At 39.1% G+C, this 72,089-nt stretch overlaps 1 protein-coding gene and 1 long non-coding RNA gene across 3 annotated transcripts; one reads left to right on the forward strand and one right to left on the reverse strand.

The window, feature by feature from the left end:
• Window positions 1-27,416: 27,416 nt before the first annotated feature.
• On the forward strand, window positions 27,417-35,206 carry LOC144367159 (uncharacterized). 2 transcript variants are annotated; one of them, XM_078022516.1, is made up of 3 exons: window positions 27,417-27,651; window positions 33,317-34,796; window positions 34,936-35,206. In XM_078022516.1, the coding sequence occupies exon 2, from the start codon at window positions 33,653-33,655 to the stop codon at window positions 34,757-34,759; it is 1,107 nt and encodes a 368-aa protein (XP_077878642.1). In that variant the 5' UTR covers window positions 27,417-27,651; window positions 33,317-33,652; the 3' UTR covers window positions 34,760-34,796; window positions 34,936-35,206. The 2 variants fall into 2 exon arrangements, with proteins under 2 accessions (XP_077878642.1, XP_077878641.1); XM_078022515.1 differs by having other exon boundaries at window positions 33,317-35,206.
• LOC120887690 (uncharacterized) lies at window positions 27,781-32,266 on the reverse strand. The gene is made up of 2 exons (XR_013426456.1): window positions 31,542-32,266; window positions 27,781-28,790 (listed from the first exon to the last, which is right to left on the reverse strand). It is a non-coding gene; the product is annotated as an uncharacterized LOC120887690 (long non-coding RNA).
• Window positions 35,207-72,089: the final 36,883 nt, after the last annotated feature.

Consider the following 72,089-nt stretch of genomic DNA (forward strand, 5'->3'; position numbering starts at 1 on the left):
TCGATATATATATATATAGATATAGATATAGATATAGATATATTCATAATCACATATGCAATCAAGGAATGTCAAAAGTGAAATAAATTGTCTTTCTGGATCATTATCTTTGGCTTTGAATACTTTTGCAGAGAAAAATTTAATTACTTAGGAAAAGTCTAAGTTTTTAAAAAACCTTGATGAAGAATATTAAATATTACTTAGAAAAGGCCAGAGAGACTAGGCCTATAATCCCAGCTTCTCAGAAGGCTGAGGCAGGAGGATAGCAAATCCAAGGTCAACCTCAGAAACTTAGTGAGGTCCTGCTTCAGAAAATAAAAAGGGCCTGCAGTGCAGCTCAGTGGTAGAACACCCCTGGGTTCCATCCTCAGTGGATTGGAGGGCGGGGATGACACCCAGACTGATGTAATCTCATAGAGTAAGTACATAAAGCAACTGGTTAAATTTCAGTGTATAAAACTCTTTTTTTACTTCCAAAGATAGATTAGACAAGCCTGGTGCCTAAGTAAGATGGCATTAGCAACACATAAATACACTAATAAAAAACAGATGGACCATCAATGACAAAATGATTTATGAATTTCTGAAGCAGTTTAATTAAAAGGAACATGAATTGTTATAGTCCACAGAAATATTCAGTGTTAAGGTCAGCAAAGAAATAATACCATGATCTAGTTTCTGGTCCATGTTAATACATATATTGTTTAATTTTTATTTTATTTCAAAAATGAAGAGCACTTAGCTAAGAGTATTTACCCTTCATTTGTGTATTTTTTATATTTCTCTTAAATATAAATCTATTTCTTTTAAATCTATTTCTGAAGAGGTTGATGTTAAGAAGTTTATATTAATAACAGAGAAGGAAAAAAAGCATTTTAAAATTTTGGTAGAATTAAGTTAGTGAAATAATTTCCTTGGTATCACTTGAAGTATGTTTTGCATTCATTCTCAACACCCAGTTGAAGCTGCAGGTGACTACTTATTGGAAAGTGTTATGTTACAATCCTTAAGTAGAAAATTATATTATCATACTCTAAACTCCCCAGTCCAAGTCTTATTACATGTAGATGTATTTTCAGAGTTAAAAGTGCAAGATTCACATATATTAATAATACATATCAAATACAGAAAGTGGGTATGTGAGAGTAGGTAAATAGACCCAAACTTTTAAAATAAATTCTAAGTAACTTGAAAACCCACATTTTAATTTTATTTATGAGTTGATCAAAGGGAAAGGATCCTGTTTTTATATAAAATATGAATGTCAAATTTTGGTAACTACTGAAAAAGAGTAATCATCATTATATTTTTCTCTGCATTTTTTGAATTACATTGTATATATTTAAAGGTTTTTTGGCACCAATGTCTACCTCAGTTGCTAACTTTTACTGCTTTATTCACAAAAATTGATCTTAGTATAACTGACAGTGTTAAATAAACACAATTATCTAGATTATTTTTAGACAAATAAATGTTAAGTCATTTTTACAGATATTGCATATGTGTGGGAAATTCCATTATACAACTAAATAGTAAAAACAAAAAAAAAATTATTCATTTTCATGGCACTCAAAAATAGCGTATTTATTGACCTGAACTTGCAAACATAGAATAAATACTCCATGATAAATGGCTACTCTGAAAAACAATATATAATTTATTTTGGGAGATAAAATTTGTCCCATATGCCAATGGAAAACCCCTTCCCTTAATTTTATTGCACACAGTGATATATTTTGCAATCTATAATAAGTAAAATAGCACAGACTCTAAAAGCTATTCAAATATTTTCCCTATTTTAAAACTACCTCTTAAGTTGTTAATTGACTGGTTCAAATCCTTTTATGGTTTTAATCCTAGGGGACTTACTTGCATTACTTTTAAATGATGCCTATAAAACATGAGAGATATACTTAAAATTACTGACGTTGAAACCATTGACCTGACTTTCAAAAATGAGAATAGTATTAATTAAATAAATGGCCTACTCTTTTAAAACTACAGGTGAGAATCATCCATTAACAGTAATTGGAATTGTGAAAGTTTATTCACATGAAGTGCAATGTGTTCTAAACTTTAAAATTATTAAGCAATGGTGAAAGAGGAGAAGGGTTTGTATTAACTGTCTGAAGGTGTTTAAAAACCTGACATTTATCTTTAACTGCACAAGAATACTACAAATCTCTGTTATTTTACAAATCATACAAATATCAAAACAAAAAACAATATATTTTAATACTACAATGAGTCTACATATCACAGAATGTCTTCCATATGAAATCAGCTAGATTATCTCTACTCAAATGTCAATCATAGAATATCAATGAAAACTAAATATCATATTCAAAATCAATTGAATACCTTGAGCCATTGCTAATGTCGTGACTTTGGCTATCTTATTTTCAAGCAAATGCTGAATATGCTATCTACAAATAATGAAGGATGTTCTTGAAATAGTACAAGGACATCATCATAACATCAACAATTCTGCCATTATTCTGGGGAAAATTCACCTCTAATTACATCCGATGGCCACCTCCTTAGCTAGAAGCACTGTTTCATATTTCTGCATTTTTCCCAAACCTAACATAATGAGGCACTGAGATGCAGCAAGCATTCAAGTATTACTGAATGGATAAATGGCCATTAAATACATTTAAAGCATTGTAATAGATTTTTGTTTTTAACTCAGGAGGCCAAAGAAATCAATGTGCATCATATGTACATTTGATGTAGCAGACATCCCCAAGGCATAAGTAATTGATCCTTTAGCAGCCCTCAAACTTACTTCATGGCATCCCAGAACTAATGCTATCCATGTGCTAAATTCTCTGCACTGCTGTGTCTAACTCAGTTTCCTTATCTTCTACTCAGATATCAGAATGCAACTAAGGTAGAGGTTAGCACTGAGATAATGCATATGTATCCATTATATATATTAAATATCCATTACATATCTGTTACACATAATATATATGTGTGTATATGTGTGTTTTATACATTAATTACATGTATGTGTTGGAGGATATGTTCACCTACCAAAAGGTAACACAATATAAATTTAGGAGACCTAACTATCCAAAGGTGTTTCAAAGCAAGTCTATGGTGTGAAATATGCACTTTCTGTATCCTAAAAGGCTCATCAATATTTTCTCTTTCACAACACCTTTCCATTCATCTATCATATGCCTCACTTATTTTCACATGAAAATCAATCATACCCTACTACAGTTTAGCTTAAGAATTCCAAAAACAAATATCAAGTATAAAGTGTCTGTCTTTGCACAGTTGGAACTCAATTCCGCCATCCTTTCTAGTACAAAACTCTAAATGAAGAAGGCAGCCCCCTTGATTCAGTTTCCCCCAGAAGTGGAACTTTAGCTAGGACTGGAGGATAAGAAGTTTATTTAGGCATTGGCTCCAGAAAGTAACAGTAGGGCAAAGGAGTGTTCTAAATCAGCAAACTCGCAGTATCAAACCAGTTATCACTGTGAAAACCTGGAGCTTAGTCCTCTTGGACACCAGGTAGAACAGGCTTCAGAATGATCTCAACTGAGGAGCAAGGCAACTGAGGTATATATTACACAATTCCCTATTTACTCAGGAGCACTGTGGCTTGCTCTCCACTAAGCAGGTGTAGTATGCTTCTGAAGTTAGCAGGGGAGACAGAACCTCAGAAACAAAGCATTCATAGAAAGTAGCAGAAGGAACAATAGCAGAGCACTTATAGAATCAGTTGGTGGGAGCTGTCTACCTACCCCTATCTAAAAGTCTCCCCTCCTCAACTCTGTAGGAAATGCATCCCCAAGGCATAAGTAATTGATCTGATGGAGTAGAACAAGCTTGCTACTCAGACTTAATTGCAAAGAGGAATCTTTAACCTTAATAAAGATAAAAGAGATGGCTTTACTTACTGCAAATTATTTTAGGATCCTGGATGAAAAATATTCAAACTACAGATCAGAACAAATCAGAAGTGCAGAAAAGAACCAATATTTAATGAGAACTTAAATCATGCTAGGTGCTATAAGATTATTGTTACAAATTCAATGAGTTAAAGGGAAAAACTAAAAAGTTTCCCCTTTTCTTGAGTTTCTTGAGAAATCTGAGTCACAAAAAATTGAGCTCAAGTCATGTTTATTCAAGACAAATAGTTGATTTCCCAGAATCTCAGTTTCCTTTTCTGTAAAATACCTACAGTATGACTGAGATAACACACAGCACAGTAAAGCACTTGGCAGTCTTAGTAACAACTGTTAGTCCTGTGCCCTCCTTCTTCCTTCTTGTCACAAGTTTATGAGATAGAGTTTTTTTAAATATTTATTTTTAAGGTGTGATGGACACACACAATGCCTTTATTTTTATGTGGTGGTGCTGAGGATGAAACCCGGGTCCTGCCCATGTGAGGCGAGTGCTCCACCGCTGAGCCACAATCCCAGACAGTGATAGATATTTATGAGGTATATATATTCCCATTACAAAAATAAAATCATTGCTTCTCATAATGGCTAAATTAGTTGCTCAAGACTGACTACTCAGTAAGATTGAAATCTGAGTCTCTCTGATTCTAAGGATCTTGCCTTCAGAGATTAACAATTTGGAACCAAACTGGCAGTATTAATTTTTATAAAACCACAAAATCAGTTACATCTTTTCAAATGGTCGAACATTTTTAAATGTTTAATATTTAATTGTCTAGTAAATGTGGCTTCATTTTTAAATTAAAAGATGGGCTAGCATAAGTTCTATTATAATAGAAATTTTAAATAACTATGCAAAACTTTTCAATATAGCAGTGATTTCTTTAGGCACTATTTAAACAAAAGATTTAACTAGTGACATTATCTGCAACATCCTTAGAAAAATGAGGGCAAACACATGAATAGTTAACATCTTGGATATAACACTTAAAAAGCAAACCTTGGTCAAAGTATGCCCTTCTTGTAGTCAACTCACCTCACACTTTCTATCTCCATTTTACTTGATGAGCCTGAGGTCTTGAAATAAATATAAATTCAATCACAATAAACATTATGCTGCCTTTGAACAATCATTTAACTATGCTACATGTCAATTAGCATTTGAATTTGTTTAAATATTGTTGTAATTCTCTCCAGTTAATCAGAATACCCTAATTCACAAGCATAGTAATACCTCAGGTATTTCTTCTTTAAATTTTTAATCAATATATACATTTTTGCCTAAAAAGAAGAGATTTAATTGAAATATTATCCTCTAACTGATGTCCAAGATAAAGTCTCCAGTTACTACTGGAATAGGAGCTGGTATTGGAAGCCAGCAGGTAAGGAAAAGAAGCCTGCTGCACAGTGTGCCTGCAGGGGCATTCCTAATTGGACCAATAATGGATCTTTTATTTAATTCAAACAGAACATTAACGCCAAACTGAACTTCAGGAAAGCATTTCTGACTAACTTAGCCCATATATTATTTTTAAAACATGAATATGTGGCATGTGATACATGAAATAACTATTCCAGAAAACACTGAATTCAATGAAACATTGCAAGAACAAGAAAAATACTTTCTTCAGCCATATTCACAGAACAACACTGCACCACACCACTCACCTGTCGTCGTTTTGCCATCCTTGGTCCCCTAGCAGCAAATCCCTAAACCTGTACCTGGGAGGCAGAGGGGGCACTTCGCTCTCCAAATCAACCATTCTTCCTCAAAGAGTGGGAAGCATCAAACAACAAACGGGGGAGAGGAAGGAGAAAGATAGAAGATGTTGGGGGGGTAGAGCGAGGAGATGGGTAGAATGATAAGGCCAAAAGAAAGAGGGATGCGAGGAGGGGAAGGGGACTGGAGGGGGAGGGGTCGGCTTAGCGCCTGAAGCCGAGGCTGGAAAGGGGGCTGGCTCCTCTCTCCCGAGGGTGTGATGGGATGATGCAAACCCAGCCCTGGAGCAAAAGTCTGGCTCCGACGAGAATCACGCTGCCAAGGAACCGCCCCCAGGCTCGGCACCGCCTCTGGTCCCCAGGACTGGGGGGAAGCGGGATGCAAAAGTTACTTCTCCGGAAAAAAAAAAAAGAAAAAACACACGGTGCCTAGAAAGAGGGCAGAGGGGTGGCAGTTAGCGCCAGGAGAAGGTGAGGCACTTTCCTAAAGGCAGGTAAAAGAGCCTCCAGCTAGGGCGTCCTCGGGGCTTCAGGTCCCCGGGTAGAGCGTGCGCCATACTCTGCCCAGGGAAGGCAGGAGGAAACCCGGTGGGGTTTCGGCCCCAGGCGCCGCCAACCCAGCGGCTCTCCCGGCACTCGTCCTGCGGAGCTGTTGCTGGAGGCCCAGCCAATGAGCCTTCCCTTCATTAGCATAACACAGTGACAGAATGGGGGTGCCTGGGGACAACCAATGGGGGCGAGCTAATTAACGAATTCCGGGCTCCAGACCCTTCTCTGGGAAGCCGGGTGCAAGGTGCCCAGAGCGTTCCTGGATGCTCCTTGGCTTGGGTAGCCTTCAGCGCGGGTGGGCGGGGTGGAGGATGCACGTTCTTTGAGAGGGAATCCCCGCTCTCAAAAGCAGAAAAGCCCCATTTTTTTTCTCACAATCTTAAAGAAGGAGGTGTTTCCCTGATCTCAGGGGGAAAAAAAATGCGTGGCCACGTTAGGTCGCTACTGAAGAAAACCATTTAGATAATGACTGGCAAAGCATATTGAAAGGCAGAGAGAATTATATAGTGGTGAACTACTATTATGGATTTGTAGCACTATGTGCACTTCCATGTTGCATGACCTTAATTTTAGGTGTGCTCCTGTTAGTGGTTTACAATGTCAGAGGAAGAGGCAACCCAAGAATTCAGAGCTTGCTTTTCATTACCAACCTTGCTTATATGAACCCTGCTATAGAAGCTTTACATTCACACGTACTGTTCTTTTCTTCGAGAATTCATTCCATTAGGGTACATACAGACACAGAAATACTTAAATCACTTGACAATTGTGCCTGAGGAAACGACATTAACCATTGCCTCGTCTTAGAAATTTCACACTTTGCTTGGAGGGACAAGCTCATACAGAAAATGACACAATATGGGACTCAATAATTAAAGAATATGCAAAGAGATTTCAGAAATACCTGTGCAGTAACACTTGTTGTGGTCAAGGAACACAGTGAAACTAAATTAAGCCTTCTGTATTCATTTGCAACCTGCTTAAGGGAAGGGAAAAAATATGAAAGCTGCAGGGAGTATGCAATGAGTAGAGACAAAGTGATTTTTTTTAAAAGATAAATTTTTCCTTTCAAGGAAATAGTGATTAATTTAGTATGATTAACTTTCAGTAGAGGTCATGTAACAGAGAGTTTATGAAGTTGAAATGCAGAAGAAACACAGTTGGCAACAGAGTATCATCAAGTGAAATGGAATGAGCATCTAAACCTGGAGAATAACAGTTGAAAGAGATTGATAATCTCCTTTGCTTTAATCTTCAAACTAGATTCCTCTAGACCCATCTCAAGTGACATTTCCATTAGATTTCTTGATTTTTCCAGGTGGTTATTTTTCCTTCAACCATTGAATGTTTCATACTTACTGTGAACATTTTGCTTGTTATTTTTTAAACTGTTGCATGAATATCTATACATTTCTCTTAAATCGCTTCGCCTCTTCCTGTGGCTTATCTTTCTAGCACAGTGCCTTCAAAACATCAAAATTTTATCAAATACCTTGAGATGCACTGAAAACTATTAAGCATCCAGATCCAGTGGCACATGCCTCTAATCCCAGCAACTCTGGAGACTTAGGCAGGAGGATTGCAAGTTAGAGACCAGCTTCAAAAATTTAGCAAGGCCCTCAGTGACTTAGTGAGACCCTGTCTCAAAATAGAAAATAAACAGGGCTGTGGAGGTGGCTCAGTGGTAAAGTGCCCCTGGGGTTAAAAAAAAAAAACAAAAACACAATTAAGTCCCTTACTTTAGCTCCAGAATTATGTACTTGTTCATTGTTCATGAAATCATTATTTAGCATGGACATTTGTAATCATTTTGCCAAATGAGAAAATTATATATTATATTATTAGTTTGAGAGAGAGAGAATATATCTGGTTTAGAATTTGGATCTTATCGTCTGCTATTGACATGGCTCTAGAAAGTTTATTCTTTTTATGTTCCAGGTTAATATTTGTATTATGACAATTTTTACTCACATATTTGGACAACTCAAAAATCTAAAATATTTACAATCATTAACAGACTCAGAAAGAAAGAGCTAAAAAAAAGAGGAAAGAGTAGTTTAGCTATTGAAAGTTAGAAACATGAGATGCTGAAAGCTAAGAATAAAGCAACAATTAATTTGAAAGAAAACTGCACACCTTATTTTACACCTTTCTGTCAATCTCAATTATTTGGCTTCTGTGTGCCCAGATAAAAGTGTAGGAGAGAGCTCATAATTAATTAATTAATTAATTAATTAATTAATTAATTAATTAATTAAATCCTTCTCAGCTAACAGTGTCATAACCCAGCTGTTATAGATGATAACAGTTACCAAGTGCCCCAGTGTGCTGAACCAAACTAGTTGAACACAGCTGTATCAATGATACATTGATTTGCTCTATGCCTTAAAATTATGAAAATGAAAAATCTCCAAATTTTAAATTCAAGAAAAATTTTAAAACAACACAACCTAAAAAAATAATATCCTGACCTTCTTAAAATTTACCAAATTGGGGTCATCAAAAGTTAAATTAATATCCTTTCACTTTCTCTATATTTCCTGTCTTCTATAGGCAGACTTTTTATGTTTGTCATTGATTTTGACTTCTAGTTCTACTACCTGTCTTTCAACAATTTTATTCTTTTTTTCCTTGTCATGTCATTCCCTGCTGTTAAAATGTATTTTTCTGTTGTACTCTTTTAACCTTTTTTCCTGTATGCTTTTAATCTTTTATTTCATCAAGTCTTTTTCTGTGTGTGAGAGAGAAAGAGAGGGAAAGTTTTTCTTCTACTATGACATGAGATTCAATTTTTGGAAACAATTTTAAAAATGGTTCTGTAACATTGCAAATTGGTACCTTACTGATGTTCTCAAGTTTTCTAACCAATATCTAGAGTGGCTTAAGAGCAATACAAGAGATTGGTTCACTTCTGAAAAAAGAGAAGTTAAAAAAAAAAATCTGAATGATTACACTGATGGACTGGATTAGAGTAAGTGTCAAGAATGAGGATTAAGCCTGGCATAATCCCAGCAGCTCCAGAGACTGAAATGGGAAGATAGCAAATTCAAAGCCAGCTTCAGCAAAAGTGAGGCGCTAAACAACTCAGTGAGACCCTGTCTCTAAATAAAAGACAAAATAGGGCTGGAGATGTAGCTCAGTGGTTGAGTGCCCCTGAGATCAATCCCTAATACAAAAAAAAAAAAAAATGAGGATTAAGAAAAATGATTTCATAATTATAGAAAATTTAATTTTAGTGGGGCTGGGGTTGTATCATAGTGGTAGAGCACTTGCCTAGTATGTATGAGGCACTGGGTTCCATTCTCAGCATCACGTATAAATAAATAAAATAAAAGTCCATTGACAAAACTAAAAAAAAATAATGATTTAATTTTACTTTCCAGAAAATAAATTTGAAGATCCTCTAATTTTTGCCATCTTTAACAAAAAAAAATCAATTTTTAAAATATTTGATTTCCAGTACATTGATTAATTATTCAAATGTCTTAACATAAAAAAGAAAATAATCATTTCTGTGGGTAAAGAATGATTTTATTAACAATTAATAATTTATTGGTAATTATCTTATGCATAACATAATTACAACCATAGAACATTGACAGAATTTAATCCAAAATTCAGAAGCATATGTATCTTGCATAGATATATATCACTTTTATGATAAAATTTTTTACAAACTATTAATTATTATGTCTACACAGCCCTGTAAAAAACTGTCCAATTTTTTTTTTTGCAGTACTTGAGATAGAAACCTAGTCACACATATGACTCTACAAGTAAACTAAAATCCAAGCTCCTGAAAAACAAAATTTAAAAGGAAAAAAAATTCTATATAGTAGGTTACATACTTCCTACATGCTTCATCTGTAAAGGCAAAAAGAGAAAAAATAATACACTCAAATAATCTCATTAATCAAATTAAATTCCATAACATCTCAGACTGAATGCATTCTATTATTTTTTTAACAAGACTTAGTAAATGGTTACAATGAATTAAATTTTCAGCCACCCAGGTGAAGGAAAGCAAGGTTAAGAGAATAGATCATCCAGGTGTCAGAATAGAAAGCAATGGGTCACAGTAGTGATCTGGACTGGCTGCTGTGTTACTAAGGAGCAGGTAGAAAACACCTAGTTCCAGATTTGGAAAGGGAGTGGGGGGATGGGAGAGAGGTTCTGGAGGAGCTGACATCTGTATTGAAGTTTGACAATGAGTGTATAAGGTGGGGTCAGAAGGTAATAGCAACAGTGCAGCTAAAAATCATTGCTTTAAGAAGCCATGGGCGATTCTCTTTGTAAATAAAACTAAGAGCCATACTGCAAAGAGGTTTACCAAATAAGTCTAAAGTCCTCAGAGAACTGAGAAGAGTTCTCTTATTTTGACTTTCAAAAAGTGTGTATAATATATACCTTTTTTTTGTTTCAAAAACATGGAAATGCATATCTCCTTAACAGATATTCAATTCAGCATAACGGCCTATGGGCAGGGAAATGAAGGAGGTTTTCATTCTCTACTTTTTGTTTGAGTATTGACATTGAGAACCTTACATGTGTATACTTAAAATCTGATTAAAATGAGAGATATGTGGTGATATTTTATAAACTCACCAGTGCACAGTATGATAGTTAACACCCAGTAAGTTGAATAGTAAGGACTAGTTTTCCCCTCCCAATTCATGAAAGAATAGAGTTTGAAACCAGCTTGAATATCCAACTAGTTACATGGGGATTTCCATTAGGAAAAATTCAAACATTCTCCCTCTATCAAAATGTCAAGAAGAAAGCACTTTTTCCTGACTCTACCCACAAGGACATTGGTCTAATGCATCTTCCATGGTGCCTCACACAATCGTCCAACCCAACCCCAGCCAGGCCCTCCACCATCCCCAAGTCCTCTCCTGTGGTGTCCTCATGCAGGCCAAGGTCAAGAGACAGCTTATCAGTTATAGACCACCAGGTGCAGAGGCAGCACAGATACTAAAAACACAGAAACAGAAGTGATTACTCAACATTTATAGTAACAGTGGGGTCATGTTCTGACAAATGAGTTTATAAGTGTCTCTCTCTGCTGCTTAGACTTCTTCTAAGAATCGGGATCCCTCTGCACAAAGCCCAGGTTTTTAATGGCTGAGGCAGAACAGCCCTCTCACAGCATACATTAGTAGCAATATTTAAAGGAAATGTGTGATTTTTCCCTCATAAAAGAATAAAGAAATGTTCTGTGTCACAAAAAGACAAGTAACTGGAGATTTGTTTCTACATGTCTCACTTCATGTGATATTCATGATCCCCAGCTTAAGCAAAGTGTGATGTGACAGTGAGAACCGAACCGGCTCCCAAGCAGAAATTGAGAAACTATTCAATTTTATCTTCTAGTTCTGTTTTCCCCATATTTTTTTAACACTCTGAAATCCATCCAGAATTGCTTGATTTTGGTGTGCAAGATGTCATTTTACTGAAATGAAATTTGATTGTGCATGTGTTTCCCTAGGAGGAATTGGTTTCTCTCCATACTATCATCTCCTCCAAACCCTAAGTTTTCTTAACTGTATGGTCATGAAGTTTAGGGTCATTTTTCAGACCAAATACCAGCAGCTTGTTAAGTGTTATAAGGAAGAGGGCACAAAATGAATGTGGTATGAGCTTGCAGTACACCACCAACTGCACAAAGCACACTTAGAGCCAATAAAAACAGGACCATGTGAAGAGGACACAGAGATTGTTCTGGTGATTAGGAAAGGCCAGGCCCCTCTCTGAAAGCTCTGGACAATGAACACACAGGCTATAAAATTCCCATAATGGGACAGGGCCCATCCAGCTAATGGTGGCCAGTGAGTATGTGAAGCAGGAGATGAACTGATTGGGGGGAAGTCAGCACCATAGGGACATGTCATCTATGTGACCTGGAGACTTGGACTTGGCCTGCTCACTAGGAAGCACTAGCTCTCATGGTTATAGAAGAGGCTTCAAGGGTCTCCAAACCTGTATTGAGTAAGCACAGGACTGTGTGTCTGACCTGGAGACAGGCAACCCACAGGCATTCCTGAAGTTCCCAGACTTCAGATATGAACTGTGTTAAATGCCTGTTTTTATTAGAGAAAAACCAACAACTTTACATTACTCAGACTTTCCAGACAAAAACAAGGTGATGCCTGATGAATCTTCTGTGAATTTCCTCAGTAATATTACAGTCCTCAGCACTGCAGTTATTAACAGACATACTGTCTTCTAAGTTTCACAGTAACATTGAGGTAGATATGGATGCTATAATTATTCTACTAACTTCATTGAGTTCCATGGAAGCATGGACTTGGCCTATTCACTCTGTACTCCACAGGTAGTATAGTGCCTAGCACACAGAAGTTAATCAAGCAAAGTGATTAAAGGACCCGAAGAAATTTTCAGACACAATTACAAGTTTAGAAAATCCAGCAAAGTATCCCAGGCTGTGTGGTGGCCAAGTGTACCTAAACCCAGACCTCAGCACCAACATGAAGAGTAGACTCAACTCTGAGACTCCCTTAACACTAAAATGCAAAGAGTAACCTCAGCTTCACCACCAAGTGTGCAGGAGACAGTGGCTGGGTCAACAGACACCAGTGATCAGACAGCTGTCAGGTCCATGGTGAGCTGGGATTCTTTTTCATAGTTTTAACGAATTTGTGCTTGGTCATAAATTTTAATGCAATTCATATGAAAATCCCAAAGACAATTCATCACAGAACTAGAAAAAAACAATCATGATATTCATGTAGAAAAATAAGAGACACAGTCCCTGAAGTTCAGTCACAGCCCAGATAATCCTTTCTGACAGGCAGGGGAGCCAGGCCCAAGTAGGACTGGGACCAACTGCCACAAGCACCACCTCCACCCACAGGCAGAACTGGGCTTAAGCTCATATGAGGCCCAGAAACATTGTGTTGACCAGCTCAGGAGCTCTGGAAATGTAGGCATTGTTCCATCCAGCCACCGACCGCCCCCCGCCCCCCACCCAGTAGATCTCAGGCTCTGACTAGATAAGCCTTGCAGATGTGCATAGGAGCCCCAGCACAGGGTAGCCCTGGAAACATATGGCCACCACCAGACTTCCACCCGAGCTCAGGCTTGATCCACGACTGACTTCACCAACAGGCAAAAAACACCCTTCAGAGCTCAGAGCTCAGTCCAGCCCAGGTCCACCTTGAACACCTGCACCAGAGCCCAGGCAAGGATAGGCATGTTCCATTCCCCCACTGGCCAACCCATGCTGGAGCTCAGGCTCAGCCAGGACTGCCTCCACCCACAGGCAGACCCCTGCAGGAGCACATAAATGGCCCAGATCGCCCCACTGACCTGCACAAGAACCCTGTCAAGGGAGGCCAAGCTCCATCACGCCACTTGCAGATCCCCACCAGAGATCCAACTCGGCGACTTGGCAGGAGACAGAGCCAGCCAGAGCCCAGGGTAGCCAAATCCATCCAGGCACCAGGAGACTGGCACCCAAGCTCAGGCTCTGCCCACGACTGACTCCGCCCACTGTCAGACAGTCACCAAAGTTCAGCCCCAACCAAGATCAGTCTCAGTGACAGGCTCAACAGCCTGGCTCAAGGTAGGCCTGGGACCAACTGCCACAAGCAGGCCCCAAGCAGAGTTCATGCCAGACACAGGACCACCTCTGCCCACAGGTAGACCCCTGCTGGAGCTCATCCGTGGCCTCCCAGACCTGCAGGGGAGCCCGGGCAAGGGGAGGCCTTGCTCCATCCCGCCACCTCATAACCCCACCAGAACTGCAGGTCTGCTCAGATCCAACTCATATACCTGGCAGGAGACACAGCCTGAGCCCAGGATAGCCCAAGTCCCTCCAGTCACCAGGAGCTCCGGCTCCGCCCACAACTGTCACCCGAGCTCAGGCTCCGCCCACAACGGACTCCGCCCAATGAAAAACAGTTGCTGAAGTTCAGCCCCAGCTCGAATCAGCTTCCCTGATAGGCACAGGAGCCTGGCCCAAGGTAGGCCTGGGAAAAAGGGCCACAAGCAGGCCCTGAGCAGAGCTCAGACCAGACACAGGACAGTCTCTGCCCACAGGCAGACCCCGGCCCCAGCTCATCTGCGACCCAGATATGCCTTGGTGATATGCTCAGAAGCCCTGGAGTGAGCTCCGGAGTGTGTCTTCCTGTGGGCAGAGGCGATCTTGGGTGGATGCTAAGCTCCAGCCAGTGTATCCTGGTGGTGGGATGAACTCTGGCCTAACCTGTGCTGAGGCTCCCCTGCAAATCTGCATGGTTGACTGAGCTCCTGCTGGGGTCTGCAGTGGCGGGAAAGACAAAGGCTTACCCTGTGCTCCCGCTCCCGCTCAGGTCATAGAAGCTGATCTGGGCCAATACTGAGCTCCAGCAGTTGGCTGTCTGTGGCCAGAGGAGATCCTGGGCCATGCCTGAGTTCTGGCGGGAGTTCCAGTGGGCAGAGGCATTCCTGAGCTCCAGTGTGGTTGGCTGGTGGATGCAGGTTGTCCAGACCGAACCTGAGCTCTGGTGGGGGTCTCACAGAGGCTTTATGGACCTGGGGATACACTGTCCCCTGGCTCTCTGGCATGTTGGCAATGTAGATCTAGGCGGAACCTGAGATCCAGAAGGGGTCAGTTGGTGGAGCAACGGTTTTTCATTGGGCAGAGTCCGTTGTGGGCGGAGCCTGAGCTCGGGTGACAGTTGAGGGCAGAGCCAGAGCTCCTGATGACTGGATGGACTTGGGCTATCCTGGGCTCAGGCTGTGTCTCCTGCCAGGTATATGAGTTGGATCTGGGCAGAGCTGCATCTCTGGTGGGGTTCTGCAGGTGGCAGGATGGAGCAAGGCCTCCCCTTGCCCGGGCTCCCCTGCAGGTCTGGGAGGCCATGGATGAGCTCCAGCAGGGGTCTACCTGTGGGCAGAGGTGGTCCTGTGTCTGGCATGAACTCTGCTTGGGGCCTGCTTGTGGCAGTTGGTCCCAGGCCTACCTTGGGCCAGGCTGTTGAGCCTGTCACTGAGACTGATCTTGGTTGGGGCTGAACTTTGGTGACTGTCTGACAGTGGGCGGAGTCAGTCGTGGGCAGAGCCTGAGCTTGGGTGCCAGTCTCCTGGTGCCTGGATGGATTTGGCTACCCTGGGCTCCGACTGGCTCTGTCTCCTGCCAAGTCATCGAGTTGGATCTCTGGTCGGGGTCTGCAAGTGGCTGATGCAGCTTGGCCTCCCCTTGACAGGGCTCTTGTGCAGGTCAGCAGGGCGATCTGGGCCATTTATGAGCTCCTGCAGGGGTCTGCCTGTGTGTGGAGGCAGTCCTGGATGACCCTGAGCTCCAGCAGGAGTTAGCCAATGGAGGAATGGAACATGCCTATCCTTGCCTGGGCTCTGGTGCAGGTGTTCGAGGTGGACCTGGCTGGACTGAGTTCTGAGCTCCGAAGGGTGTTTTGCCTGTTGGTGAAGTCAGTCGTGGGTCAAGCCTGAGCTCGGGTGGAAGTCTGGTGGTGGCCATATGTTTCTAGGGCTACCCTGTGCTGGGGCTCCTATGCACATCTGCAAAGCTTATCTGGTCAGAGCCTGAGATCTACTGGGTGTGTGTGGGGCATGTCGGTCCTGACAGGATGGAACAGCACCTACCTTTTCCAGAGCTCCTGAGCTGGTCAACACCGATGGTTCTGGGCTTCATATGAGCTTGAGCCGGGTTCTGCCTGTGGGTGGAGGTGGTCCTTGTGGCAGTTGGTCCCAGTCCTACCTTGGGCCTGGCTCCCGTGCCTGTCAGCAAGGATTATCTGGGCTGGGATTGAACTTCAGGGACTGTCTACCAGTGGGCAAATTCAGTCGTGGATGGAGCCTTAGCTCTGGTGGCAGTCTCCTGGTGACTGAATGGACTTGGGCTAACTTGGACTTGAGCTTTGTCTCCTGCCAGGTCTTTAAGTTGGATGTGCGAAGAGCTGGAGCTCTGGTGGGGTTCTGCAGGTGGCAGGATGGATCTGGACCTCCCCTTGCCCGGGTTCCAGTGCAGGTCAGTGAGGCCAATTTGGACCATGTATGAGCTCTGGCAGGGGTCTGATTGTGGGCTGAGTTGGTCCTTGGCTCAGCCTGAACTCAGGTGTGGGTCTGGTGGTGGCCATATGTTCCCAGGGCTACCCTGTGCCCAGGCTCCTGTGTGCACATCTGCAAGGCTTCTCTGGTTGAATGCTGAGATAGAGCAGGGGTCAGCTGGTGGCGGGAAGCAGCAGGGCCTACTCTGGGATTCAGCTGCCACTCAGATCATTGAGGCTGAAATGGACCGGGATTGGCCACCAGGGAGTGTCTGTTGGTAGGCAGCCTGTCGTGGTCCAAACTTGAGCTCTGGAGGGAGCTGCTGGAGGGTAGAGTCAGTCCTGGGCAGAACCTGAGCTCTGGGGACAGTCTCAGGGTGAGTGATGGACTCAGGCTACCCTGGGCCCCTTCTCCGGCTCAGGTCCTTAGGATGGCTCTGGACTGGATCAGAGCTCCTGAAGTGGTCTGCTGGTGGGCAGAGGCAGGCCTGGTCTGAGTGTCAGCTCTGGTGAGGGTTGGCCAGCGTTGGCATGAACCTGGACCTACCGTTTCCCAGGCTCCATGCAGGTTCTCGAGGCTGATCTGGGCAGAGCCTGAGCTCCAGTGGGTGTCTGCTGGTGTGCACAGGTGGTCCTGGGCCGGACCAGAGCTCAGTGTAGGTCTCCCAGTTGAGGGGTGGACATGGGCCTACCCTGTGTCTGGCCTCCTGAGCAGGTCGGTGGGGGAAGATCTGGACTTTATATGAGCTCTGGCAGGTGTCTGCAAGTGAGTGGAAGCATTCCTGGGCTGGGCCTGAGACTCTTGCTGTTGGTGGGATGAAACTGGGCTACAGTGAGCCCTGGCTCCAGTGCCTCTGCGAAGGGCCTAAGCTTGGGCAGGTGTCTCTGGACCTTTATTTTATTCATTTGTTTGTATTTGGTACTGAGAATCAAAGCCAATGTCTCACACGTGCAAGACAAGAGCTCTATCACTGAGTCACAACCCCAACCCTATTTGCTGCTTCTTGACCTTTAATCATACCATCTTTTGGTTCTATAGCAATTGTTCATGCATGCATTTGAATTTTAACAAGTAGCTATTATGTGATATCACTAGTAATGCTTCCTAAGCTGGCCCCAAATGAGGCCTTAATCCTCAGCCGTATTACATTCCACACATCCGCAACACCTCTGGCATAGGTGCAGAAGAGAGATGACTAAGACATTGTCCATGACTCTCATCTTTAGGGAAAAATTGTTTTGAAGAGGTAAGGAATAAGGGGTCACTTGACAGATCCTGCAGAATGCAGGGCAGGTATGTTTTTGAATAAGGATTTATGTGTTTGTAAAGTTTGTTTATTTCCTTTTTGCCAGCAAAAATTTACCAGTAATTTTGTTTTCTTTTTCTTTTCAGAACGGGGCTTTGCCACTTTCCCATTAAGCTGCTTCCCAGCCCATTCATTCATTGCCAGTGTGGGAATTCAGGGCTGCTTTTATGAATGAATCTACTATGAATATTTCACAAAAGACTGACCAATGGCGTTCTATGTGTCCTACCCAATTAGCATAACTTTGAGCCAATAGCATTGGTACTTCTTTCAAGTCCTAATTAGCATAAGTTTGGACCAATAGTATTGGACCAAGTGCTATATAAACCCTTGGAGGCGGATTTGGAGAAGAGAAGCTGCCCAGACCTTGAAAATTGTTTCGCTGGATATTTGCTTGAGTTCCACCTGAGTTCCACGGAAGTTGCAGCCTGGTTTGTTTCCTGGAGATGAGTCTTCCACTTCCAAAAGACTGCGAAAGAAGAAGAGATGGTTGAGAATCTGCTGGGGTCTGCTGCAGCACTGGATGGAATGGCCCGCCATGAAGAGCTAGGACTCCTCTCTGCTGCAGAGGCTTCCCCACCCCCTGCGCACAGTTCCTACCTACCAACAGAAGCCATGGATTTTCATCTTTGAACTCCAGTTTCAAAGGTATTGTTATATGCAAGATATATAAATATATATTTAAATATATTATATGTAATATATATATATAAAATATATCATGTCTATTATATATATAATATATTATATATTTATATATTATATGTAAATATATAAATATTGCAATTTTTAAATTTTAATTTCTATCAGTAAAATTATGAGATTCATAGAGAATAGAAAATTATTTCCCACAGTTCTGGAGGTTAGAAGTCAGAAAAGTCTGTCCCAATATTTGTGTCATCATTTGGCAGAAAAGTGGGAGAGACTAAATACACTCTTAAAGCCCATTTTCTTTCCATGCATTCGAAGTTGAGTTCAATGCTATCAAAATGTTTAAAGAAACCTAGGAAATGTTTCATTTTATTAATTTTATTTATTGGTCATTTTTAGTTATAAAATCCGTTTTTTAAAAATTTTTTAGGTTGTAAATGAACCTTTATATTATTTTATTTGTATTTGGTACTGGGAATTAAACCCAGCACCTCACACATGCTAGGCAAGTGCTCTTCCTCTGAGCCACAACCCTGGCCCATAAAATTCATTTTGATATAGTGCATATTTGTATAATTAGACCTTATCTATTTAGAGTTGCATTCTTAGGATGTACATGGTGGTGGGATTCACTGTTTTGTTTAAACATATATACATGGGAAAGCTTCATCAGAGTCTTTCCACTGTCTTTCCTTTCTTTATGCCCCCTCCTTTCCCTTCATTCCCTATTGTCTAATCTACTGCACTTCTGTTTCCATCATCCTCCTGTTGTGGGTTAACTTCCACATATCAGATAAAATATTTGTCCTTTGTTTTTTTGTAAAGTGGCTTAGCTTCAGTTATCATGATTGTCTCCAGGTGGATCCATTTATGGGCAGATATTGTAGTCATATTTTTTTTCTGCAAATTGATATGTTTTTTAATCTATTTTTAAAAAATTTGTTCTAATAATACATGACAATAGAATGCATTTTGACATATCATACGTAAATGTAGGTTGATCCCTCATGCTTCTGGTTGTGCAAGAAATAGCATTACACCAGTCATGTATTTGTATATGTACTTTGCATGATAATGTCTCATTCTACTATCCATTCTACCTACTGTACCCCTTCCTCTCTCTTCACTCCTCAATGCAATCTAAGCAACTATATTCTTCCCTACCTGCCCCTGCTCCCTTCCTGTGACTAGCATAAGCATATCAGGGAAAACTTGTAACCTTTGGTTTTTTGGGATTGTATTATCACTTAGCATGATAAATTCCTTCCATTTACCAGCAAATGTCATGATTTCATTCTTCTTAAAGGCTGAGTTGTATTCCTTCATATATATATATATATATATATATAATTGTTTTTCACGTGTATGTATATATGTATATGTATATACATATATATACACAAGTACACACATATGTATATATATATATATATATATATATATATGCTCATACACACCACATTTTCTTTGTTTCTCTGTTGAAAGACACCTAGGTTAGCTCTATAATTCAGCTGTTATGAGTAGAGCTGCTGTAAACATAATGTGGCTGTGTCATTGTAATATGCTGATTTTAAATTCTTTGGTTATAAAATGAGGAAAGGAATAGCTGTGTCAAATGTAAGTTCCATATGACGTTTTCTGAGGAACTTCCATACTGCTTTCCATAATGGGTGCACCAATTTGCCATCCCAGAAGCAATGTGTGCATGCACCCTTTCCCACATCCTCACCAACATATTCTTACTTGATGATTGTATTCTGGATAATCATGTTTTTGACTGGGGTGAGATGAAATCTTGGAGTAGTTTTGATTTGCTTTCCTCTAATGGCTAAACTTTGAACATTTTTTCATGTATTTTTTGCTTCTTCTGTGAAGTATCTGTCCACTTCCTTAGCCCATTTATTAATTTGGTTATTTTTTTTTTGGTGTTATGTTCTTTGAGTTCTGCATATTACCTGGAGATTAATGCTCTGAGGTGCATGTGGTGAAGATTTTCTTCCATTCCGTAGGCTCTCTTTTCACATTATGGATTGTTTCCTTTGCTGAGAAGATGCTTTTTAATTTGAATCCATCTTGTTATTGATTCTTGAATTTACTTCTTGGAATGTAGGAGTCCCCTTAAGGAAGTCAGATCTTAGGCTGACATAGAAGATTTGGCCCTACTTTTTCTTCTATTAAGCACAGGGTCTCTGTTCTAGTTTCTAGCTTTGATCCATTTTCAGTTCAGATTTCAGCAGAGTGAGAGAGAAGGCTTTACTTTCATTTTATTACATGTGGATTTCCAATTTTCGCCCTGCACCATTTGTTGAATAGGCTTTTTTTTTGTCTTTCATGAATGTTTTTGGTGCCTTTGTCTGGTATGAGATAACTGTATTTTTGTGAATTTGTCTCCGTGTCTTCGATTCTGTGCCATTCATTGGTCTATGTATCATTTTGATGACGATACAATGCTGTTTTTGTTACTGTGGCTCTGTAGTACAGTTTAAGCCATACTATTATGATGTGTCTTACTTCACTCTTCTTGCTAAAGATGGCTTTGGATATTCTGTGTCTCTTATTTTTCTACATGAATATCATGTTTGTTTTTTCTGGTTCTGTGAAGAATTGTCTTTGGGATTTTCATATGAATTACATGAAAATTTATGACCAAGCACAAATTCGTTAAAACTATGAAAAAGAATCCCAGCTCACCATGGATCTGACAGCTGTCTGATCACTGGTGTCTGTTGACCCAGCCACTGTCTCCTGAACACTTGGTGATGAAGCTGAGGTTACTCTTTGCATTTTAGTGTTAAGGGAGTCTCAGAGTTGAGTCTACTCTTCATGTTGGTGCTGAGGTCTGGGTTCAGGCACACTTGGCCACCACACAGCCTGGGATACTTTGCTGGATTTTCTAAACTTGTAATTGTGTCTGAAAATTTGTTTGGGTCCTTTAATCATTTTGCTTGATTAACTTCTGTGTGTTAGGCACTATACTACCTGTGGAGTACAGAGTGAAAAGGCCAAGTCCATGCTTCCATGGAACTTAATGAAGTTAATAGAATAATTATAGCATCCATATCTACCTCAATGTTACTGTGAAACTTAGAAGACAGTATGTCTGTTAATAACTGCAGTGCTGAGGACTGTAATATTACTGAGGAAATTCACAGAAGATTCATCAGGCATCACCTTGTTTTTGTCTGGAAAGTCTGAGTAATGTAAAGTTGTTGGTTTTTCTCTAATAAAAACAGGCATTTAACACAGTTCATATCTGAAGTCTGGGAACTTCAGGAATGCCTGTGGGTTGCCTGTCTCTAGGTCAGACACAGAGTCCTGTGCTTACTCAATACAGGTTTGGAGACCCTTGAAGCCTCTTCTATAACCATGAGAGCTAGTGCTTCCTAGTGAGCAGGCCAAGTCCAAGTCTCCAGGTCACATAGATGACACATCCCTATGGTGCTGACTTCCCCCCAATCAGTTCATCTCCTGCTTCACATACTCACTGGCCACCATTAGCTGGATGGGCCCTGTCCCATTATGCGAATTTTATAGCCTGTGCATTCATTGTCCAGAGCTTTCAGAGAGGGGCCTGGCCTTTCCTAATCACCAGAACAATTTCTGTGTCCTCTTCACATGGTCCTGTTTTTATTGGCTCTAAGTGTGCTTTGTGCAGTTGGTGGTGTACTGCAAGCTCATACCACATTCATTTTGTGTCCTCTTCCTTATAGCGCTTAACAAGGTGCTGGGATTTGGTCTGAAAAATGACCCTAAACTTCATGACCATACCGTTAAGAAAACCTAAGGTTTGGAGGAGATGATAGTATGGAGAGAAACCAATTCCTCCTAGAGAAACACATGCACAATCAAATTTCATTTCAGTAAAATGACATCTTGCACACCAAAATCAAGCAATTCTGGATGGATTTCAGAATGTTAAAAAAAATGTGGGGAAAACAGAACTAGAAGATAAAATTGAATAGTTTCTCAATTTCTGCTTGGGAGCCGGTTCTCACTGTCAGATCACACTTTGCTTAAGCTGGGGATCATGAATATCACATGAAGTGAGACATGTAGAAACAAATCTCCAGTTACTTGTCTTGTTGTGACACAGAACATTTCCTTAGTCTTTTATGAGGGAAAAATCACACATTTCCTTTAAATATTGCTCCTAATGTATGCTGTGCTAGGGATGTTCTGCCTCAGCCATTAAAAACCTGGGCTTTGTGCAGAGGGATCCCAATTCTTAGAAGAAGTCTAAGCAGCAGAGAGAGACACTTATAAACGCATTTGTCAGAACAGGACTCCACTGTGACTATAAATGTTGAGAAATCACTTCGGTTTCTGTGTTTTTAGTATCATGCTGCCTCTCCACTTGGTGGTCTTTAACTGATAAGCTGTCTCTTGACCTTGGCCTGCATGAGGACACCACATGAGAGGACTTGGGGGTGGTGGAGGGCCTGGCTGGGGTTGGGGTGCATAATTGTGTGAGACACCATGGAAGATGCTTTAGACCAATGTCTGAGTGTAGATCAGTGACTCCACAGGGCAGATGATTATTTTTCTTGTTTATTGATGAATCATAAGCTAATGTGAAGCAGTGGTTGGCAAATAGTGCGTACAGTATAAATGATTGTGTGAGTGAATGCAAAACTACCTACAATTCTGAAATGTGGATCTGGTGAATAAAATAAGAAATTCTGCCAGGTGACCTGCAAGTCAGAGTGACTGTGTCAGGAAAGCATCATGAGGCACAGGCTACATATTGACTCTAAGGATGCTTCAGAAATATTATTGGATTACTCCTTCATTTACTCATGCAAAATTAACTTTTTTGAATGTATACAGGGATTTTGTAATTGCAAAGACATGAGATAAAGTAGAAAAAAGAATGGAAGAAATTTGTTCCTTGGAGCTGGGAAAACCAGGACAGCTGCCCCTGAAGGACAGGAGATTTTCTACCTCAGGGGCAAGTCTTCTGGGAAAAAGGTCAAGGCAAGGTGTGGATCCCCATCTGAGCTACTCTTTTCCTTGGCTCTGAGTGTACATTTAATACATGGAAAATGAAATCCCTTTTCCTGTACAAACAAGATAACTGGTTCTCAGTGTTAATTACTTGCTCATGACAATAGAATGATCTTGACATATCATACCTTTGAATCAAATGGGGTGTAATTTCTCATTTTTCCAAGTGTACAGGTTGCAGAATCACATTGGTTATACAGCCACGTATATACATACAGCAATACTAGTGTCTATTTTATTCTGCTGCCCTTCCTGTCCCGCCTTCCCCACCCCTCCCCTCTCATCACCTGTCTCTACCCAATCTAATGTGACAAATTTCTTTTTGTTTCTCACATAATCATACATGTATTTTGTATAATGATGAGGGTCTCCTTCCATCTTCCATGCAAATCCCCTTCTCCCTTCCACTCCCTCTCACCTCTTTTCTGTATTTAGTAGTAATCTTCTTTTCATGCTCTTCCTCCCTACCCCATTTTGAGTCACCCCCCCTTTTATATCAGAGAAGACATTTGGCATTTGTTTGTTAGGGATTGGCTAACTTCACTTAGCATAATCTGCTCTAATGCCATCCATTTCCCTGCAAATGCCATGGTCTTGTTATTTTTCGTGCTGCGTAATATTCCATCTTGTATAAATGCCACATTTTTTAAATCTGTTCATCTATTGAAGGGCACCTAGGTTGGTTCCACAGTCTAGCTATTGTGAACTGTGCTGCTATAAACAGTGATGTGGCTGTGTCCCTGTACTATGCTCTCTTTAGGTCTTTTCAGTATAGTCCGAGAAGGGGAATAGCTGGGTCAAATGGTGGTTCCATTCCCACCTTTCCAAGGAATATCCATACTGCTTTCCAAATTGGCTGCACCAATTTTCAGTCCCATCAGCAATGTACAAGTGTACCTTTTTCCCCGCATCCTCACCAGCATTGGTTGTTGCTTGACTTCATAATGGCTGCCATTCTTACTGGAGTGAGATAGTATCTTAGAGTAGTTTTAATTTGCATTTCTCTGATTTCTCAAGAAGGTGTGCATTTTTTTGTGTATTTGTTGATTGATTGTATATTCTCCTCTGAAAAGTCTCTGTATACGTCGTTGGCCCATTTGTAGCAGAAAATATTACACTTTCTCTTTTCCCAAAGCAGCAGGTTTCTGGGCTCACCAGTCAACTCACAATGTGAGTTTGGGAGAGGCAGCTGCATTCATCACTGGGATCAGTTCCTTCACTCCAAGGGCAGGTGGCTACAGACTCCCCAGGCCCCACCCTGTAGCAACTGAAGCTGCAGGCAGCCTTCCTGCCAAGAGCACCTTCACAGTAACTGATCTGGTGACACTGGGGACTGGAAGACTTTCCTGGGGTCTATACTGCAGCGACCCTGGATCAGATAAATGCTTCCTGTGCCTGCATTACCTGCTGGGCCATGGCCAGGCACCCTCAGCTAGTGGGAGAACAGAAACAAAGTTTCAGGCACCTGCCAGGACAAGAAGGCAAGCCAGAGGAACTGGAATTCTAATGGCTGCAAAGCAGATCTCCCTGACATCTCCCTGCATATTGCTGTTTTGCCCCAGAGGTGACCAATATCAACCTAAGGGGAAAGAGTTTGTTATTGTCTGGTTGTGCAACAAAGGAAGTAGAAGCACAGGCCTGACCTTGCATCTCCTATTTCTTTCTTTTAAAACAATTCTCTTGTGCTACAGGGGATGGAATCTAGGGCCTCACAAATGCCAGGCAAGTGCTCTGCCCCTGAGCTCCACCCTGGTGCCATCTTCTCTTTCTTTACGCTTCATTCAGTTGTCAACAGCTGTACTGGTTCTTACTTCCAGTGCATCCAGAACCTGGCCTCCACTCCATGCCTCCATTGCTCTGGCCTCCCTGGTCAGGCTGTGGTCTCTCCTGGTTGCTGGGATGACCCCAGATGGGCTCCTGGCTTCTCCCACCTGTAGACTTCTATCTGTAGGAAAAGACCATGGAGGGTATACTTCCAATCCTTTCCTTTTTAAATGAAGCACTGCCACTACTAAAGTTTGAATCTGGAATGACCCCTAAAGGCGCGGGTGGGAAAGCTTTGGTCACAGCCACAGGTGCTATTGGGAGAAGGTGGGACCTTTGGGGGGGAAGGTAGTGAAGGGTTTTCTGTTAGGTGCCTGATTTCAGGAGGCTGAGGAGCCTTGGCCTCTTATTCCCACTCTGTGCTTCCCAGCCACCATGAAGTGAGTCACTTGCCACCATGCACTGTCAGGGTGCTATGTGGTTCACCCCAGGTCCAAGAACAGCATACAAACAACAATAAGTGTTGGTGAGGATGTTACCTGTAAAAGTGTTTCTATGGTTCCATGGTGTGTAAGTGTAAGCTAATTTTGAATAGTTATCTATCAAAAGGAAGGACAATTCTTTGTTGCAGCTTTTAGGAATCCCATATTTTGGAAGACAAACATTCCTATGACTAACTGTGATTTTATACAAAATGATCCTCAATATAAACCAACAATACAGCTAATTCATCAATAGAAAAATAAATTTTCAATTTTCAATACTCTTCAATATGCAATAGAAGTAGAAGAAAATAACTTCAGTAGATAGTGTTGAACATAGATTTAAAGGGTGGTCATTATATAGTTGAAAAATAAACATGCCAGTTTATTGTTCATCTAAAATCTATTTTTCTGAAATGTACTGACCTGAATTTAGGAAGCATTCATAAGCTTCATACAAATTAATTAAACATAAATATTAAATTATGTGCTCAGTAAATATTAGGATCCTCATAGCTTTGATATTTTAGTAATAAAAGTACACTGATGATTTCCTTTAAGAACAAATAGGTGCAAGAGAGATCAGGAACTGGTAAAAATTATTTCCATGATTGGTTATTCATCATTTCTTTTTTCTCCTTTACTTACATATTGAGCTATTTCAATTTTATATGGCATAGAACAATGTCTCATGTGAGGTATGTATATAAGTATATATGTATTTACTTATTTATTCTGGTACTGGGGATTGAACCCTGGGGCACTCTACAACTGAGAACAGGTCGCACTAAGTGGCCTAGGCTGGCCCTGAACTTTTGATCCTCCAGACTCAGCCTCTCTTGGGATTGCAGGATTATATATGCATGCCAGCACACCCAGCTGAAATGAGCCTTTTATTATTATTATTATTATTATTATTATTATTATTATTATTATTACGGAAGATTGAACCCAGGGGCACTTTACCACTGAGCTTCATCCCTGGCCCTTTTGCTTTTTAATTTTGAGACAGAGTTTCATTAATTTGCTTAGGGCCTCGTTAAATTGCTGAGGCTGGCCTCAAACTTGTGGTCCTCCTATCTCAGCCTCTAAGTCACTGAAATTACAGGCTTGGCCCCACTGTACCCAGTGAAATGAGACTTTTTAATGATCATTACACTAAAATATCTTGCATTCTGAAGTATATTACATATGAATATTGAGCTTTGAAAATATTCAACCTAATTTTCTTTCCCTCCAGGGCTGGAGATTGAGCCCAGGTCTTCCTGGTAGTTAACCAGGGGGACTGTGTGAACCAAGACTCATACCACCGTTTTTGGGTCTCTTTCTCTCTCTCTCTTTGATGCTCTTCCAGGCGTCTTTTTAGTTTACTCATAGATTTTTTTACAACTCCAGTATGGTCGGCATAAAAACATCAATTTTCCCTCAATGTAGCACAAAGGTCCTCCTCTCTCATGAAGAGGAGGTCTAATCCTCGCCTGTTCTGTAAAACAACTTCAGAGAGAGAGAGAGGTTAAAGATTCCTGCAAAGCTGTGCCCCTATTTGATCTTTAAATGAACCTGCATCATGATATAGCACTCTGGGAAACATCTGTACCATTATACAATTAATTACATCTGTTGACCATTTTATGAAAATATGAATAATGTTTAAGTATATAGAATTATACTGTTGTAGGGACTGATAAGGCAAGGCACCTAAGATAGCACTGAAGATAGGGAAACAGTCCTATTTGGTTGCAACCAGATTTAGAGGGCATTGCTTTTGTTGTAATCAATTAATCCCGTGAACCCCAAGTTTAGGTAGTTTCAGAATTTTATACTCAACATATAAGGGAAGGGGCTCAGAAGTTTACAGTCTGCAGAAGTTCACAAAAAGCAGTTTTTGTTCTGTTTTTTTTTTTTCCTTTGTTCTGGGCAAGTTAACTTTTCAAGGACACCTGGGAGGGGGAGAACTTTTTTTTTTTCTTGCTAGCTGTTACCATGGAGCCCAGTTGATAACTTTTTTATCTTAGAAATGTAGCCATCTCTGTGAAGCCCCAGCTCAGGGCCAGAGGCCTTGTTCCCATTTTTTGTGAAAAACTAGTAAGGGGGTGTCTAGCTTAGGAGTGCTGATTTTTTCCAGCTGGTGGCCAAGTAGAACAGGGCAACATGAAAAGAGGAAGTTTATCTATACTGAACTCCTTTATAGGGACTCTTTTGCTGAAAGTCCTAAAGTCAGCCATGGTGAAGACTTCTGGAGAAGGTCAGTTAAGACTTTTCTGTGGGCCTGGTATAGAGGGGGAGGACGGGGAAGGTGGGGCTGAGAGCAGCTCCGTGGATCTGAGAATGAGGAAGGAGAGATGTAAGAGAATAATGGGAAAGGGGTTTGGGATTTTCCTAGCAACAAAAACTTGAGTAGAGGAACAGGTAGAGCAGAGGGGAAGACTGGAGTGAGTATCCCAAAAAGCCTGTGAGGGACTTTAAATTTTTAGTAACCTGTTTTCAGTGATGACAAAGCAACTTTAAAGGCCATTTTCATTACATCTTGGATAGGGGTCTGAGGGCTCTCCTCAGCTGGTTTGAACTTTGGGTTAGCTAGTAAGAGGACCTGGTGGGACCCAGTTTGGGCACTGACAGGAGAAGAGAGGAGTGAATGGGTGGAGAGATACCTCAATACCTGTTACTTCAGCAAGGGGGCAATGGTCTGAGAACTGGTGGAGGTTTGGGTTCCATCAGGTAGCCCCTGTATGTTTACATCCTTATGACTTACAGAAGAAGTCGGTTTTTCCCCCACACAGCCGTGACTGTTTGTGGCTTTGATAGTCCGCCGAGCAAACATAGTAATCTAGGTTAGCCAACCTGCATCTGGCTCGCGCCGTCCCTACATCCATAATGTTTGCTTCTATTATCTATGGTATGGAAGGGATTTAATGGAATTTTAGTGGGATTTTTTTTTTTAATCAGGGATACCCAATAGGAAAGACCTATAGCCAGCTGACATGGTTTGTGATTAGCCATTACTGTTGTACGGGCTGATGAGGGTTAGGACTACTGGTGGTCAAGGGGAGAGTCCATAGCCTTATCCACACGGCGAATACGCAATTTGAGAGGGTTACCAGTCTTTTTCAATTTCCAGCCAGAGTCTGGACAGGGCGCAGGCTTGAGATGAGAGGCATGGATCCAGGAAGTGATTTCGTTTACCTTTACTGCTGTAGGTGTTATAAGTAGCACCTGGTATGGTTCTTTCCAGCGGGGTTCTAGGGATGACACTTGATGTTGTCTTACGTACACAAAGTCTTTTACATCACTTGATATCGGTGTGGAGTCCTTTCATCCTCAGGTTGGTAGGCAGTGGCCAGCTGTTTCTACAGGTATCGCTGGGTTCTTTCAAGAGCTTTAAGTCTGTCAAGCAAGGGGGTGTGAAAGGAATTGTTAGGTCTTAGAGTTGGGGTCAGGTCCCTTATTGGAGGAGGGGCACCATAGAGAATTTTATAGGGGGTGAGGTTACACAAAGAAACAGAGGGAGTATTTTTTTGTACAAAACAGTGCATAAGGCAGGAGCATAGTCCAATCTTTTATGTCGGTCTCCAAGCTTAATTTTGTCAAGGTCTCTTTAATGGTTCTATTTATTTTTTTTACCTGTCCTGAGCTCTGGGGTCTATAAGCGCAATGTAAACTCCAATTAATCCCCAGGGTCCTGGTTAACCCCTGACTTACCTGGGCCATGAACGCCGGTCCATTATTAGACCCTATTACCTTAGGCAGGCCATATCTTGGAAAAATATTTTCCAGGATCTTCTTGACCACCATTTGAGCCGTTTCTTTCTTTGTGGGGAAGGTTTTAATCCATCCTGAAAATGTATCTATAAAGATTAGGAGATATTTAAGTCCATACCTTGCTGGCTTAATTTCAGTAAAGTCCACTTCCCAGAATTGTCCTGGTCTGGTTCCTCGGAGGCGCCTTCCTATAGGAAGCTTGGAGGGGTAAGCATCAACCAATTGACAGACCCAACAGGCTTTTGTTACCCGTTCAGTTATTTCCTTTCGCTGTGAGCCGGTTAGTGGAAAACTCTGTTCTTGATCCTTTAGGAATGCCTGCAGTTTCTTTGAACCAAGGTGAGTGAGTTGATGTACATTTTTAACGTAGTGTAGGGCTTCCTGAAATTGCAGGCTGGGCTCAGTAAAGTAGAGGAGTTCAGTGTCAGTGTCCTTATGTTCCCCCAGTGTGGAAAGTGTTAACATGGTTACTCCATTTAGGGCTGTCAATTTAGCCTCTTCATTTGCCCTCTTGTTAGATGGGGGTGGTATTTGCACAACGGTTTGTTTTCTGGGCTCAGTGAGCCATCGTTTATCGCCCCTAAGGGAATAGTCCAGGAAGATTACTTCTTGCTGGCAAATTTGGGCCTTTTTGGCAGAAGCTCGGATAATAGTGCTTGGGTCCCAGACTCACAGTTTTCCTTGGTGTCTGCTGACAGTAGCAGGTCATCCACATATTGGAGTAGGGTGACTTCAGGGTGCATGGTTCTGAAGTTATTTGAGATTTCTGTGGAGGGCTTCATCAAAGAGAGTGGGGGAGTTTTTGAACCCCTGTGGAAGTCTGGTCTAAGTTAGTTGTCCAGATGTTCCGGTTTCTGGGTCTACCCACTCAAAAGCAAACAGCAACTGACTATCTTTATGCAGAGGCAAGCAAAAGAAAGCATCTTTTAAGTCCAGGACAGTATACCATTTTCGCTCAGGGTTCAGGGTGCTAAGCAGATTGTACGGATTAGGTACTGTGGGGTGAATGTCCTGCACTCTGTTGTTGATCTCTCTTAGGTCTTGAACGGGGTGGATAGTCTCCAGTTCCTGGCTTTTTTACTGGTAGCAGAGGAGTGTTCCAGGCCAATTGACAGGGCCTTAGGACCCCTAAGGCCAGATATTTCTGAATATGGGGCTTATCCCATCTTTAGCTTCTTTGCTCAGAGGATATTGTTTAATGTTAATTGGGGAGGCTGAGGTTTTTAACTCCACCATTATTGAAGGTTGTTTTACGGCTAGGCCTAACCCAGCAGTTTCTGCCCAGTCTTCTGGGTAATCTGTTATTCATTTCTGGGATAGCTTGCCTGTTTGATCAGTCTTGGGGGGTGTGAAGAGTTGATGTTTATCTTCTATTGACATAGTTAAAGCCATGACTATAGGAGTTTTTACTGAAGGATTTAGAAATTCCATTTGGGGGCCTTCAGGGTTAAAAGTTATTTTGGCCCGGAGTTTGGTGAGCAGATTTCTGCCCATCAATGGGGCTGGGCATTCGGGGATCACTAAGAAGGAGTGATGGATTTTTTCTTTTCCCAGGTCCATGGTCCTCTTAGTTGTCCAAGCCCGATATTTTCTGCCATTAGCCCCTTGAACTAGAGATCTTTTAGTTGATAGAGGGCCCAATGGGGCCTTAAGGGCTAAGTATATTGCCCCTGTTTCCAATTCAAAGTTTACTGGGGTCCCCTCCACTTCAAAAGTTACCCTGAGCTTGGGGAGGGGATCAGAGCCCCGACTTTCCTAGTCATCCTCCAGAATTAGAATGGCTGGCTGGCGTGGCTGTTTTTTTTCTAGGGCACTCTTTGGCCCAGTGTTCTTTTTCTCTACAGTAGACATATTGATCTGAGGCCAGAGGTGGCTTTTGGCGTGCACCCAGGTATCCCTTTCTGTCTCCCTGTCTCTTAACTTCTGGCTATTTGTTGTTGTGACCAGGATCTTAGTCAATGTCTTAGTCTGTCTTTTGTTTCTTTCATCCTCCCTTTGCTCCCTTTATTTCTCCCTCCTTTGTTCCTTTTCTTCCTCAGTTTCTTTCTTATAGTTACCTCAGTTATCTTCTCAGCTTCTCTGACCAAATCTCTCAAAGTCATATCTTGTAATCCATCTAAGCATTGTGATTTTCTTTTAATATCCAGGGCAGCTTGCCCAATAAAGGCCATCATGACAGATGCCTTTTGATCCTCTGCCTGAGGATCAAAAGGAGTATATCTCCTATATGCCTCCATAATTTTTTTTCAGAAACAGAGGGAAATTTATCAGGCCCTTGAATAATCTCTCTTACCTTGGCCAAATTAGTTGGCTGTCTAGCGGCTGCTCAGAGACCCGCTATTAGAGCCTGGTGATAAGTGGACAGATGCTCCCTACCTTCAAAGGTGTTGGGGTCCCAGTTGGGTCGGTTCAAGGGGAACCTTGTGTCAGTTGCCCATCTGGTCCGAGAATATTTTTTTCTAGCTTCCAGGAGGATTATCTTTTGTTCCTCTGTCATGAAGAGAGTCCCTAGGAGTTGTTGGCAGTCATCCCAAGTAGGCTGATGTGAAAACGTCGGTGGGTTCTTTGAGTTTTTTTAGTTGGGCCAGTTTTTTTTTCCAGGGGAGGAGGGGCTGTGTGCTGTGTGTGTGCCGCGGGGAAGTCATCTGGAGGGTGCTGGGCCGGTTTAGCTTCTTCCAATGGTGGAGAAGCTGAGTCAGCAGCAGGGGAATCACTTAGAGGGTGTTGGGGGCTGGGGGACGAGGGCAGGGGATAAGGAGGGGGAGGAAAGTCCAGTAGAGTCAAATCTTGAGATTCAGGGAGAACAAAGGGTGGAGGAGGAGCAGAAGCAGAGGGTTTGAGAGACAGAATTGTGGAAGAAGTAGGAGTGGGGGCAGGGTGAAGCAGCTTCACCCATGGAGAAGGAGATTCACAGAGGTCCTGCCAAGTTAAGATATACGGCTGTTGATCTGGATGGCTATGTGGCCCTGGCTGAAAAACAAAGACAATATTTCTGACTTTTTAAATTAGTGGGAAGTAGAAAGATCCTTCTGGAGGTCATCCAATTCCAAAGGCAGGCCATGCTGAAGCACAGAGAGTCTGCCAGGTCCGGCGTTTTATTGAAAAAGAAAGATTCTGAGCCCTTAAGCGGACTTCAATCCAGTGAATGACTCTGTCCCATAATGAAAGTTACTTGAACAAAGACAGGGACAATATAAACGTGACACAAACATGGAGACACAGTAAACAGTAAATGTGTAACACAAGTTCAGAGGAAAAGATTAAAAACAGTGAATTCAACCTGAGAGGAAGAATAGTTGCCGGCAAGACCAGACGGGTTGGCAGCAGAATACAGATGAGGGCACCTTGTCCCTCCCACATGGGGGCACCTCCGTCCCCCCGCAGAGTCTCTCAAAGCGTCCCTTGAGAGACGTGGCCTGTGGCTTCAGGGACACGTCTGTCCACCACTGCCAGGGGGACAACCACACTTTGCCGCTGACAACCACACTTTGCCAACCCAAACCAAAAAACCAGAAGGCTCTGAGAGCTCACACTCTCCGCTGAGCCAAAAAACCAGAAGGCTCTGAGAGCTCACACTCTCTAGCCAAAAACCAGAAGGCTCTGAGAGCTCATGTTCTCCAGCCAAAAACCAGACTCTGAGTGATCGCAAAGGAAAAACAAGAAGGAGAAGAAGGAGGAGGAGAAGAAGAAGAAGATAAGGCACCTTACTTACCCCCCCTAAAGGAGTCTTGTTGAGGTCTCCTTGTCCGGCGATGCGCAGTTCCCGGCCAATGCACCAAATGTAACGGTCCGGTGAAACATCGGAGGAAGAGACCCCAAGAGACTGTCTTATGCAACAGCAGAAGGGTGGGTTTATTTGGAGACAAGCATGCTTGGGCCCAGAGCTTGCTATAGCAAAGAGAGATAGAGCCCTGAGCACAGCTTAAGCAGAGCTTATATACTTTCCTTGGAGAGGGCAGGGAGAGAAGTTACATTCTGTAGTTTGGCAGTTGGGGACAGCACATTCTGGGAACAAGATTAGCAGACAGTCCACAGTTGGGGACAGCACATTCTGGGGACAAGATTAGCAAACAGTTCTTAAGATTTCAACAGTGTTTTGTTAAGCATATAGAGAAACGGAGTAACAAGTACCTATTTTATTAACCTTTCAGGGCGGAGGTGGCGGTGAAAACCGTGCGCAAGGGCGAGCTGGACCCGGCCTTCCTTTGGGCCGAAGTGACCATCATGAAGGCTGTGGAGCACCCCAGCATGGTGCAGCTGTTCCAGGTGATGGAGACGGCTGACTGCGTGTACCTGGTGATGGAGTACGCCGGTTGGGGCCAGCTGCTGCAGTACATCCCAGAGGGGGTGGGCCTGCTGGAGCGGGAGGCGCAGCGACTCTTCGACCAGGTGGCCAGTGTCCTGCGCACGTGCCATGGCAAGGGCATCGTGCACAGGGATGTGAAGGCGGAGAACATACTGCTGGACGCGCGAGGCCACGTCAAGCTATGCGACTTTGGCCTGGGCTGCCAGTTCAGGCGGGGAGAGCTGCTGGACATGGAGTGCAGCACGGTCACCCACTGGGCCCCGGAGAGGTTCCTCGAGCAGGCGTACCACGGCCCGCGGTGGACGTGTGGAGCCTGGGTGTCGTCCTCTACTTGATGCTGACGGGGCACCTGCCATTTGAAAGGGACACCTTCGAGGAGCTGAGGGACCAGGTGCTGCACCGCTCCTGGGTCTTACCGGCCCACGTGTCCTTCGACGCTCAGGACCTGCTGGCGGAGATGCTGACCGTGGACCCCAGGGACAGGCCCAGCATGGCCGAAGTCGCGATGCACCAGTGGCTGAAATGGGGTCAGTGGCCTTTTGAGATTGCTGCCAGGAAGTCCCGCCGCCGCTTCTGCCCAGATCCCTCCACAGTGAAGGTCATGCTTGACCTGAGTTTCCGCCTCACTGACACCTGGACGTCCCTGAAGCGCCGAAAGTTTGAGGAAGCCATGGCTACCTATCTCCTGCTCAGGCACCAGCACACGCAGGGGTGGGCTTCACGGTCCAGAGGAGGTCTGTGCACTCAGGGCTCCAGCCCAGGTCCTCTGCGGGTTCTCTACCAGCCACCCTGCCCCGCCAGAGGAGCGCCAGCAAGCCCACCTCTCCCTCCAGGCGGGTCGTGCCAGCTGTACAGCAGCCACGTGGGGAGCACCTGCGGCCCGGGCAGAGGGGCAGCAAGGGAGGCAGCCTGCCTGCCCTGGCCCTCCCCACCCTGCAGGCCCAGAGCCCAGCTGCCCCCTCAGGGCCCCGCAGCAGGACCTTGCCGCCCTGCCTCCTGGCCCTGGGTCTGGAGGCCACAGGTCACAGGTGGAGGGCAGCAGGAGCCCCCAGGGAGTGTCAAGAGGAGAGCAAGCCCTCCCCAGGCAGCAAGCCCAAGGAGGGACAGCGGGCTCCTCCCAGGAAGGCACCAAGGCCTGGCGGAGGGTGGCCAGGAGGATCCTCGCCTGCCTCACACGAATGTGCTGTTGCTGCGTGGCGGCCCCCAGGACAGGACCCAGGCAGGAAAACAGGGTGGCTCGGACCCCAGAAGGGCAGGCACGCAGAAGGCAAAACAAAGTGGTTCCTGAGATGGTGGCCAGTTGAGATGGAGGCGCATCCAAGCAGGTGGGTGGGTGCAGCCTGATGCGGCCCTTGCGCCATCCCTGATGGCCTTCCCCAGGACATAACCCGCTGTCCCTGGGTGGGTACCGAGAAGGGGGCGTGATGCGCTCCGGCTCAGGCCAGTCCCTGTCTTTCCCCTCAGCCATTTGGCAAGGATCTGATCAGCATGGCGCAGGTGCTCCATAGAGGCGTGCCTCCTGCAGGCACCTCCTTCCTATGAGGTCCAGTCCAGAGGGCCTGCTGGGGACAGGATGCCTGGAGACAAGTGCTCTACCACCAACCCCCTTCCTAGTCTGCAAGAAAGACTGGGGAATCCTTTACCTGGGATGCCACTCCCCCACTGTGCTCTCTTCTGTCCCCTGTTTCTGCCATGGCAGACATGGCTGGTTCTTAATAAATTTCTCTTCCTCACAGATCTCCTTGCTTGGATGCTTTCAGGGGGACCAGGGAGATTTGTCTGGGTTGCATCCTGCTCTGAGTTGGGGCTGGGCCACCATCCATTAGAGCGAAGGGGTGGTTCTGTAGTATTGGGAATAGAGCAAGGCAAGAGGGACTCCTGGGTCCTCTGGAGGTCCCCTGGGCAAACAAGAACTCTCAAGTGCTTGGGAAGGTGGGAGGCTCTTGAGCTGCCTGGGGGCCAGCAGTGCAGACCCTGTGGGGCACCTTCTGACCCTGCTGGTCCCTGATGAAGAGAGTGGAGAAGGGGAGGTGCCCTGGACCAAACTTGCACCCAGAGATCATGTCCTCAGTGACCTATCTCCTCCTGCTGGGCCCACGTCCTACTAATATCTCTACCATTTACCCCTAGCCCACCAAGATACACAGTCACCAATGTCTCCATCCATTCGTGAACTCAAAGCGCCTTTTACAGCGCCTTTGATCATTCACCTACCCCAGAACCCCAGCAGAGAGTATGGCTCCCCTGAGGTTCAACCCTTTAAGTTAGGAGCTCTCTGGGGACTGGGAAGATTCAGAGCAGAACAAGAGAGGTGTAGACTGTGCTTTGAATGTGGATTCGAGGCTGACCATGGGGTCAGAAGACAATTCAGATTCATTCTCTTCCACTGACCCTTTGAGTTACTATGGACATGTCACAGAACTCTGCAAGCCTTAGAGTTCTTGTTTATTCCAGAGGCCTTATTGAGCGCCTACTGTGTGTGTGTGTGTGTGTGTGTGTGTGTGTGTGTGTGTGTGTTTACACATGCTTGTCATTGGGATTCGCCCCAGGATCCCACCACTCATGAAAGCATATTTGTGCCCTGTGACAAAACAGGACCCACACTTTAGCCTCATGAACAGTGAAGCACATACAGGAGGCGGATCATAGGAGAGAGCGTGACACATCCAAGGGTCTGTGTACATCTCCTCCTGCTTTCCTTCTCCCTGAAATGAGTCTCCAGATACAGGGTCTGAGGTCCAAGGCCGAATCTTGAATAGGATCCACTAGTCCTGGTATGTGGAGGGAGCCTAGTTGATGCCAGAATCTCTAGATTTTGTCAAGCTGCGTTTTGAAATGCCTTTATGTGAGACAGAACTTCTAATATTAAGCAACTGAACTGATTCATTTTTTTATCTTCTGTAAAGCAACTAAGTTTTTTACAGTGTACACAGCCCAAAAGCTAGGAGTTTATAGGGTTGGGGAAGGTCACTTGGCCTTTAGTCTTCTATTCATTCTGTATCCTCTGAGATTCCTTTTGTTCTAAATGTCTTATTGCTCATTTAAGTTATTTTGTTGTTTTGCATTGTGTGGTGTTTTATTTTGTCTCAGAACATAGTTCCAATTCAGAATCTCTACAGCTGACATATTCACCCAAAGACTTCTTGGGAATCAAACCCATAAGTCATCTTTCTTGCTGGCTTATTGTGAAGTAAGAAGAACATGAATTCTTTGATACTCATAACATCAAGAAGTGTTTGAAAAAGTAACTCTCTTTATCTGGACAGTCTCTTTAACTGTTTTGACCCATAGCATATGGTAGAAGCTGTATCATGTAGATTTCTGGGCCCGGGTATTAAGTTTGTAGCTACCTCCACTTGCTGTCTCTTGGAATACTTACTATGTAAGAAAGTCCAAACATTTCTGTTTAAAAGCCGTCCTGGAGTAGAACTAAAATCCCAGGTCTACAGTCTCAGTCTCCCAGTAACAGGCAGCACCAATGTGCTAACCATCATGTGCTACCCATGAGTCAGCCATCTTGGAAGCAGATATTCCATTTCTAGTCAAGTCCTCTCTAATGAAATTCAGGTGACTAGAGAAGCACCATCCTGTCAATTCCTGACCAGACTGCAATTTTGTCAGCACAATTTTTTTTTAAGCCAAAAACTTTGGAGCGATTTCTTATATAGAGATAGCATACCGTGAAATATTTTATTGAAAATGTGTATTGAATACTGCCCTGTAATGTTATGCTTATTTGGCAAAAAAGCATCTGTAGCTATTATCTTATTAAGACATGTTTACCCTTAGGACTATGAAATTCATACCAATAAAATTTAGCAGGGCCAATTACCACCTAATACAATTACCAACTCTGTTATTATTATTTTTTTAATACTGAGGATTTTGGTGCTCAGAGGTGCTCTATCATTGAGTTACATCGCCCACCTTTTTTATACTTTTTGAGAAAGGTTCTCACTAAATTGCTGAGGCTGGCCTCAAACTGTGACCCCTCTTGCCTCAGCACTCTGAGTCTCTGTGATTACAGGTAAGCACCATCACACTGGATTTTGTAGGCTCATGTGGAAGCTCAACATTCCTGCAATTCCAGCCCACCTCTCTAAAGTTAAGCCCCAGGGACTGGGAAGGCTGAGGCAGGAAGAGCGCAAGTTTCAGGCCAGCCTGGGAAATTTAGAATTTTAACAACCCTGTAAGACACTGTTTAAAAATAAAAGCTGAGCGAGCTGACCCACTCCTGTAATCCCAGCATCTCAGGAGATTGAGGCAGGAGGATCAAGAGTTCCAAGCCATCCTCAGCAAAAGCGAGGCACTAAGCAACTCTGTCAGACCCTTTCCATATATACAAAACAGGGCTGGGATGTGGCTCAGTGGCTGAGTGCCCCTGAATTCAATCCCTATTAACAACAACAACAAAAAAAAAAAAACAGAAAAAGAAAAAAGAAAAAATGCTGAGGATTTAGCTTAGTGTAAAACACCCATGGGTTCAATCCCCATTACTAAACAAAGAAACAAAAACAAAGCAAAAACAAAAAAAAAAAATTAAAAACCAGCAGATGGGCTTCAAAGGAAAGCTTAAAGGCAGGAAATCAAAAATAGCCTGGAGTCATGCTCATATTTAAGGCTGGAAGGAGAAGAGACTCAAATGGTGGCACTGTCCAATATCATAGCCATTGTCCAAATGTAGCCACTTATAGTTACGTTTTTTCCATTTCTTAGCTTTTTTTCAAATTTTATTTTTTTATTCTAATTTGTTTTATATGACCACAGAATGCATTATAAGTCATATTACATATATAGAGACCAACTTTTCATATCTCTGGTTGGAAACAAAGTATATACACACCATTCCTATCTTCATACATGTGCTTTGGATAATCATGTCCATCATATTCCACCATTATTTCTAACCCCATGTCCCCTCCCTTCCCCTCCCACTCCATCTAGAGTTTGTCTATTTCTCCCCCTTCCTACCTGACTATGAAACAGCTTGATGCTGGTTGTTTTAATGACTCATAATAATAGTCATTATTTATCAGGTCTTTAGTGTGTGCCCCAAACTGTGAAAACACTTCATAAACTAGATTTCTTTTTAAAGTCATGTTTGTTGAGATATAATTTATATATGATACAATTTACCCCATTTACTTTATAGTTATATGTATTTTGATAACAAAAATATAAAAAGTGACAACATGTATATATGGATACATGGTACTACCAGCAAGGTACAGAATGTTACCTTGTTCTCCTTTCCTTCTTTTCTTTTAAACAAATAGAGAAATTAATTTTAATATATTTCATTTAACCCAATGGATAACCAATATCATTTGCAAAGAAAATAATTGTTAGCAAGATATTTCGTGTTCATTTTCTTAGTCCTAGTAATTCTTTGGAATCTAATGTCAATTTAACACATAGCACACCTCAATTTAGACTATACACATTTCAAATACTCAGTGGCCTCATGTAAGCAATGGCTGCCCTATTGGCTCCTTTATCCATCTTTCACCTTTGGATGAGACACATGCTGTAGGCTGCATGATAAGTCTCCTTGTTATATGGTTCCTTGTTGCATTCTATCAGAAAGGGACACCAAAGAGATGAACTTAAAATATACAAGAGTAGAGCAAGGTGTTTTATTCCTGCCTATAAGACTCTATTGTAGACCGTGAGTTGGTTTCTACATGCTTTGAGTGGGAATAACTTCAGTTAGGTCACCTTCCCTTCAAGATTTTTATAATGGCTCTCTCTTACTTCACGTCCTACCTCTCCAAGTTTACAGAAAAAAAGGTGCTTCACAAAATTTATTAGTTACCTTCAACCTTGCCCTTATCTTTATAAATACCTTAGTAAACAATTTTTCCTCTGATTGATCTTTTCCATCTTTGAATCTTAAATAATGGCTTTTTAATTATAAGAGAGTAAAGTATACCTCATCTCATATCACAGGCAATGTATATACACATACTAGATTAATTATACATTAAAATATAACATATAAAATGCTAACACTTTTAGAAAACATATTCATATAACTTTGTGAGGAGAAATGGGAAACCAAAAATATGAAATAAACAAAAACCTGAAAAATGAGATGATATTGTAGTTTAAATTTTTATGTGTAAAAATTTATCAAAAAGTTGAAAGAGACATGAATTGTATTACAGGTCATTTTCGTTTATTTTTGATATTTAGCTTGACTTGGTTTCTCCTTTGGTTGGCTTTTCCTTTTGTAGTTCTTCCCTTTACAGATTTTTATTGTTGTTTTTTATTTCCTCCTCATGGACTATTTTGCCAAGAATGTTCTATAGTGCAGGCTTTCTTGCTGTAAATTCTTTTACCTTTTGTTTGTCATGGAAGGTTTTTATTTTATTGTCATATTTGAAGCTTAATTTTGCTGGATATAAGATTCTTGGTTGGCATCCATTACCTTTTAGAGCTTGGTATATATATTGTTCCAGGATCTCCTGGCTTTGAGAGTCTGGGTTGAAAAATCTGCTGAGATCTGAATTGGACTTCCCTTATAGGTAATCTGATTGTTCTCTCTTGCAGCCTTTAAAATTCTATCCTCATTCTGTACGCTAGGCATTTTCATTATAACTTGTCTTGATGTCGATCTGTTGTAATTTTGTACATTTGGTTTCCTATAGGCCTCTTGTATTTGATTTTCCAGTTCATTCTTCATGCGTGGGGATTTTTCTGCTATTATTGCATTGAAGAGATTGTACATTCCGTTGGTTTGAATCTCTGAACCTTCCTCGATCCTGATAACTCATAAATTTGGTCTTTCGATGGTATCCTATAATTCTTAGGTATTCTGTTCTTGGTTCTTTCTATCTTCTCTGTGAGGTCAACTTTATTTTTAAGATTGTATATTGTATCTTCATTGTCTGAGGTCCTGAATTGCAAGTGATCTAGTCTGTTAGTGATGCTATCTATTGAGTTTTTAAATTGGCTTATTGTTTCTTTCATTTCAATTATTTCTCTTTTTTCCTGCAACTTGTATTTGTTCTCATCTCTTTGTTGGAGTGATCCGTTTTTGCCTGTATCTGCTCACTTAGGTCATTCTTTAATTCCCGAAGCATTTTAGTTATGTATATTCTGAACTCCTTCTCTTGACATTTCACCTACTTCACTATCTATGGATTCTATTGTTGTAGTATCTTGGTTTGTTTGAGGTACTTTCTTCCCTTGTTTTTTCATGATGTCTATGAGTCTTCCTCTCTTGCAGTGTAGACCCGAGGTATGACAGTTTCTGCCCTATTGTCTTATAGTGTCCCTATATGTTACCAATACCTCACTTTTAAGGGAGAGATCAATATTACAGCACTCAATGTACCCAACGTGCAGCCAGCCATATATCAGTAAGCTTCTATTTTTACATCTTGCTGTATTTTACTCATCAGAAATGATGAGTTCGGTTATCTTCTACCTTATAGTCAGTAGGTTTGCGTAATGGTTTACAGTTTCTCGTGGTAGACGTGGGTCATGGGGGGTTGGCTGAGATTTTTATGAAGTAGGATATTAGAATATGGAGGTATTAGTTTATATGACAGGTGAGAGGGTAATCATAAGAAGTTGGCTGTTAGTAGGAGAAACATGAGACAGGTAACCCCATGCAAGACTCCCTGTTACCTCAGCAACAGGATAACTGTTAGCTCCCCCAGTAGAGAAACCTCTGGTGCAGCCAGGGACCTTTATGATATCTTACCAGGTCCTTATTGTTGTCCCTTGATACAAGTGATGATATCCCAGTTTCGTGGTGGTGGCAGCCTCAAGCTTATATGTACCCTGATGTTAGGCGGTGGAGCCATGCTTTGGTGAATGAGGAACCCCAGTGTGGGGTGGCTCAACGCATATCTCTGGGCCCTGGACAGGCCTCTCCTCCTGACCTCCTGACCTCCTGGTGGCCTGTGGCGGGCCTCTCCTCCAGATCTATGGGCCATGATGTGGCAGTCATGTCTCTCTGGATCTCTGGGCCACGTGACACAAGGGGGTTCTTGTTTGGCTTTAAATGTCTCACTCCATTCTACCTTACATTATTTTCTTAAAATATATCATAAAAAACTAACATTGCCCTCTCAGATCCCTATGTTTTTTCATGCAATTCTCTCTCTTTTGAAGCCTCTTCACAAATTCCTAGAAGCTGACTGAGAAAGCCTTTTGCATATGTTAGACTGAGAGTTTAAATAAATCTAAACCTGATTAAATATCTAGAATCAGTTTTCCTTCTTCTACCAGTTAGAAAAATTTCTGCCTAGTAATTTGCCTAGCAGAAATCACGATGACTGTTTATCTGGTAATGATGACCTGAGAAAATCAAATGATTATTTACTTTTACAATTATACTTCTTTGCACAGCAAGTAATACCTGCTATCTCAGGTTATAGTCCATACCCATCAGTGTAGATTATTGTCTGTATTTTTCAAATCACAATGGCGGTTTATATCATTCTTCCCTGAGGGATATTTCTTATTTAAAGACATAAAAAACAAGATGAGATTAAGGTATAATATTGTGATGTTTGTATAAGTTAAATATAAGCTAGTATAAAACACAGGTAATATTCTACCAGGTACATCCCTTGATTTGTTATTTCTTAATTTACATAAATAATCAATGCAATAATAGAACAGAAGATATTTTTTTTCCAGAAAGAACAAAATGGCACAATATGTTGTCAAGACTTTTAATATTCCAATGCAGTATTCTGACCTTTCATCAATTATGGAAATATGCATGCTTTTCTCTGACTTGCTATTGTCTTGTTAGTGAATTAATCTGTTTAACCTTTGAGCCTCTACTATGTACCATGGAGAAGGCAATATGTAAAATAAATCAAGATGTCAATGCTGAGTTTAGGGAAAGACAGTGAGGAGAAAAATGTGGCCGGAGGAAGAGAGAAGTTAGAGCCTGCTAATTACATCTCACAGCCATATCCAAGGGGAATGCATGGTATACAATTGATGCCATTGATATTCTGCTCTCAGATTTTCTTAAAACTAAATATAAAAGTTAGAAATTATGAATTCAGGTCAAGGAATTTTCTTTAATTTTTTCTTTCTCAAAAAAAAAATGAGTTCTGCCATACTCATTTCTTCACAGCTCTGCCTCAGTAATTTCTGATTAGAATTGGACAGTTTTGAAAATTCTTCTCTATACTATTCATTTGATTTGTGATCTACTGTACATCCTACCTAAGCTAGAATTGGCCTGGACTTTAAGAATGATGGAATATGTAATAATCTCTATTTAAATTTTAGGTTTTAAGATATCTACCAAGCTTATTTTCTAATTAAATGACCACTATGAGCACAGAGTACTTGAGTACTAAAAGAACTTCCAGATGATACATCTTTAGTTGGCAGTTCTAACACTAAAAGCGTAGTTATAAAGTCTAATGTTCACTATTTACCACTATCCTTTCCTCATTAGGGAACTGAAAAATGATTTGGTTTGTGTCATATTTATTTCCATTTGAATCTTTATTGAAATCAATATTCAATGGCTTATGTTAATACTCTTTTAATAGACCTCCAATTCTAACTGAATGAACAATACAATCAAGAAAGCATATGGCTTCTAAGTTTATGTGGCATACGTTGTGCATGGGCCTGAAGCAACAATATTAGATTAGATCCATTATCTACCAAGCACATAAATAGAGGAAATGTAACACATTATGCCTGAATGAAATCTGAAAGATGGTTTAATTACTAATGACATATCAACTCAGTGCAATTAATTTTAACACAGTGTGAGACTCTTTTTCTTCTTTATAAAGAAACTTTGTTATCCTGTTCTCATCCCACTTCCAGGAAACTAATGGAATCCACATCAGATTTGGAGACATTGAATCCAAGTGTTAGGATTTGGGTATGAGCTGTTCCCCCAAAGGCTCTTGGGTTAACATAGCAATATTCAAAAGTGAAATGATTATATAATTCAAATTTTAATCTGATCAACCCATCCTAATTTGAATTGGCTAAATGAATGGTTGCTGTAGATAGGTGGAGCGTGGCTAGAGGAGGTGGATCAATGGAAATATTTCCATGGGTATTATATCTTGCTCACTGGCACATTTCTCTTCCTCTTTCTCTCTTCCCTTTTTCTGAGTTTCATGGTCATTATGCCCCACATTGTTTTCCTCCACTATGCCCTTCTGCTATGATACTCTGAATCATCTTAGGTCCAGGGCAATGGAACTGACTCCATATATACTGAAACTCTAAAACTTTGAGCCAAGTGAACTTTTCTTCATTTAGCTTGTTCTGGTCATGTGCTTTGGTCAAATCTATAAAAAGCTGACTAATATAGAAATTGAAATTGATAAGTTGTGTCATTGCTGTGACTAACATGGATAAAATGCCTTTGGAACAAGTTTGTGTGAGGAGTTTGGAAAAGTTTGGAGATGCAATCTCAAGAAGCTTTAGAATTTTGTAAATGGATTTTAGTTGGTGATTCTGGTGGGAGATTAGACCATAATACAAATAAGAATGTGGACAGTAAAGACTGTGCTCATGAGATTTTTAGAGAAGAATGAGAATTCAGTTGGGAATTGGACCAGAGGCTATTCATGGCATATTCTGGCAAAGAACTTGTTTATATATTTTTTTTCCATTTCCTGATATTTTATAAAGAAGAATTTAAAGTGATGTGTTAATTGAGCCAATTTTAAGGTAGCACAGAATTCAGGCAGTGGCAGAAGTATTGCTAGAAGTTTTTAGGCAGGCTTATTATAAATAATCAGTAAGAGAAAGCAGAGCTGAAGGATTTTAAATCTTTCAACATAACCAGAAAAGTGCATGTAAAATTGGGGTCAGGGCAATTGTACTTGTACAGCATTTTGCACAGGATGATAGAAAAGATATCTTGAGGGAATCTCAGAAATTGGAAAAACCATGCCCATCCCAGGTTTAATGGTGTAAAGTAAAAATTCCTTTGAGGTGAGATTTTAGGAGCACTCCTCTCACACAGGGGTTCCAAAAAGTTGTTTCAGTGCTGTGCTCAGGGATCCAGGTACTCAGTGGCTGCTTCAACAGCCACGGTCCCAAAAACTCAGCTACTGTTCAAGCTGGGGGCAGACCTTAGCACTATCCATGAAATACTTGTTCCTTAGGAATTCCAGTTGCTAGTGTTAGAGGGTCATGGAGGTTTCTTCTGAGATTTCAAAGAAAGGCTTAGGAGGACAGGCAAAATGGGGCAGAGTCAGAATCCCTACCTGTTTCTCCTGAAAGAAAGATGCATAAGTCTGTGAGAAGAAAGCTAAAGCTCTACTGGAGACCCCATGGCCTAAGAGACACCAGTAATGTGACCACTGCTGAGAAAACTTGGCTGAGGGGTAGTCCAGACTAAGAGAAAGGCAATGAGAACTTCAATAGACAAGCTGAAAGGACATGTCTGTTCAAGCTTTTTGGAGACTACATCTTTCTACCATGGGCACCATGCTCAGTCAGTTGGTTTTCCATCTTTGTTTGGGTCCTTTCCCTTTTTCATATGTTCCTACTTCTTCCCTTTAGAATGGGAATGTTTACTCTATTCCATTCTATATTGTATATGTATAACTTGCTTCTGATTTTTTGGAGAGATATGATTATAACATTGTGTTTATTTTCCTACACTAAAATTTTCCTGTAGCTTCAATATATTTCCCTCAAAAAAAAAAATTTTAAAGTTTAAAAACAGACCCATGGCCTTTTCTCCCCTTGTCTCCTCCCAGTTCAAAATGTTGGCATTTTTTAATGACCAGCATCTTTTGGATCTGCAATTAGGCTCAACACATTCAATCTTTAACACAATTTTTTTGTGTGTGCTTTTGCCTTCTTGCTGACACCTGGCTTTGTCTGTACATCATAGCATTTCAGGCAATTTTTTCACTTGATATACTGAATCACTTTGTGACCCTGATGCTTGCCACAGTTTTACAGAAAGTCCTTTGGGTTTTAGCTATATTGACCATTTTTTACAGTAGAAATATTTACACAATGAAAGCAGGTGATCCTGAAGCTACAGTTGTTTCCTCACCATGCTCATGCCTAACAGGAAATGGAAAAATGACCTGCTTTTGATTTTTACAGGGGTTCACAGCCAAGCATTTGTTTTGAGTCTTAGCTGAGACTTTGGACATAGAATTTTGAACAATACTGGAAATATTAAGACAGGGAACTCTTAGAGATGGACTAAATAAATGCCTTTTGCTTTGTGAGATTAACATGAACTTTTGGGGGCCACAGGCAAAATATTGTGGTTAGATTATGAGGTGTTCCTCTAAAACAACTGGGTCAATGCAGGGATATTCAGAGGTGAAATGATTGGAGTATGAGAATTGTAGTTTAATCAGTCCGTCCCAATTTGTACTAACTGGGTGATAACTATAGGCTGGTGGGACATGGATGGAGGAAATAAATCACTGTCAGTGTGCTCTTGGGGATTGTATGTTGTCTCTTGTCTCCTCTTTGTTTCTCTGTTTCACAGCCCCTTGACCTGAGTAGTTGTTGTCTACCATGTCCTTTTGCCACAATGTTGTGCCTCACCATAAACATGGAATGATGAAGCTGGCTGGCCATGGACCAAACCTCTGAAATCAGGAGCCAAAATAAAATTTTTCTCCCCTAAGTTTTTCTGTTGATGTATTTAGGTCACAATGATAAAAGTTTACTAACATAACAAGGAACAAAACATTACTCACTAAAATGTGGGACATTCATTTATGTTGCTTAAAATTGCAGAGGAGATTTTAAAGTCTCCTTTAAGGAAAACAAACATTAACTATGAAAAAAGAATAAATTAGTTTGATGAAAAAATTTCAGGAAATTTCTAGGAAGCAGGAAGCATAACCTTGCACTCACATGAATCTCATCTATTCTCTGTACGTGTGAACATCACTTTAAGGATTGATTTAAGAAATGTGGGGGCTGGGGATGTGGCTCAAGCGGTACCGCGCTCGCCTGGCATGCGTGCGGCCCGGGTTCGATCCTCAGCACCACATACCAACAAAGATGTTGTGTCCGCCGAGAACTAAAAAATAAATATAATAAAAAAAAAAAAAAAAAGAAATGTGCTGTGCAAAGGTAAATACATACATACAGAATGTCAGCATATATATATATATATATATATATATATATATATACACATATATATTTAAATTGTTTGAGAGGATTATGATACAGTGAGAATTATAGCATGTTTCAAATTAATGGGATAAAAGTTTACTATAATACTTTGATGAAATTAATTATACTTTTGGCTCTTAAAATTCTAAATGTGAATAATAATAGTTACTTCATATCATTGGTTATGGGGATTATTAATGTACATAAAATGCAAACCCAATAATTCTCTGTCCCTCTTTATTGTCAAACTAATCCCTTATGAGACACACTCTTATTTTGCAGAGGAGGAAAATAATGTGTGGTCTTGTATGCTGCATAGATAGCTTTGAAGTGATGAGTCCAGTGATACAGATACCAAATCTTGGATGTTGTTGTCATCATATCCTAAATAGAAAATTGGTATTTCCTAATAATTAGAATATAGGTTTTGAAATATTGTTACATTCTTAATGTCACATCTGAACTATTAGAGGTTTTTTAATATGTTCAAACTTCAATTCTCTTATCAATAGTATGAGAAACATATTATTCCTGAAATGTGAATAATCCCTGTAGATGTGATTTCTTCATTATAACACACTGTAAAATGTTAAATTATACAGTTGATTCAGAGTATCAAATGGAATACGATACAAATGTACTATTCATTGTCATATTTATGATATTTTGAATATATTTCAAAATTATAGGGTTTTAATTTAGTGAATTAGATTTTATATGCTCTTAAAATTTATAACTATATTTACATGCAAATGAATTCAGGTAAAAACATACAATTTTATTAAAAGTAATAGTGAAAATAAATATAGAAGCTGAAAATCTTAATTATATATGGCAAAAAATTTTCAAAACAGTGTATTTCTGCAAAAATATTCAGAATGATGTATAAAAATTATAGGTAAAATACAAATTATGATTAATATATAAATATTTTAAATCAAAGATGATATTTAAAACATTATATTAAAACTATTTTAAATTTTTGTTTCTGATTTTGTAAATCTATTTATGTTTTAATTATTGTGTTTTGATTTAATATAAATAATGTGTAGTTAATACTGAAACACTTTCTTGCAATCATTGGTAATAATTTTCCAACTTAAATAATTTATCAAAATAATACACCAATTTGTAAGTAATTCAGAAACCACGGAATGAAGCCCCCATCTGTATAAACTTTGATATATGACATTATTAGTATGTGAAACTCTATATTCAAGAATGCATTACATTTATGGAATTTGATAGAAGCATGCCCAGTAGCATTGTACTGATAGAAGGTTCTGAATGCCCAATGAGAGAGATGCCATTTTGCGGGGTGAGTGTATATGGTGTGTGGGTTCATTATTCTCCATATCACTATGGCTTCTAAAGAATGAAGCCTAAGGTAGTAGCCTTCTTCCCTGAGCCTAAGTGGGCTACTAGATTTGACAGGCTATCATGTATTTTTCATTCTTGATGCTGTTTCTAAGTAACAGAACAACATTTTTCTTAATGAGTGAAATGTGGTTTCTCACTGTGGTTTCCATTTTAATTTTCCTAAATACTAGTAATGTTAATATTTTCTCATTTTATTTACTACCTATATATCCTTGGAGCTAAGTCTCTATAATTTCTATGCCCATTTTTTAATACCAATTCTTTTTTTGTTGATTTGTAGAAGTTCTGTGTATATTCTGAATATCAACTCTCATTAGATATTTCATTTGCAAATATGTTATCTCCTCTTGAGTTGCTTTTCACTTTATTGCTAAATTTTCTTTAACAAATAAAAGTTTTGTTTTGATCAAACTCGCTTTTTAATTTTGCTTAGCATTTCATAAGCAGCTTTCTTGATAACACAGAAAACAAAGGATTGTGATACACCATTTTCTAACCACCAGTTTTGCTAAGATGTAAGAAGTAAAAGGCTACTAGTTGACCCAGTTTTTGTACTACCTCTTATTACCAAACATTTTCCTTCACAGAAATTTATTTGTCTCACTATTTAAATGCTATAGTAACTATAGTCCTTTCTAGAGACAGTATTACCATGCCAAATCCATTTTGGGTTTAACTTGTGTGGTCTCTTTCCAAGATACTAATTTTTATTTATTTATTTTTTTCAGTAATGGGATGGAATTCAGAGCTTCTTGCATGCCAGGCAAGTGCTCTACCACTAACCAGCATATCCATTCCTTTTTTCAAAGTGGGTTTTGAGACAGATTTATGCTAAATTATCCAGGCCTCTAACCTTTGATCCTCCTGCCTCAGCTCCCAAGTAAATGGGATTACAAGTGTGTACCATTGTGCCCAGATTATTTAGATCTTTATAAGTAGCTTTCTTCATTTTTTTCCTTAGAAAGTGCTTCCAAAAATAAAAATTTCAAGACTCAAAAACATGGATTTGAGGGAGGTCATCTTATCACATTTTTAATTGCTTTGCCTCAACCAATATCAATAATCAAAGTTATCTGAAGGCTTAAATCTCCACTGCTTATGAGGTTAAGCAACAACTGATAAGATGTTAACAGTAACAAGACATTCTTTGACTAATGAGCTACACTAGATTTTTCTAATGAAGGAAATAATAGATATGCCTATAATTAATTCTAGTAATGAAAATTATTAAACTCCAAATAAGCTATATTACAAGCACCAATACATTTTGCCAAATGTAAACTTTCAGAATGTGGAAAATTATATTTTTTTCCACACTGAGAAATTTTGATTGATTAATCATGTGTCTTGACTGGGAAAATGTATCTTTCTAGCTTCTTCAAAATTTAAAAGACTCAAAACATTAAGTGAACTTAAATTAGTTATACTGTTCATAACTAAACATTCCACCTATTCAGTTTCTATTCAGTTTCATACATCTTAGGAACAGATTAGCCATTGTCAATAATTGTTACCTGAATTGATAGACAATATTAAATAATCCCTTATGCATAAAAGTAAGGTCCTTGAGAAGCAATATTTTAACTGCATTTTCACTGTTCAAGAGTAGAAAAAAAATCAATCCTCCTTTCTGAGTAGAACATAAGAATTCTTCTCAAGAAGTGCTTAATGTGACACATTCATATAATTAATGTTTTATGAAGGGAATTTCAGAGCAGACACTTGAGGCTATGCAGTTTTATTATCTCTGATATAATGCACCACATTCTCTGCTTATTACTTTAGATTTGAGGTCTTCTTGTAGTGCAAGATATTATCTGCAAGCAATAAACAGATGTACACAGATTTCACAGATGCAAAGTCTCCAGGATCAACTTCTTTCTTTCTTTTTTTGTTTCCATTGTATTTTATAAAGTCATGGTTGTTTTTGATGCTTCTCTCTCTCTTCTGAAGTCTGCCAGTCTAATACACATAACTTTTATCACACTTGGACCCTGTTTTTCCATTCACACAGCTACTTCCCTGATTCTGATCCTTATCAACTCACTTAGATAACAGAGACTGACCCCTAAATTGAGACTCTGTCTTATGACAGTTTTATCTATGATTCATAATATCTACTATCTCCCTAATGTATCTATTTCCTCTATTCCAGAGAATGGTACAAAGCAATAGCAATGGCAATAGCAACAGCAAAATGTGTAGTTGTTTTCTTCCTAAAAGACCCTTAAGTACTTAAAACCCAAACATTCAGCAATCTGAAATCCATTTGTCTTTCAAGAATTATCTCCCATGCTATCAATAATCCTGTAGTCAGTAAATACCTCCAGTATGCTTCATTAATTCTAAGGATTTTCACTTATACAAATACTCCTTCCGACACACTCAGAACACTCTTCTCTTATTGGACTTCTTAATGCTCTGGTTTTTAATGGCCTGAGCTCTAACACAAGTTTTCTTTATAATTCCTATAGCATTTTTGAAGAAAAAAAATAGCAGTCTATCTTATTTCTTAAAACCCATGTCCAAGTCAAACAATTTTAAATACTGTAAAGTAGGTCTGCTGATTTATCAATCCCAAGAGAGGGTTCTCCTGCATGGACAGTAACAAAGATTTTCACCTTGCCAACTGCCAGAAACCAAGTCTGAGCTTTTCAGCCCACCTGCACCTTGGGCTACTTTTGCTACTTGCCTGAGTCTAGTGATACAAAACATTCACATACAATAAATTATAGGAAGCAGGTTTATTATTTAAGATTCATGGCAAAACATTCTCCCAAGGCTCAGGAAAGTTGCCCACAGTAGGTAGAGCTTCTTCTGTGGGTGCTCCACTTGCAAACAGAGATGAACAGTATCAGCTCTGGGTTTTAAACCTTAGGGGAATGTGATATAATGGCTACAACACTGATGGACAGCCTTCTCCAGAACAGGCAGGGACAAAGTGTGAGCCGTTTTCAGGTTTCCAACCCCAGAGTTTTCTAAAATCATTCTCATCTTAAATTTGAATAAAAATGAAAATGAAGCTTGCTCAAACTTATGGAATAAAACAAAAATAGTACTAAAAGGGAGTTTTATGATGATAAACACCTACACTAAATTTAAAAAAGAAACATCTAAATAAACAACATTATATTTGAAGAAACTAGAAAAACATGAGAACAAAGTAACCTCAAAAGTTAGCCAAATAAAGGAAATCATAAAGATCAAAACTGAAATATATTTAATAGTGAATAAAAAACAATAAAAATAAGAAATTTGCTTTAAAAGAAGAATTTACTTCCAAACTTATTTTCTAATGCCAGCATCATTTTGATACCAAAGACATCAAAAGAAAAATGAAACAAAACTGTGTGCCAATATCTCTGATACACATAGATGCAAATCTATTTAAAAACACTTCCTAAAGATCACGTATCATGACCAAGTGGACTTTATCCCTAGAATACAAGGTTGTTCTAACATAGGCAAATTAATCAATGTGATCCAACACAAAAAGCATAATGATAAAAATTACAGGACCATTTTGATAAATGTAGAAAATGTATTGACAAAGTTCAACATCTATTGATTTATGAAATTCCACAGCTAGCATTTTGGTCAATGAGAAAAATCTTAAAATCCTTTTCTCTAGAATTTGGCAGAAGATATAGATGTACAGTTTATTAAGCATACTATTTGATATAACTAGCAAAAGCAATCAGAAATAAGAAAAAATAATAAAAACAATCCAGGAAAGTTTATTTTTAAAATTTATCCAAAGAGGAAGAAAAAAAGACCTATTTTTTTTTTTTAAAAAATAGGCTTAAATAGGTAATCACTATTTGCAAATGGAATGATCTCTCCTGTAGAAAAGACTGAAAATCCATGGAGTGGGGGAAAATGTGACAACTGATAACCCTGTAAAGTGGAAGGACACAAAATCAACATACAAATAACTTATTTCTTTCCAGTAAAAATGATCTATCAAAAATCAATAAAATCATCTCATTTATGATCGTGTCAGAATATAATACTGTATATGTTTAGCCAACTGTGAAAAATATGTTCACTAAAAGTATAAAACATTGATTTAAAAAATCTAAGATGACATTCATAAATAGAAATAGATAACATGTCAGTTTGTTAAAATAATCGATGTTGTTAAAATATTTATACTACCTAAAACAATGTATGAATATGATGTGATTTCTGTCAAATTTACAATGGCATTTTTCCAGGTAATATTTTTTAAAAAATCAAAATTTCAGAGCACAAAACAACCATGAACAGCCAAAAAATATCTTGAGGAGGAAAATCAAGTTGAAGACACCGTTCCTGATTTTGAATTATACTAAAAAGCTTTAATGCTAATAATAATAAAGCATAAACAATAAAGGAAAAAATACACAGATACAGGCCAGAAAAAAATACATAACAGAAAAAAACAGCAATAAATGCAAGAATATGCAGTGAACTGATTTTGGGCCAAGACACCAGAAAGAAGAATGGAAAAATGATAGTTTCTTCAATAAATGGTGCTGGGAAAATAGGATGTCCACCTGCAACATAATGAAAATATACCCTTATGTTTCTCCACATAGAAGTCAACATCAAATTAACAAAAGACCTAAGCATAAGATCTGATTCTACAAAACTCCTAGAAGAAAATAGGACACATCAGGTACAAAGCTTGCTCACATTGTTCTTGGCAATTATTTTTGGGATATGGTACAAAACCTCCGACAACAAAAGCAAAACAGAAAAACAAAACACCTAAACACAAAGATAAGAGACTACGTCAAACCAAGAACTTCTATGGAGTATACACAGCAAAGGGAACAATCAGAAAATTAAAATTCAGCCTAAATGTTGGCAGAAAATGTTTGCAAATCTTATATCAGATAAAGGTTAATACTCAAAATTCACAAGGAAATCACACAACTCAATAGAAAAAAAAAAACATACCCAAAGAAACTTGCTAAATAATGAGCAAAGGATCTGAACATACCCTTCATTCATTGCAACATTTTTGCAATATCCAAGATATAGAAATCATCTAAAATGTCCATTAAGAGATGAATGGGTAAAGAAACAAACACATATATAACACACACATATGTGGGAGGTATAATTCAGACTTAAAAACATAAGATTCTGTTATTTATGACAAAAACACTATGCTGTGTGAAAGGAAGCAAAGAAACAAAAATATAGCCTGATCTCACTTATTTATGGAATCTGAAAAAGTAGAATACATGGAAGCACAGAGGAGAATGGTGGTTAACAAGAAGAGAAGCAGGTGGAATGGACAGATGTTGGCAAAAGTTAGCAAGCTGCAGTTAAATAGGACTAATCAGTCTAGAGTTGTGATGTGCAAGGTGATCACTATAGATAATAGTATTTTACACTGGGAATTTGCAAAGCTACTAGAGTTCAGATGCACCTACTCCTCCCTCTCCCCACCACCACAAAGCTACTCATGTGAAGAAATAGATATGCCAATTTATTTAACTGTAGTAACCTGTCACTATATATGTGTGTGTGACTCAAAACATGTTGTATCCCTTAAATACAATTTTTATTTAAAAACAAATAAAAGGGAAAAGTACCTGAATATATACTTCCCCAAACATATATATAAATGATTAATATCAACATGAAAGTATGTTTAATAAATTAGTAATTAAGAAAATGAAATGATAAGAAAACTAACATTTTATACTGTAAGGAAAAAATATGGCTAAGAACAAGTGTTGATGAATAAGTATTAATCTTTAAACACTGCTAGCAGAATTAAAAGTAGTCCAGTCACTGTTGAAAATTGGTATTTCCTCAAAATGCTAGAGATATGCTCCAGGGCCCAGAGATTTTACTGCAATGTGTATACTTAAGAGAAATGAAAACATGTGTCTGCACAAAGACATGAACACAGATGCTCATAGCAAAATCATTCACAATAGTCAAAAAATTATAGCCACTGAAATGTATAGAAAGTGAAGAATAAACGAATGTGATGTGCTCATTTATTGTAATATTATTTACAGTAACAAAGAATTGATAAGTATATAAACTTATATGTGCTATCATACAGATGAAACCTGGCAACATTATTCTAAATGAAAGAAGCCAGTCACTAACAACTTGATAAGGTGAAGTGAAAGCAATATGAGTCCAAGTTGTTCATCTCATCCTTTGAATGCAGGCTACAAGAGGACATCTGCCCCAGCATAAGTGTCCTAGGAACAACCAGGACCTTTGATGACATTAATTGCTAGGTGAGAAGCATACTGAAGGCAGAGCACATTCAGCATTTCTAACCAGAGCTAATGCTAAATACTGCTAATTATTGTGGTACGAAGAATAACCACCGTTCTCCTCTCTGCTTTCATGTATTCTACTTTTTCAGATTCCACGAATAAGTGATATCAGGCTATATTTTTGTTTCCTTGATTCCTTGAACACATTTGTATTATAATACAAAAAAACTATCAATCAGAGACCAATAAGTTGGTCCTTTGTTTTTCTAAATTTAATCACTTTCCTGCCTTGAGTTGGAGTGATGCAGTTGTATTGTTTCTTCTCCTGAATTTAAAATAATACTTTATTTTTCCTTTAACACTTTAAAATTAATTTTTAACAAACATTCCTCAGTACATTTGCATCCAAGTGAGTTGGATCTGTGGAGATTATAACAACTGAGAGGAGCTATAGCATACATTAAGGCCTCTTGGAACAATGACAAAGCAAGAAGAAAATTAGGGAATAAATATCCTGATCTCTTTCTTTCACCTTCAGACTTGTTGCTGCTGCTTTCCATTGTGAAAAACAAACTGTAAACCACTAACCATGGCTTATTCAAATGATGACATTCAATGTGGTTACCTAGGATTTAGAACAGAACAGAAAACAACACTTATGGGTTCAATCCCCAATGCCAAATTAATTGATTAAAAGCTAGTACTTAATTTCAGATTTTAAAAATGTTTTAGTTCATTCCAATTTTTGTTGACTTTTAAGTTAATACTTCTAATAATCATTTGTGAACAAAAATATCTAATTGGAATAATTATGACATTGAGAGTGTTTCTGTTTTTGTTTTTGTTTTGTTTTTTTGATACTAGGGGCACTCAACCACCGAGCTACATCCCTAGCCCCATTTTATATTTTATTTAGAGACAGGGTCTCACTGAGTTGCTAAGCACCTCGCCATTATTGAGGCTGGCTTTGAACTCCAGTTCCACCTCCCTTAGCCACTAGGATTAAAGGGGTGTACTGCCACACCCAGCAACGTTGGGAAGTGTTTCTGTATTTATTTTCCATAGATATATTTGTTTTGTTTTGTTTTTGTTTTCCATAGATATATGTAGTATATACAAGATTGGATGTACTCATAGACAAGTGTCACTTTCCTACTTCTTTCAAGTTCCTGAGCATAGGGAAGAGGGCACAGGAAAGATGTTTGCATGATCATTGTTTTGGGAAATTTTGGAGATATAAACTATTTTGAATGCATTTTTTCAGGCCATTGTCTCTTTCCACTGACTTTCCCTTCACTGCAGTGTACCCTTCATGAAAAGATAGAATAAAACACAGGCATTTTTGGACTTAAATTAGGGTAAGATGAGTTAGGTATACATTTGGTTTCAGTTTTGTCAATATATTTATGGGTCAATGTCAAGTATAGATAAAGTTTTTGCTAATCATTCTGATACAGGCTGACATTCAGGGATTTTCCTCTCACCCTCTGTGTTGATTAACTATCATGATATAATAGTGCAGGACTGTATGAATAGTATGTTGCTGTTTGAATTTACCTTACTGCACTCTCCACCAGGAAACTGTGTATGTATGGGAGGGAAGATTTGGTAATCTTTGGAGCTGTAAGCAGACAGCTAAGGATGGAGGGAACACCAGTTAAGGAGATGTGTCACATTCCTCAACAAATTGAGGTAGGGGAGGAAGGTCTGGCAGTCACTGTAGATAATGAATGATGGCAGGTGGAGAGGATGAGGACTGATTATCAAAGACAATGGGTTGCTAACAGCTAACTTGCACTTCTAGGCACAGTGGATTGTTACCATTACCCTCAGTGCTCCTGCTACTTCCTGTCCTTAGGCTGTACTTGAAGGATAAAAGAGAAGATGTGGGGGGGGGGCGTTCTGAGGTTTAGAAAAGAGTAAATCACACCCACTGTGGCGGACACCCAGCTCTGGGTCCCCTTCTCTTCAAGAAGTCTGCTGTCTCTCTTCGTAATAAAACTCATTTCTACAAAAAAAAAAAAAAAAGAAAACATTGAATAGGAAATAATAATAATAATAATAATAATAATAAACCAGTTAAGTTGAAAAGAAGGGAATTTTCAGACAAAATTATGAGCTACATAATGATCAGGAAGGAGAGAGAGAAGTCTCCAATTGCAGATACAAATACAAACCCCATAGCCATTCCCCAAATGAACCACTTCCTCCAGCCACACCCCACCTGCCTCCAGTTTCCACTCAGTTAATCCCTTCATGGATCAATTCACTGAATATATTAAATCATTTCTACCCCAAACCATCTTGCATTGTCTTACACGTGAGCTATTGGGGGACGCCACATCTAAACCATAACACTCTCTCAGCCTTTTGCATCTATTGTCCTTGGAACAACTCTCCAACAGGGATTCAGGTGTTTCCATGAATTTTTGCCCATCATCTTCTCTGCTTCAACAGAGACCATGTCTGTCTTCAAACCTTTTGAAGGACTGCACATATATTGCTTCTTCATCAAGGCCCTTATGGCTTTGATTAAATCCCCTTCATGTGCGACTCTGCCTGCATAGAAATAGCATTTCACCCAGAGTAGGCTGCACTTCCTTGTCAAGTATTAAAACATAAGTAGCCTAAGTCTCAAAATATCTTCTCTGGGCTGCATCCGTTAAAATACACCTGCAGATACAAATTGCCAAGTCAGAATGTTCTGCTCTTACACTAAATCCAAGGCCAAAAGCACTTGACTTTGCAATGTCAAAAGGCTTAACTCAGTGAAAACTGGGTTTATATCCTTAGAGAAGTGGGATGAGTAATACTGAACTTTAAAATTAAACGAACTTGAGCACTAGTTATAGGGATGTGTTTTTCCCCTTTTGTGAAATTTATAATGAGTTGTAAAGAAGAAAACTTTTTTCTTTCTGTATGAATATCTGACTCCTAAGACAGGGCAATAGAAAGGGCAGAGGTAGTCATGCTAAGTAGCTTGCTCCAAATCCATGCATCAGAGTTGAAAGAAGTTGTGGAGAGAGACCAGTCTCATTACACTAATGAATGATGCTGCACCAAGACAAATTCTAACTGGTTATTTTTCACAAAAATGTTCTCTTTTGTTTGTTTCATGTTTCCAACATTATCATTCATCTGTTTCATGATGGTTTTTTAATTGAAAGTTTTTTTCTTTCAGTTCCATTCTTTTTTTTTTTCTGATACAGAATCCAATTAAACAGTTCTATATACAGGAAGCCTGTAGCAGGGACTTCTACTGCCTACTCAGGTAGTTTCCCTTTTTGTGTAAATTATAACAATAGGAGAGAATGATCACTGTTAACAGTAATATGTCCAACATAAAATAAAATTGGGCCTTTCCTCAAATGATAGAGAATATTAATGAAGTATGAATATTAATATTAATATTAATTTTGTGGAGTTTCAATGAAAGCTCTGTAAAGAGGCCTGGATTCGATTTCAATTTGTAGGCACCTTTTTACCCTTTGAGCTCTATTCTTTTCTGAAAAGTGTCTGTGACTGTTATAGCATCAGCAACCAGTTTTTAAGTTTGAGATGAACTTAAGTATAGACAATGCATGATATCTATGATAGAACAAATAGATAAATCCTGGGCTTCTGATGCTTTTATAGACTCACACTGCACTCATCCTAGATTGCCTCTTAAATTCTGATGTAATAAGAGATTAAAAAATATATCCTCATCATGTATATTTGAGAAATCTATTACTATGAGCTGAACACAATTGTTTTTTACTTATTTCCAAGAAATAATAATAGGCAACAAAAGAAAATTTCTCTACTGACAAACCCAACTCATTAGCCTTCTGTTTTTCACTCCTTATCATCAAATTCTATGCAAAAAACAAAGGTTTACTTGTTCTATGCTGCTTCTGGTGACAATATTTTTATTAATTCTCCAGCACTTCTGTATAATTATGGAAACATAATTAAATGCAGTTTTATAATACATGATAAAAAAGGAAAATATTTTAGAACAGAAGAAAAGAGAAAATTTTATTGGTAATCAAATGAAAAGCAATACAACTGAAATATGATACAATATGAAACTTACTTTCTTCAACTTCCCTCTCTCTGGATTTCCTTTTTTTTTTAATTTTTAAAATTCACATTTCACCAATATCTTTGTATTTTTATTTACATTTACATAATATGTTTATTTTATTTATTGATTTTTATGTGGTGCTAAGGATTGAACCCAGTGCCTCACATATGCTAGGCAAGTACTCTGTCACTGAACTATAGCCTCAGCTCTCTTTATCTCATTCTGATGAGTTATTTAATATTAATGTTTCTTCCTGTTCTTCTCTCTCCTCCTCCTCTTCTTTTTTCTTCTTCTTCTCCTGCTCCTTCCCTCCCCCTGTTTCTTCTTCCCATTCTCCTCTCTTCCACCATCTCTCTAGCAGAGGGCTCTGTTCATTTTGGTGGCACACTTTTATAGTCGTTCAGGGTATTTTTAATCATTACCTGCAATTGTAATCAAATACACCATTTTCCTGTTCCCAGGAAAATGTCAGCTAGGGTAACTGTGAAATACACATTGAGTCCCTGATGAACTTTGTGATTGAAGTAAAGATAGTTCTTCTTCAGTGCCTTCAAAATGTAGAACTGGCAATTGAAGGAATTTCAGACTACACAAAGGTGACATGAGGGGTGACATGCTCCGGCCCTATCAACAGTGATCCTATAGTTTAACTATGTTCAGTAATGTCTTCCCAGATCGAAGTGTTTCTTATGTCTTAGTATTTTGGAGGAAACATTCTAAATTACTAGTAGTTTTCTTGACCCTGGGTTTTGGGATCCACATTTGTAGAGATGAACAATAGTACCACAAAGGATTTAGGCACAGGCCAGGCTTTTTAAAGGAATTCTGCTCAAGCCAGAGGGAGACCATACTTGTAGGACAGAGACAGGAAGGAAGAGAGATAGAGAAAGTACTGGGGACTGAAGTGAAGCAAATTATATCTCATGCATGTATGATTAGGTCAGAATGAACCTCAATAGTACAGATAACTATAGAGCACTAATAAAGCCATAAAAAGAATAATTAACATTTTATACTCTAACCTGAGTACAAAAATGGTCAAACAGGTAATTAATTGTAATTTATATATGCAAATTCATGGAGCTATGAATGAACATATTTCCAAAACTGGCAATACCCATTTAAGAACAGAAAAATGGAAATCCAAATAATTTTGAATAGATGTAATTTATTTTTATAATAATAGTTGTCATTACTATAATTAGATTCTGCTTTTATGCATTCTGTATGCTTGTATGTATTTTCCACTGCCCACACTAGAATGGCTATAACATTTTTTCATATAAGTGTTTAAAATTTATATTTTAAAACCACACTTCATTAATATGTTTTAAAGTTTGGGTAACTTTTAATAATTCTGTTAAGTGATAGCAAGCAATTTATTTTAGGAAAGTGAAATGTGCTTTTTTTTTTTTTTTTTTTTTTTTTTTTGCACACTGCTCCATATCTACACCCTATTTCCTCATTGGGAGACTCTAAAGTCTAAGACATGGTGCAGTACTTGGTGTGAGATAGTCTTAACTGAAAACTCAGTCATGTGTATCAACTACTAAGGCTTTTAGTATTTTTAAAAATAAACCTTGCTTTGCTGTAACTACCTGAGTTTTATTAACTATCATATAACTATTGCTTAATAATACTACGTAGTTATTTTAGTAAATTACAAACTAGAAAATTTTTTAAAATTCAAAGTCAAGATAATTTTTCTGTATCCAATATGTGGCATGTTTATACTTTTTCCTGGACCATTTCATATTCACAAAATTTAAACGGAGTTCCTCAAAGAATTATTTTTCTGTATTTCTAAGAAGGTCAAAATGTGAGAAAATCTTAAAATTTTAAAGAAAACCTTAGAACGTGATTTATTAAAGCAATCCAACTCTGTTCATAAATGAATTCAGTATGTGCATTCATAGAACTTCTCTTGTAATATTTGATACATTACTAAGTATTTCCATGCATATCAGTCATTGCCTATCCTTCACTCTTATTTATTGCTTTCTGTTTTCCTATCACGATTTCCTAGGATCCCCTGCCTAAAGGTTCCAGATATATTTACTCAACAGGAATTGGTGCTAATTGTCTGGAGAACAAAATCCTGTAATTCCCTCTTTTATTATTCTCATTTCTGGTCCATTCTAGTAGTGGCTGCTTCTCCATGCCAGACATGGGACTATAGGATTTTGGTCTTGCCTTGGTTCCATCCCTTCTTTCTAAGACCTGTTTCTCCCTTATGTGTTGAGAGCCACAGCCAAAGGGGCCCCAGCAAACTTCCAGCTGCCAGCAAACTTCCAGCTGCCGGCTGATGATTGGCTCACAGTGGCCCCAGCAACATCTAGCTGATTGGCTCATCTGCGGTGATGTTCATTGGGCTGTTTCCCTGCCCTTCAGACTATGGAACTGCTCATTGGAGGACTTCTTTGGCTCCGCCCATGCGACCCAGCCAATCAGCCTCAAGAGCAGGAGGATTGTGGGAGGTGGTGAGGTTGGTGTGGGTGAGAGGCTTGTGGAAGCCGGTGGTGGCAGTTGGGCTCTGAGGGTTTTTTTTTTCCTGAGGAGCTGTTTTGTTTGGCATTTGTAGTTCTAAAAGTAAAGTTAGTTTCTTTTGACAAGTGACTCCTGAATTGTGCCCAGCCAGACTTCGGCATTTGGTGGCTCGCACGGGAGCGACTGAGGGTAAGTAAACTGCTCGGCCCTGAGGGCAGGGCGAGAGGATGGGTAGCCATTCTAAGTTTACTCTTTTGTTTTGCTTCATTTTTGTTTTAACTTGCCTGTCCCTGGAGATGATTGAGAGGGAAGAAAAACTGCTCACAACTGAGGAAAAACTATTTGCGTATGAGGAACAGATAGGGAGAAAGGACGGATGCACATGTCAGGAGGATAGAAAGGCTATAATGAATTTTTGTTGTTCCATTTTTATTGAATTCTCGGTTTGATTTGGTGTTATCTTGCTGGGTTGTATTATAGTAGAAATACGGGATCAGCAATTAGTAAAAAAAAAAACAACCCTCAGAGCCCTACTGCCACCACCGGCTTCCACAAGCCTCTCACCCACACCAACCTCACCACCTCCCACAATCCTCCTGCTCTTGAGGCTGATTGGCTGGGTCGCGTGGGCGGAGCCAAAGAAGTCCCCCAATGAGCAGTTCCATAGTCTGAAGGGCAGGGAAACAGCCCAATGAACATCACCGCAGAGGAGCCAATCAGCTAGATGTTGCTGGGGCCACTGTGAGCCAATCATCAGCCGGCAGCTGGAAGTTTGCTGGGGCCCCTTTGGCTGTGGCTCTCAACACTTATGGAATGGAAATTTTACTCTGTGCCTTTAAATGTTGGTTATATGGAACTTTCACTTGACTTTTACAGGGACCCACACTCAGATTATCCCTTATGTCTCAGTGGAAACTTGGGACTTGGACTTTTGGGCAGTCATGAAGCTGTTGAGAATATGAGGACTCTTAGAAATGGACTAAAAGTATTTTGCATTGTAAGATGGCTATGTGTTTTGGGGGTCCAAGGACAGAATGTTATGTTTTCAATATTAGGTGTCCCACAAAAGCTCATGTGTGAGACAATGCAAAGAAGTTTAGAGACAAAACAATTAGTTTATGGGAATCTTAACCTAATCAGTGCATTAGTACTCTGAGAGTGATTAACTGAGGGGTAACTGAAGGCAGTGCCTTTGGATTCATATTTTTCCCATGGTGTGGGGAACTCTAGCTCTTCTCTCTCTCTCTCTCTCTCTCTCTCTCTCTCTCTCTCTCTCTCTGTGTGTGTGTGTGTGTGTGTGTGTGTGTGTTTTGTGTGTATGTCTTTCCTGGTGCCATGTCTTGAGCTGCTTTCCTCCACCACACCTTTCTGCCATGATGTTCTGCCTCACTTCTTGCATAGAGCAATGAAGCCAGCCACTTAGAGACTGAGACCTTTGACACCAGGAGTCCTTAAATAAACTTTTACTCCACTAATTGTTCTAGTTGGGGCTTTTGATCACAGGAGCGAAAAACTGACTAAAACATTATTATACTCAAAAAAGTTTCAGAGAATATTTGAGAAAGTACATCTTCATAATAGATTGTCAAAATGAAATAGAAATACTGTGATGTGGATTGTGAGTATCTTCCCCAAGATCCACGTGTTAAAAGACTGGTCCCCAGATTGGTGCTCTACTGTAGTCTGTACTCCACTACCTTTCCTGAAATGCTGCCTCAACACAAGCCCGAATGTAATGGAGTCAATAGATTGCAGACTGCAACTTGTAAAATGATGAGCCAAAATAATTTTTTCCTTTTTATATGTTGACTATTTCAGGTATTTTTAACAGTAATAGAAAGCTAACACAAACAGCCAAATAGAAAAATTTGGGGGGAGCTTTATTGGAAACAGTCATATCAGAATCAAGTCAAAAGACAATCAAGCACCAATCAAGAGATTTAAAATATTACAAGTATCTAGTGGTTCTATTATTATTATGATCTAAATTTGAACAAGACATGAAGTAAAAATCACAACATGAAATAAAAATAGCAAATTTATTAAAAGAGAAAAATAAGTCTTGTTTTCCTGCTTCTAGAACTGAGTCATAGCTCTCTTACTAGCTTCTCCTATGAAACAAAGACTGTTTTGTTTAGGTATTGCCTTGAAAATTAAGTGATAAACAACTGACTGGCAACAGGAGATGTTGTCCCAGGAGGGATTACATGGTTGCATTTATTGAATCTACTGCTGGAGGATCGGAAACTTGGATGTTTTCAGGATGTGAAAATACAGAAATAGAAATAAATAGAAAATACAGAAAAAAGTGTCATCTGCATTCTTTCCCATGCCACACCTACCAGCTACAGTCCCCAGAGCTTGTTGAAAGAGGTGGCGCAGAGACAAGATCTTGGAAATTGCTGTTCCACTTGTCTGTTGGTATCTTGGACCATAGAGTCAGGCCAACCCTGATAAATGCAGTTAAGTTTTTGTGAGACTCTGCAAAGAGAAAGTCCTCATTCATTCAGGTGTACTTTATCAATGTAAGATCCATTTAAGGGAAACCCTGAGGTGACAAGGGCATGCCTTTTACACTTTGACACATTTAAGCTAAAAGAAAATGCAAACTACATGGAATATTTCTACTCAGTCAGTTGCAGGATCTAGATATTCAAGCCAATCGGGGCTGGAAGAAACAGAAAACCTATTAGAAAGAGAAGAAAAGCATTTAAATGAAGTATCATTTGTCTTATAAAACTACTATTCTCTCAGAGCAGTCTCTATGTCTCAAATCTGCCTACCCAGTGAAAAAAAGCACCCAGTTCCCAAGCTACATGGTTCTCTAACCATTTTCAATGTTTAGTGAAAGGAACAGCTTCCTGACTCACATAGTAGAGGTGGCGGCCCATACAGTGAGCAGTAACCACCTGCTCCTGTCAGCCTCATTTTATGAGGCCCAGCACAACTTTACCACACCATGTTCTTGAAGTTCTTCCAGCTCTTTGCCAACTTCTCTAGTGTGGAGTTGTTGATGATATTCCAAGATTAATTTGGTCCCCCCCCCCCCACAGAGCTGAAGACCCACAGATGGGTTCTGGCTCTGCAATACCAACAGAAGCAGGAATGTGAGAGCAAATCTCAATATTAATGATTGTCAGAAACTAGAGCAGAACAGAGTGCCCCTATAGCAGAAATAGGACTGTGGAAGGGACTTTAGTCTATGTGCTTACTACTATTTTCTTTGAAGAGCTGAGCCCCTTGGAATTAACAGAGAATTTTACCAACTTGTATCGCATCCCCCTCCAACACATGGTGGAAAGCAAGGAGATGGTGGAGAATTTCCAAGATGAACCTTGTTTTTTTTCCCTTCTCACATTAAAAATTAATTACAACGATGGCTACCACATCAGCCTGAAAGATGGATTCAGCAACAGTGGGATATGTACCTGCTTTCAACTCTCGGCCCCATGTGCCCATTTAGATATACAAATTGCACCACTGTAAATGGAGGCCTCAACAGGCAAATTTTAGTCAACAGGGATCGTGCCAAATATATGAAAACTCAGACCATCAACCAGAAGAAAACCATGGGCACAAACTCTGGCATGCAAAAAATACTGGATTTACTCTCTTCTTCTTGGCCACCAACTTTAAATGTTTCCCTATTCTTTTTATCAGCTCTGACATTCTAAGGGACAAAGAAGGGGAGCATCTTCTCTGAAACCCCTCTGCTTATTTGGAAACCCATTGGGTACCTTGGTGCCACTGATATTGGTTCTATTATGGTTTGGGTGGGAAGTGTCTCCCAAAACCTTCATACGTTGAAGGCTTTGTCCTCAAGCCTTGGTCCAAGGATGGGGCTTTTGGGAATTGATTGGAGCATATGGGCTCTAAACTCAACAATGGATTAATGCATTAGATGGATTAATAATTTCAATGAGCTACTGGGAGGAGGAAGTAATTGTGGGCAGATGTGGAATAATTGGTGGAAATAGCTCACTGGGGACATGCCCTTCAGGACTATATCTTGGTCCCAACTCTTTCTTTGTACTCTGCTTTCCTGATGGTATGATCTGAGCAGCTTTTCTCCACTATGCCCTTCTTCAGTGATTTTGTGCCCAGAGCCATGGAGCCACCCAGCCATGGACTGAAACTTCTGAAACCATAAGCCAAAAAAGAACATTTCCTTATTTAAGGTGTTTACGCCAGGCATTTTGTTCACAGCCACAAAAGGCTATTACAGATTCCTTCTGTTCACTCTCCTGCTTCCAAAAGAAGCTCTGCCTCACCTCATAACTCACCTGTTTCTCTGGAAGCTGGCTTTATATCCAGCACTACTGACTTAATGAGAGCCATTTTTTTTCTCATTCTGTTGTTTCCTTTCTCACGAACACAGGCAGGTGTCCAGTTTCCTGATCTTGGATTAAGTGATGGACATAGAATTATTCTTTGCCTTCTTCTTTCATCTTCATCCTGTTTTTAAGGCTCTGTTGCTGCTGAACCCCTGAGAGATGTGCTCTTGTATGTGCATTGTTACATTAGGCACCATGATATGCATGGACTCTCACAGATAGTTAGTTCTGAAGCTCTTTAGCTCAGTGTGTGGGAGGGGAATACAGAGACTGTCTTCATGATAATTCTCAGGAATAGGAAAGAAATGGAAATGATTTCTCTTAAGCCACTTTATTTCCTAAGCAGTCAAGGGTGAGGAGAACGAGGAAACAAACACTGTGCTGTATCATCATATCACCTTGACCATCATAATACCAGACTTCTTAGATGGGTTTAAAATCTCAGTTACGGAAGATCTTATTTAATCACTGGCTACGTTTTCCAAGTTTCCTAGGGACAATGTATTTTTATGGAGGCTATTATGTATAATCATAATGCATACCAAAAAAGCAATGAGCAGGGAATAATACATGGCCATTAAATAACTGTTCAAGAAAGAGGACATCTGTTGTCCATCAGATTCTGTGTCATAAGCACTAATACTGAAACTGCTACTGATTGAATTGTCTTGATAGTTCATTTCAGGTTTAATTATACCTAGTATCACTATAGAGCTTTACACTTTGGTTAAATTACCTGTCATACATTTAAATTATTATAAACTAGTGATAATACCTCTTCAGAAGAAAAAAAGGAATAAACATTTAATGTAATAGTTTTAGACCTGTTCCTAGGAGTGGAGATAGATAACAACAGAATTTTAACATCTTTGTCTTAGCCAGTATTGAACTTTGTTGTGGAAAGAGATGACATTTCTGATTCTCCATCATGTCATAGTAGAGTGCACCTTTTTGCTCTCTATCACACTATCTGTATCTTATTCTTAGAGATCACATAATATGATACAGTCTTTATGAGGATGTAAGGTATGTTGTGACATAATTTAGGTCACGATTAATTTCTAATTTATCTCAGTGTCTGTAACAGCGACTATAAAACTGATGTATGTAGGATTCAATAAACCTGGGCTCTATAAATGGATCCAGTGGGGGAAAAAAAGATTATAAATGGATCTTTTTCATGAGAAAGAAAGGACACTACTATTTTTATGGTAAATAAAATTATTTTTATATTATATAATTGTGAAATACACAATATTTATATATGATTACATTAGAGAAAAATAAATACATGTTTAAAACATGTACAGAAGACTGTGAACACTCTGATCATTTAAGCTTATATTTAAAGTGTTTTTTTTCCTCATTATACTTATAAATAATAGTGAGATTCATTATGACATATTGGTACAAGCACATAACATAGTTTTTTTTTTTTTTTTCAATTTAAGTCCCCAGAGCCTCACCTTGTCCTCGCTTCTTCCTCCCCTTAACCCCTTTCCTTTATCTTACTAACTTCCTTTCTATTTCCAGATTAACTTTCGTCTTATTTATTTATTTTAGTTCTGTTTTTTTTTCTAGATTTCATAAATGAGAGAAAACATACAGCTTTTGATTTTCTGCATCTGGGATATTTTACTTAACATAATGCTTACTAGTTCTATTAATTTTCCATTATGGATATATATATATATATACACACACACACACACACACACATATATACATATAATTTTATTTTTATTGTTTAAATTACATATTTTGTGTTGTTTCTATTTTTTTCTAAGTTAGAAACTACCAGTTTTTATATTAGATGTAATAAGTGTTAAATTATATTTGTAAATAACTTTAGGAATCTTGTAATTAATTTGATCTACTTTGCACATATGCACACATTTGCAATATTATTTATGTGAATCTCAGATTGTCATGTTTTATTTGTAGTTTTTTTCTTTCATAATTCTGTAGTACTTTTATTTTTACTGTTGATACATTTTTTGCCTTAAGTTCAACCTTGTTATTAAGTATTACTTAACCAAATTCAATTGGTGAATATTTTATATAAATTTTCATCCTTTTTTTTAATTGTCAATGAGCATTTGCTTTTGGTGCTTAGTAGCATATAAACTTCAATTTTCCCCATCTTATGTTTTTATTGCCATATTTTAATTTTTTTACTTAAAATTTGGCTTAGAATAGATAAATTGTGCTTTTAATTATTATTTCTTTAAGAAATTGATACACTGTAAATTACAGATCATAATTCCAATAAGATTTGAAAATTTTAAAGAATACACTGGCCCATGTTCAGAAGATAGAATGGTTCCAGTTCCTTAGAAAAATGTACACTATATCTTTCATATTTACATAACTCTCTATTCTCCAAAAGCTAACTTCTACTCTAAACTTTTTATTTTAAAATTTTAACATGTTTCCACATATATAGATATCTCTTAAAAGTGATTAGTTTTTCCTCTTTTAATGTCGTACAATGTTCAATAATCATGAGTTTATCTCATTATGATTTTGTTTTGCTGAATTATAAAGTGTGAAATCATACATTCTCATTTGTTAGTAATTTTTTTTTACAGCTTTGTCATTTTTCATTAACTTACTGTGAATTATCTTTTAAATTCATTTTTGATGGGCCATTCAGATATCTCTTAGTGTTTGCTATTAAATAAGACATCTAGTATCATACTTTACATATATCTGAATGCAAATATGTAGAAGATTCTCTTTGGCAGTGTTTCTCAACTGTGGATGTTTGTATGCAATCAGGGGATGTTTGGCAATATTGGAAATTATTTCAGGATTGCTACAATTTGGGTAGGGAATACTAGTCTCATCTAGCTGGTACAGTCCAGGAGGAATGCTGGTAAGCTTCCTATAACACATCCTCCTATAGGACAAAACACACACACACACACACACAAGTATGCCTGGTCCAAATGCCAATATTAATGCTGTTGCCAACACACATTGCTCTAGGATTAAAACCAACAGTAGAATTACTATACACATCAAACATGTTAGGTAAGACTAAAACATTTACCCATTGAATTTCCTGCCAGCAGTGAATGAGAACTCTGATTATTCCATGTCCTTACCAACCTTTGGTATCATTAGATTTTGACAATGAAGTGAATAAGGCTACCATATTTTTATTTAAATTTGTATTTTCATATTGGAAAACGAAGGAGGACATTTTTTCTTCTGTAATTAGCTATTTGTGTTACTTTTAAAAACTTACAAATTTCTTAGCATTTTTTAAATTGAGATACACTTCCTTACTAGTTAATTTCTGGATATACTTTTATATTATGTAAACTAACATTTTGCAAATATAAGTTTGAATGTTCTATATCCATTTTTATAGTTATACTGTTTAATTTAATTATGTATTTTTCTTAATATTTTGTATTTTTCTGTTTTAGAAATTGTACATTTTCCTGACTTGTCATAATATTTCATTTTATTCTTTTTTAAATAAATAAATTACAGTGCCTTTTTTCATTATGTTTAATCCATCTAGAACTGATATTTTAGGATATGGTGTATTGTTGGATAGTTGTAATCACATAACTCTCATGTAGAATGGAAAACATAAATATACTCAAAAGATAATTATTCTTATAAAGGTCATATTAAATAATTATTGTGTCAAAAATGGCAGATATAATTGAGAGAAATTGAAAGGTTTTAGAACATGGTATAGAGTTAGATATGCCAGATTGTTGTCATTCTTAAGTGCTGAAATTCAGAATAATGAGATGACATTTAGAGGTCTCAGTGGAGTTGCTGGGGGTAATCACAGATGATATGGGATAGAGGAAGAGGAACAGCTTTAGGGTGGTCATAAAAAAGCAGATATTTACATGTTCATGATTGTATAGTTTGGATGGATGAGATTAGGATCAGGCAGATGATTGGGCAACTTCATCAAGTTGCTGTCCAGAAAGAAAATGATGAGTATTTTCAGTTGTTCAGCAAAAATTCAAAATTGTCATTATCTATTTCTTCTATATTGTTCAGCCAACCTGCTAACCAACCCTGCTTTTGATCTTTGTTTTACAATGTATACACACATTTCCAGTATGTTTAACCAATCTATTGCTAGAATATGGTCTTAGCCATTATGATCTTTCCTTTAGATTCTGTGACAACCCTCTACCCATTCTTCTTGCTTTCCTATATTACTCTCAACTTGTCCATTTCCAAGGCATCATAGATTAATTTAAAAATCAGAACTTAGTTACAAAATTTCTTACATAAAACTAAGATTATTATCTACCTTATGCATAATTCAAACCTAAATCATTCACCTATGTGTCTTATACTACAGCTCCAACTCCTGCCACTAGTTCTCTGAACTTACCTCCTACTATTTTCCTGTGATTTCTAACTACTCTAATCTCACTTTCTCCCACATCTTCCTACTTTTATTTTGGTACTTCTGAGATGCTTCAAAAATTTAAAATTTTCATTAACTTACTATTAATTGTCTCCCTATTTTACTAACATGTTTTATTGAGTTGGAGCTACTTTTTTTCCTTTTAGACTGATAAATTCCAGTGATTTCTGGAAATATCTGATGTATATAAGATACTACTTAACTTTGGAATAAATAAATGAATGATTTTTTTGAAAGAAGATTATTCAATAAATTTAATAGTATAATAAAAATTAAGTAATTTTTTTTCTAAATACCTTTGTTGTAAATTTAGTCATAGGCATCTATGTTTCTCAACAATAATTCATTTTATGCTAAAATTATAATCAGTCCAAAAGTTACAGTGACTCAAAGCCACAAAGGTTTGATTTTTGGTGCACACTACATATTAAAATACAATTAAAAATGGGACCCTCCAATTTCTTCCTGAGACCCAAGTTGTTGGAGTTTTAATGTTCTGGAACATAATTAGAGTAGAGATAAATGACTGAATTCTTATACAGATACCTAAAGGAGCTCTAACTGAAAGCCACATTCTATTGCATAAAAGTAAAGTAAATACAAAATGAGTAAGAAACATCCCAACATGTGACTGAAACATTGTTCTTTATGAAATGTAATTTATGAAATTACTTCATTGTTTGATTTCCTCACTTTGTTGTTGTTAAACCCGAGTTTTGATGATACTAAGCTTAATACTAAATACTAAATAATAGATACTAAAAGTAAAATATTTATAACCAACAAGGTTTATACAGCAACAATAGTTGCTAGATCAAGGAAACTGTCTGAATCTCTCTAATGAAAAGGCATAGATCTTTTATATTAAAATGCTTGCATAATTTGAAATTTAAATTATAAAATAACCAACTTAAAACAACATCTAGGTAATTTAAATTATATGTAAAACAAAATATTGCTGCTCCTGCAGACTACAAGAACAATAACACAGCTTAAAGCTATGAATAAATGATTTTTAATACAAAACCTTCATAAGCATTTAAATTTAATGATAAAACAATTTACATTTTTATTTAGTTTGTATATGTACAGAGAAATAAAGAGAGACAAACTTTGAAATAGATGATGTTTGAATTCCAATACATACATTAACTCTCCAAAATAAATGAATAGTTTGTCTTTGTTAATAATTTAGAAACCTGTTACTATTCATTGGAAGAGTATTTGATTTTAAAATTATACTGTCACAATATTTTAATCAAGAAAATTCAGGTCAAAGAATTATTGAATAAGAGTAATGCTTCAGAGGGAAAAATTTCTACATTAAAATGATACTTTTCTATATATTTTTTCAATACATTGGCAAGGATAAATGAGTCAGAAGTTTCCTTGAGATGTGTCTATTGCTCTTCCTCCTCAGCTACCACTTGCCAGCTAAAAATCAGTATGTGAGATGACAATGCAGACAGCTGGCCAGGAAAAGTGATGATGTGCTCCAGCTGTGCTGAGAGGAAAGGGAATTAAAAGATAGTAAATAGGAATCTCACTCCTGTGTCAAAATATTTTAAAACTAATGTTATTATGACCTATTCTTGTATTCATCAGTGACACTGGTGAAGCTCTGCTTCACTTGTCAAGTGGTTCTGATCTACTCAAAGGTACCGCATGTGCACTCACAAAAAGAAATTACTCATAAGCCTTACAAAAAAGACAAGGACAATGTATGTGAAAATTATTAACTCCCAAAAATAATATGAGCTGAAACTTAGGAACTGTAGAGTGTGAGACAATACCAAGAAGAAACTTATCTTTTTATACAGAACAAAGAACCTAATGTGATTTCTCATTTCAAAAATAGAAAGCTCCAGGTTCATAGTTCTTATCTCATTATGATTGCCTGGAAGAATCTTTATGGTTGGGCCTTCTCAGCATATACAATTGATTTCTCAATTCATTAAATGATGCATGTGGCTTTAGTGGACACTGCCTTCTTGTGAATCTTCCAATCTCCTTCTGACCACTTCTCGTAGCATCTTTCCTGGGGTTCTTTTTCTTTCTTCATTAGACATGCTAATATAAGGGTTCTTTTAATTTTGATTTTCCCATGTCTATTTTCATGAGTGTTTCACCCATGAGTGCTTACTAATCATGGCTTTTCTCCTATGCTTTATATTAAATTGATTGGTCTTTTGTGTGTGTGTGTGTGTGTGTGTGTGTGTTCCATCAGAAGTTTGTTTTAAGACAAACATTCCAAATCCTCTTAACTCATACACATATTGTCTCTATAATAATGGTACTAAGTGTTGCTTCCTTTGACAATTAGCAGAGACTACAAAGGATATTATGCACATCTCCAAAGCTTATCTGGTCAAAGTCTGAGATCTACTGGGTGGGGGGCGGGGCTACCCTGGGTCTGGCTCTGTCTCTTGCCAAGCCCTCCAGTTGGATCTCTGGTGGGGTTGTGCATGTGGCGGTGTGGCGGGATGGAACCAGGCCTCCCCTTGCCAGGGCTGCCTGAAGGTCTGTGAGGCCATGGATAAGCTCCAGAATGGGTTTCTGTGGGCAGAGGCGGTCCTGTATCT

This window comes from Ictidomys tridecemlineatus, chromosome 10 (genome assembly GCF_052094955.1).
Source record: "Ictidomys tridecemlineatus isolate mIctTri1 chromosome 10, mIctTri1.hap1, whole genome shotgun sequence".
NCBI classification, from domain to species: Eukaryota; Metazoa; Chordata; class Mammalia; order Rodentia; family Sciuridae; genus Ictidomys; species Ictidomys tridecemlineatus.

What these genes read in the sequence shown, in the direction of transcription:
- LOC144367159 (XM_078022515.1), top strand. Translation starts at nt 33,653, where the DNA reads ATGCGACTTTGGCCTGGGCTGCCAGTTCAGGCGGGGAGAGCTGCTGGA.